This window comes from Panicum hallii, chromosome 9 (assembly GCF_002211085.1).
Source record: "Panicum hallii strain FIL2 chromosome 9, PHallii_v3.1, whole genome shotgun sequence".
NCBI lineage: Eukaryota > Viridiplantae > Streptophyta > Magnoliopsida > Poales > Poaceae > Panicum > Panicum hallii.
Window position 1 is genome coordinate 54,336,377 of NC_038050.1, and position 69,910 is coordinate 54,406,286.

The 69,910-nt window shown below is 46.8% G+C and overlaps 5 protein-coding genes, 1 long non-coding RNA gene and 1 pseudogene across 6 annotated transcripts in view; 4 read left to right on the top strand and 3 right to left on the bottom strand.

Moving 5' to 3' along the window:
- The first annotated feature begins 24,877 nt into the window (after positions 1–24,877).
- On the top strand, positions 24,878–28,855 carry LOC112876273 (probable ADP-ribosylation factor GTPase-activating protein AGD8). Its single transcript, XM_025940347.1, has 7 exons — positions 24,878–25,223; positions 25,385–25,503; positions 26,193–26,622; positions 26,887–27,153; positions 28,056–28,178; positions 28,257–28,358; positions 28,435–28,855. The coding sequence occupies exons 1-7, from the start codon at positions 25,152–25,154 to the stop codon at positions 28,540–28,542; spliced, it is 1,221 nt and encodes a 406-aa protein (XP_025796132.1). The 5' UTR covers positions 24,878–25,151; the 3' UTR covers positions 28,543–28,855.
- A 604-nt stretch (positions 28,856–29,459) lies between these two features.
- LOC112873146 lies at positions 29,460–36,194 on the bottom strand. Its single transcript, XM_025936164.1, has 16 exons — positions 35,889–36,194; positions 35,184–35,237; positions 34,999–35,061; positions 34,214–34,276; positions 34,014–34,097; positions 33,798–33,896; positions 32,599–32,838; positions 32,314–32,388; positions 32,056–32,130; positions 31,863–31,986; positions 31,659–31,769; positions 31,271–31,446; positions 30,863–31,174; positions 30,675–30,794; positions 29,945–30,584; positions 29,460–29,802 (listed from the first exon to the last, which is right to left on the bottom strand). The coding sequence occupies exons 1-16, from the start codon at positions 36,192–36,194 to the stop codon at positions 29,663–29,665; spliced, it is 2,682 nt and encodes an 893-aa protein (XP_025791949.1). The 3' UTR covers positions 29,460–29,662.
- Positions 36,195–45,820: 9,626 nt separating this feature from the next.
- Positions 45,821–47,213, bottom strand: LOC112873147 (protein ALP1-like). The gene is made up of 2 exons (XM_025936165.1): positions 46,966–47,213; positions 45,821–46,883 (listed from the first exon to the last, which is right to left on the bottom strand). The coding sequence occupies exons 1-2, from the start codon at positions 47,211–47,213 to the stop codon at positions 45,821–45,823; spliced, it is 1,311 nt and encodes a 436-aa protein (XP_025791950.1).
- A 2,432-nt stretch (positions 47,214–49,645) lies between these two features.
- Positions 49,646–54,927, top strand: LOC112875869 (annotated as a pseudogene).
- A 2,442-nt stretch (positions 54,928–57,369) lies between these two features.
- Positions 57,370–58,401, bottom strand: LOC112876808. The gene is made up of 2 exons (XR_003225373.1): positions 57,969–58,401; positions 57,370–57,805 (listed from the first exon to the last, which is right to left on the bottom strand). It is a non-coding gene; the product is annotated as an uncharacterized LOC112876808 (long non-coding RNA).
- Positions 58,402–60,009: 1,608 nt separating this feature from the next.
- Positions 60,010–62,341, top strand: LOC112875681. Its single transcript, XM_025939619.1, has 2 exons — positions 60,010–60,446; positions 61,028–62,341. The coding sequence occupies exons 1-2, from the start codon at positions 60,387–60,389 to the stop codon at positions 61,715–61,717; spliced, it is 750 nt and encodes a 249-aa protein (XP_025795404.1). The 5' UTR covers positions 60,010–60,386; the 3' UTR covers positions 61,718–62,341.
- Positions 62,342–67,300: 4,959 nt separating this feature from the next.
- Positions 67,301–69,910, top strand: part of LOC112873148 (replication factor C subunit 5-like) — a 3,676-nt gene continuing 1,066 nt past the window's right edge. Inside the window, exons 1-7 of the mRNA XM_025936167.1 lie at positions 67,301–68,104; positions 68,364–68,474; positions 68,574–68,606; positions 68,795–68,957; positions 69,077–69,255; positions 69,353–69,489; positions 69,891–69,910. The exon at positions 69,891–69,910 is cut by the window's right edge and continues 76 nt beyond it. Of these exons, the coding sequence (XP_025791952.1) occupies positions 67,301–68,104; positions 68,364–68,474; positions 68,574–68,606; positions 68,795–68,957; positions 69,077–69,255; positions 69,353–69,489; positions 69,891–69,910 (1,447 nt within the window). The remainder of the gene's footprint in view (positions 68,105–68,363; positions 68,475–68,573; positions 68,607–68,794; positions 68,958–69,076; positions 69,256–69,352; positions 69,490–69,890) is intronic.

The following is a 69,910-nucleotide window of genomic DNA, read 5'->3' on the forward strand; positions in this document are numbered from 1 at the left end:
AGCGCAGCCACAAGCCCACACCACAGCACACCCGCGCACGCGCACCTACCTCCCTCGCCGTTCGCCTTCGTCAGGCCTCGCACGCGCTGATGCTCTACCAGTGCTAGCAGTCAAGTTTCACTCCGAGCCTGCAGTTAATCGACCAGACTACAGCCTCAACCTCTTTTGCAATCGATCGCTCTCCACAAAAATCCAGCAACCGGTCAACACATCGATTCGATTATTTCGTCTGCCAGTTGCATCCAGCACGTGTTTATTAAGCTCGTACTAGAGCAGACGCATATAGTACCTATTAGCATCCTGATCCTTGGCGCCATTTTTCTGCTCTATTTACTCCCCTGTTGAAATGGAAAGAAAGAGACAGCGACCTTAACGATCGACCGATGCAGCCTAAAATGCATGACCTCTCTTCTCTTCCTAACTACTACCTCCGTCCTAAAATTATTAGTCGTTTTGGTATTTTTGATACATAATCTTTGCTATGCATTTATGATATAGGTTATGTCTAGATGCATAACAAAACGAAGTAAGTGCTCTAATAATTTGAAATGGAGGAAGTATTTGTCAAAGCGCCGGTATACCGTGCTAGCTGTCCTCGTGCTCAAACGAAAGCGATCGACAACCTTTTATACAGATGTCTCGACTCCTTCGTAGAGGTACGTCAGCTAAATTTCAGGAGACTCAACTACCGATTAAATTGATTGATTATGGCAGGTGATGGTTAACCAAGGTGCTAACCTTGGCTGCTGATAGTATATGTATACGGAGACGAGTATTTTAGAAGGAGTACGTGCTGGTTATTTCTACGCGAACTGAAGATCAGGGAAACAATATGGTATTATATATATATATATATACATATTTTATATATACTCCCAAAAACTGGACTTTGAAAAAGCATATGACAAAGTCCAATGGGCTTCTAGAAGAGGCGCTTAGGAAGGGAAATTTCCATGGACTTTGGGCAGTGTGCATTAAAACAAATCCTTGAGGGTGCATGCCGGCCGGAGCGGGGATTATTGATGGACATTAATATATATGGGTACTACTAGCTAGGGGGGCACTTTAGAACATGCAAGGCAAAACTATAAAACCACTACTTGTCACTCTGATTTCAACTTCACTCCCACAGCGAGTTTTGTTGCAAATAAAGGCCCACTCCCTAATCGCGGCCACGATGTAAAACCCACGCCACTGTGCTTGCGCCCAACCGATCTCTCCTGTTTTGATTTCGACAATGCAGAGCCGCTGGTGTAGTCTTAACGATTAGATGATTCTAAATCTTGGCGATTTTTTTGACTCCCACCAAAAGAATCACCGATAAAATTAAAGCTTATGCGAGATCACACCGAGCTCATTATCTACTAATTTTCTTTATGAATAAGCATATACGCTCGATCCACTCAGCTCAGCTTGGCCTCTAGTGTCTCAACATTGGTAAAGATGGGTGAAACTAGCTAGGTGCATGTTTAATTAGCTTAGAAGACTGATTAGAAAGATGCTAGTACCGCATGGCACGCATGTGTTCATGATGAAGAACAAAACTTAGAAATTATTAGAAAAAAATTGCCTCACTAGAGATGGAGGAATGAAAATAATTGAGCGCTAGATATATAATAATAGAAAAAGTTCGATTTACACCCTCGAACTATGTAAAAATTCGATTTTTAACCTTCAGCCACAAAACCGGATAACAGAAGCCATCCAACTGTCGAACCTGAGCAAATTTGGTCCTAGAGCGGTTTTGAAGGTGATTTTATATTTTTTTATTCTAAGAATTAGATCTAAAAATAAAAATTCTAATTAGATCTAAAAAATCAAAACTAATTCATTTTAAATCAAAAAATATTAAATTAGTACCAAATTTTTTCTAAAAATGTAACCTATTGCTCTATTTGAATCTTAATTATTCAAAAATAATAGGCGTAACTATAAGCACCCAAATACTATGAATATGAAAAATTGGATTTGAATAACTGACAAGTATAGTGCTAATAGATAGGTTATATTTGTAGAAAACTTTTGATACCTATTTTGTTTTTATTTAAAATAAATTACTTATAATTTTTTAGTTTAAATTTAAATATTTTAAATTTTCACAAAATGGAAAACCACCTTTGAAACAATTCAAAGGGCCAAATTTGTCTGGTTTCGACTGTTGGATGATCTTTATTGTCCGGTTTTATAGTTGAAGGTTGGAAATAAGATGTTTATGATAGTTCGGGATGTAAATCAAATTTTTCCCTATAAAAATTGCAACACTGGATATGATGTATAAATATCACAAATTCAAAGTTTGTCACTCAACTTTGAATTAGACTAATTTAATCTTTAACTTTTGTTTTTGGATCCCTCATCCTAGCTAGCTGGATGCATCTACATGCCCATACATTATTATTTAGTAGGAGATGTAAAGGAAAGAACAAGCATGCAGAAGGCCGCCAGCAAATTACACGGTAGTAGCCCACGGGGATCGCGCACGTGTATGTCGTTTCTCTTGGGTTCATCGACGAATGACTGCTACGTACGGGGTTCATGCACCTCCTGCACCTGCAGGTTCCAGTTCCATCACATCAGCTCAAGCAGGGGCCGTATCTATCGCATCCAGGCATCTACCTTTCTAAGTGGGTGTGTTCAATTCCATCGCTTTAGCCATATCACATCAAAAATAATCTTATCACTTACATGTATTAAATAAAATCTAATTATAAAATTAGTTGCAGAATTTCTGGACTAATTCGCAAGACGAATCTAATAAGATATATTAATTCATAATTAGCGGATGGTTAATTGTTGCAAATTATAAATTAATTAGATTTATTAAATTCATCTCACGAATTAGCACTTATCCGTGCAAAAAATTTATAAACATATTATATTTTATTTAATATTTCTAAATAATAAATTTTTTTTAATATAACGGAGCTAAAGTTTAGTCTCCGGAACCATACGGATCTAATCTCTGAAACTTAGCTAGCTGCCTTGCTCCATGCGGCGGCATTGCAACTAATCCGCAACGCTATATACTCGGTCGTCGACAGGTAGATCGCAGTTGTTATTTTCATTTCAGGCAGCAATAATCACGTGCTTAATTAATTAAGCCATTCTTTTGATGATCGACCATACATTATTTCGTAGCTTGAGCAAGTCCAATGTATCTGGACCAAGTAGTCCATGCACGCATCTCCGCTTTGCTATGATTTCCCTTTTGTCAAGTTGTAGAAAACAAAGCATCAGCATCCAGGCATTCATCAGTAGCCGCTTTTACGCTTCCAGGTGCCGGCCGGGCTACATCTACGTGCATGCACAAATCAAAAGGCGACCTGGTCAGTACATCTTGGGATCACGAGAGCAACGCGACGAGACACACGCACACACATACACACATACTTAGAATTACAATATAAATATCTAAATGCATAGCAAAAATATAAATTTAGAAAAATAAAATCGACCTACATTTTGTAACCGAGGGAGTAGTACTTTTACACACTTACACCACATCAATGTACTAATCATTTTGCGTATACAGCAATACAATACACACCCTTTTTTTTTTACAGCATCGTCTTCCCCTTTGGAAGCAACTAATTAGGCACCAGCTTTGTCTCTTGTGGGATCTTAATTTCAATCTCTCCCCTCTACTCAAATAACTAGTGGGCCGGCCCAGCTTTTGACTCACAGGTGGTTGCTCATCAGGGCCCAATAATAATCCTTGTAAAGGTTGGGAAACACACACGCGCGCGCGTAAACAGCAGCGGAATTTCACCTGGCGGAGGACATCTGCCAAAGTCGGTGGCAAGGACATCGCGCGAACCACGAGGACGCACGGGCAGAGCTTGGCTGGCTCTCTTGAGTGGGTGCGGTTCTCGGCTCAGCTCACTCCACGCATGCTGATACCAATGGCACGGCCGTAGCCAACAAATGCGCGTGAGAATTCACGTTTCTTTCCGTCTTTATGGGTTGATATACAGGTAAATATGACCACCCCAAATGCTACTTGGCATAAATGGCTAGGAAACACGAGTTTTGATACTCGTCAATACCTACATCTGTCTATTTTGACAATTAGGAAGCATGACATGGTTCCTGAATAACTCTTTCAGGAGAGCTTTAAGGAAGAACAATCTCAAGGCATGGCATGTTTTGGTCACCAAGATAGTATATGCGCAACTTGCACATCAACCCGACATGTCTATATGGTCTATACAAAGAGAAGGACAAATTTAAATTGTCCAATCAATGTATAGAGAATTCTTAGACATAAGGATCCTGCACATAGACAAACCTTTATAAAAATTAAAACTCCCTTTGAAGATTTAAATCTTCTTCCTGTGACCTTTTTCACCGAGGGATTATTCTAATAGAAGATAACTTAGCTAAAATAAATTAGCAAGCAAGTATGAGATATTGTTACTGTGGTAATATTGGAACTATTCAATATCTTTTCTTTGAATGCCACATTGTTACATTGACTTGGAGAACAATTCATACTACCCTTAACCTACATAAACTTAATGCATGGAAACAATTCAATACGTCAAATAGGGGAGTTCTTGCTCTTCCCCCGCGTCACCCTCCCACACAGCTCGCGGGCGACCTCGCCCGCCCGCCAGCACCCCCCGCTCCAGGTCACCTCCTACCACAGCCGCCGCTGCCGGCGGCGGCGGCGGCCCGCGGCTCGGCTAAAGCCGGCCCTGTCCGCCCGTTTCCCTCCCCCCCTCTCCCCCCGCCTCCCTCCTCCCGCCCTCCAAACCTAGGCCTTGCTTGACACCATGCCGCCAGCTGTCGGGGCCAAATCCAGCCTCCTCCTCGCTAGATCCCCCCCTTCCGGATCTGGTCGCCCTCGGTGGGGATCGCCCCCCTCCCCTGGTGGCCTTGCTCCAGGCGGCGTCGGTGGGTCATGCTCGCACGCGTCAGGTGGCTCTGATGACCTAGGTGGGCGTGGCTGCGCCGCCACCCTGGGGCGGGTCGTCGTCTCGCATGCGCCATTGCCCGATGGTGCTCCGTCTTGGCTCCTTTGCCTCGGGTCGTGGGGGGAGGGGGGCTCACGGCTTGGTTGCCGGCCTTCGGTTGCCCCTCTTCTGGTGGCCGCGGCATTTCGGCCCCGTGGGGCGCTCGGTGGTGCCTAACGGTTTCTTCGGCTCTAATGAGGGAACGGGGTGATGGTGAAAACCTATGGTTTGCTTGCGGGCCAATGATGACAACGCTCTCGGGCGCATTCACCTTCTTAAGATGTCATTTTTCCACCTCTTCCCTCCCCTGGTGAGTCTTTCGGGTGAAAACCCTTACCATGTTGGTCTTACGACGGCAGTGCCCATGGCGTCGCGCCCTCCCTGGAGGCGTTGTCTTGGAAGCTCTACTGGTTGTTGTTGCCATTCTTGAGATCGTTGCCGTGCACTGACCCCTTTCACCTGGTCCTGGCGGTGGTCGTCCGCTCTCCTCGGAGAGTTTCCGTCTCTGTGCCTGCCTTCGCTTGTTTCGTCCGCATCGTCAGGGCTGCGTCAGTCCTCGTCTGGCGGATGCTTTGCCGCCCCTCTTTGCTGGCGGATACTTTGTCGCCATTCACTGCTAGCAGATGCTTTGCCGCCGCTCTCTTTGCTGGCGGATGCTTTGCCGCCTTGGTTGTGTTGGTCGGGCGGATGCTTTGCCACCTTTGTCGAGTTGTAAACCCTTGTATCCTTAACGTTGTTGTATCTTTTAGCAGGCTCAGATGTGTGGTCGTGTTTAAGATTGCGGGTTGTGTGAGTCTCCTCCCCTATTGTTCTTGTTGGTATTGGGTCGCCTGCCACTTGCTTGATGGTTGCATCCGCCTTAATAACCTCTGCCTATTAAGCAGGCCTGTCCCTGTGGGTGTGCGGTCGGTGCGGCTGAACAGGGCCCCCAAATTCCAGATCAACAGCCCATTAGGCCTATTAAAATTGGCCCATATTATTTCCTGGTTGCTGGTTGGATTACAAGAGCTTGATTTGTATTTTTTATCCGCGGGCGCAATGCAAAACGTCTCGTCTTCTCGCCTCGCATGATTGCGCGCCTAGGGCTCGGCAGTAGGGCGTTCTAACACTCTGGTCTGACAACTGGTGGCAGGGGCCGACTCCGCGCTGCGCGGCCATCCGCCGTCTGTTGCAGCGCTGCTTCAAGTTCTCGCACGCGGCATGTCTGAGCCGTGTGGTTTGCTGATTAGCGGATCCTTTCAAGAGCCATAAGTGCTACTTACTGCCACAAGCTAGTCAAGGTGTTTCTTTTTATTTTATTGATGAATGATGAATCCAACGATTGATATTTTTATTTTGTATATGCGTGCATCAGTTGATCTAGATGTTTATTATTTCACGATCCAAACCATGTCTTCTAGATGTTTATTATTTCACGATCCAAACCATGTCTTCTGCAAATCGTTCTAGAAAATATGATTTGGGTTCTCAAAAGCGTAAAAGAAGCAAAGAATAGAAGATTTAACTCAATCTCAGAAAGTAACTATGGATAGGTTTATTATAAAAGAATCACAAGTGGTCCCCGAGAATCAAACTATTGATCAAGGTCCTCCCACTGTTAGTACGGTTAATAATAATACTATAGATGGTTATGCAGAGACTGAAAATAATATTGAGGGTCAGGAAGCTCCTACTGATAACACAAACAGGCAAACAAATAATGATAGTGATAATTTGAATACTTCTCCCGTTGTAGCAGATGATGTTTCTTTTCAGCCTGATATATTTGATCCAAGATATTGGGATTCTCTTGATTCTAAACAAGTTGATATTTTGGACAAAAAAGGCCCTAAAAGAGACTTTTTATTTTGGAAAGGTCCTAAGGATAGGTATTCCAGAAGGTTTTCTACACTTTTCTATACTAGAATTCTTTCAAATGGAGAATATTGCGATAGGGATTGACTTGTCTATTCTAAGGAACTCGATAAAGTAATTTGCTTTGGTTGCAAATTATTTACAAAAAGGCATAGTAAAGGCCAGTTGGCAAATGAGGGGTTGAATGATTGGATACATATTGGCAGTAGACTTAAAGAGCACGAAACAAGTGCAGATCATGTTTTGAATATGATCACTTGGTATAAGTTGCATAGTAGATTGCGAAAGAATCAAACTATTGATAAAATTTCTCAGCGGCAACTTGAGAAAGAAAAGAACCATTGGAGAAACGTTTTGTTCAAAATTGTTGGCATTGTAAAATTTCTTGCCAAGCATAATCTAGCATTTCGTGGTAGTAACAACAAACTATATGATGATAGCAATGGGAATTTTTTGGGTTTGCTAGAGATGCTGGCTGAATTTGATCCAGTTATTCAAGGGCATGTTCATCGTATTATAAATGAAGAAACTTAGGTTAATTATCTTGGTCCTAGGATTCAGAATGAGTTGATACACATGCTTGCTGCTACTATTAAGTCTGAAATTATTAAGAAAATAAAGAGTGCAAAGTATTTCTCTATCATACTTGATTGTACCCCTAATGCAAGCTACCAAGAACAGATGTCTGTAATTATAAGATACGTGGATGTATCTTCAAGTCGTGTTTGCATTGAAGAATCTTTTCTAGGATTCTTAGAAGTGAATGATACGACCGGGCAAGGACTTTTTGATGCAATACAGAATGAACTAAAGCAACTTGATCTTGATATAGATAATGTGAGAGGACAAGGCTATACTAATGGATCAAATATGAAAGGATGAAACAAAGGGGTAAAAACAAAACTTTTGGAGGTAAATCCAAGAGCTTTCTATTCTGCTTGTGGTTGTTATAGCCTTAATCTCGCACTTTGTGACATGGCCAAGAATTGTGGTAGAGCTAAAAATTTCTTTAGGATCATTCAGCGCATCTACACAACCTTTGCTAATTCTACTAAGAAACAACAGATTCTAAAAGATAATGTAACAGGATGGACTCTCAAATCAGTATCAGCTACACGTTGGGAGAGTCGTGTTGAAAGTGTTAAAGCTATCAGATTTCAATGTGCAGACATTCGAGAAGCTCTACTTCAAGTATTTGCTATTGATAACGTTGAATTGTTAATGACTTAATTCCTTCAATCATATCTAGTTTGAACACACACATTGTTTCTTTTATTTGCAGGTATCTAATATTGATAATGATGTAAAAAACAAGCAGTGAGGCTAAAGGATTGGCAAATAATGAACTTGGAGAGTATGAATTTATAGTGGCAACGGTCATTTGATATGAAGTATTATATGCTATTAATTTAGTGAGCAAAAGTTTACAAGCAAAGGATATGCTTCTAGATGTTGCTATTGAGAAAGTGCAAGGGCTAATTTCTTTCTTCAAAGGACACAGAGAAATTCTTAGAGGCATTGGAGGTAGCTAAAGGGATTGCACTTGAGATGGATATTGGTACAATCTTTCATAAGAAACGTGAAATTAAAAAAAAAGCAATCTGATGAGAACCTGGATGAGATAAATGCTTCCAATCAATCTGCAGAGGAATCATTCGGAATCAACTATTTTCTATCCATTATTGATCAAGCTATTTCCTCCGTTACAACAGGGCTTGAACAATATCAGGGGTATCCAAAAAAATTTTGGTTTCTTATTTACTTCTACCATATTATAGTCATTGGATAACAATAGTTTGAAATCTTCTTGTGAAAATCTGGAGACTGTCCTTACAAGAGATGGAAAGTCTGATATTGATGCTAAGGAACTGTATGTGGAGTTGAAGTTTCTTCAAAATTTCATTCCTAAAGAAAATATGGGCCTGCTAAAATTTTAAAGTTTTTAAAGCGGCATGATTGCTTTCCCAATGCAACTATCGCTTACAGAGTACTATTGACCATTCCTATGATGGTTGCATCAGCAGAACAAAGCTTTTCTAAATTGAAGCTATTGAAGTCTTACTTGCGTTTTATAATGACACAGGAAAGGCTTAATGATTTGGCCATGTTAGCACTTGAGAGCGATATGTTGCAAAAGATTGATTATGAGTGTATCATTGAAAATTTTATTTTAAGAAACACGAAAAGAATGGTGTTATTCAAATAAAGACTACGCAACCAAGATTAAATAGGTATGATTCTTAATGTTTTCAGTTGCTATTTAATACATTATATTGGTTTCGTTATTTTTATATATTATAGGTAAGTAGAGCCCGCTTTAGACTCTTGTACAGGGCCCCACTTTCTACCGGGATGGTCTTGCTTAGGTCTTGCTATTAATGTTTGTATTGATCGTGTTGCTTTCCTTTTAATAAAATATATGCTTAAGCATGTTTAAAATGAAAAGATGACGCATACGTACAGCTTGATGGGCTGAATAAGCATATGCATGGGAGCATGGGAGCTTGGACGGCGCCGAATTCCCATTCCGTTAGACACTGACTCATGGCTACAGTGCCCATGCAACTTAACCCCCATCACACGAATGTTTGGGCGTGGATCGTCACTTGCGCAAGATGCTAAGCTTGCCATCACGTTATAAATAAAGGTGGCTTCCCGCGTCCGATCCCACTTAATTGCACGTATATATAGTGGCTATACACACGACAACAATTCAACAAATGGAGTCTCAAAAGCAAGCTGCCGACCTTGCTAATCCATCCATCGATCTCCACGATATAATTAATAGGCTAAGAGCTAGCTACTCACCTCTTCTTCTTGGAATCTTGGGTGGCCCTGGAAGCAACCAAACACGCGTTGTCTTGGGCTCAATTTCAATCTCACGGCCTGGCCCGGCCCGCCTGGGTCAGCCATTGATTGAAAGCTAGCCCAGATCAAAATTATTTTGCAGGGGAGCATCAGCCGGCTATTCAGAGCCGCATATGCTAGTGCGAGCGGTGGCATTGCAGAAGGCCCACTCGCTGCTCCAGCCGAGCTCGGCCCCACGCCGCCTTCATTCATCGGCGGCTCCTACAGCTGAATCCGACTTCTCCAACCCGCCGCCACCACCACCAGCTCCCCGCCCGGACTTTGGTCCATCCGACCGACGGCATCCTGAGGATATTTCTTTATTTGTTTTTTAATTTTTTCATAATCCTGATGATATTTCTTTCTTAATAAATAATTCTGATAAATTTAATTATTACTTAGTATATTTCTCCTTTTTAAATACATCATCTTTTTTTGATCCAAATATAAAGCCTGTTTGGATGGATGTTAATTTTTGCCTAACTAAAATCATGGCAAACCAAGATATTGACTTACCAAAATTAGGACATGGCAAAGTGTGCGCAAGAAATTTAGGTATTCATTTGGTTTAGTACTAAAATATGGTAACCAATAGTTTTCTCTCTTGTAAGATTTAAGAAGGTTCTTGTACCTCAACATGATTTTGGTCATAAATATTGAAGTACCAATTTTTAGGCATGAAACAAATCATATCCAAATTTTATTGGCATATCTTAATTTTGGCTAGACAACAATTGGAAGCAAACCAATCATGCTCATAATTAAGCATAGTTTTCTTTTCTCTCATTCTCTTTCTTTTTTCCTTCATTTTCCATTTCCTTTAAGTAATACTATTTTTCCTTTCTCTTTCCTTACTTTGTTTTCTTTCTTAACTAACTTATTTTCCATGTTTGTGTATTTGTTTGTCTATAAAATATTAATTTATTAGCGATATGGACACACCATATAAACTTATTTTTTAATAGACTCGTTTGTTTGCTTTTACAATTATTTCACCTATAAAAGTTATTTATCTGCAATGTCAATATTTTTTATTTGCATGTAAAAGTAATTATTCACGATATGAACAAATTTGTTCTCCATTTAGAATTATTTATTCACCCATCCAAGGATCAACTTAGACTGATTTTTTCGATGTTAAGTTACCTGTATACAATCATCTATTGTATTTGTGATGATCAATTTCTTATGCTTGTCCAATACAAGCGGATGTTTGTAACATTCAATTTTTTGTTCCTAGTGTACTATTTTTTTCACCATGTGTAATATTTTTTGAGAGAATAATTATTTGTTGCTCTTGCTTAAGTATTTTTTCATAGCTATTGTAATTTTACAATTTGATAAAAGTTCTTTTTCTAATTTTTTAAAAAATTGTTGTCGCCATAATTTAGACAGGCCGGAAGTGGGCCGTGGAGCAAGATAGTTTGAAGGATGACTATAATGGGCTTGCGAATCGGACCCTGTGCAGACGTTTTGGGCCCAGGGAGGCCGTGTATCTAGATAGGAACGTATGCTTAAACAGTTTAGATAGAGATAGTTAAGATTTGTGTCGTGTTTGGTTAGGATTGGTTAAGAAAGAAAAGTCTACGGGCTATAAATATGTATCATGGTAAACAATAAAGGAGAATCATTCATCAACAACTCTCAGCGCATCGCCTCCTCTGTTCTAGGGTTTTCATGGGTAAGTGCCGTGCTGCCCCGATCACGCTCTGCGTGATCGGGGCAGCGTCGCCCTTGCTTCTTTTCTTTGGTGTTTCTCGTTCTGAAGCATAGTTGATGGCGGGTAGCACTAGTTATCTCAACGCATATGGAGTAACGATTAATCTTTCTAGGCTTTAATTATGTTTTCGTTCATTATCTATAGGTGTTTAGCTATTATTGTATTCGAATTCGGGTGCAGGGCAGCGTCCTGCTCTGTTTTCATTTAGTAGATCCAATCTATCATGTTTAGTCTTTAATCATTAGAGATTTTAGTTCAATATCTGCGTAATTAGGCCCTACAAACGAGTTGAAAGTTCCGGCAGTATGATTGGCATTTTGCGATAGCTTAGAGAGGGATTGTTCCGGGAATCCGCTTTCGGGTTGATTGTTAGGCCTCTGTTTAGGTTATTGTTTTGTTGCTCTTTTATCTGTTAGGCTCGATTACGTGTAGGATGTTCCGGTTGCGTGGTGAGAGCTTTAATCGTTGTAGATTGGATTAGCTTAATGCTTATAGAGTGAAATTCGTACTGTTATCAGATATATCTGCTTTATTCATAGATCCGATCCGGTATTGAACGCAATCGCCTCTTCACAGCCGATACCGGGAAACATCCGATGAGCCGATTACGGCTCGGACTAACGTTTACATATGTCTGTGCATGTAGGAAACTAATAAATAACACCTTCCTGATCAGGTACAGGGTCAGGTGGCATGCCTAGCGACTCCAAGCCAGGGTGTGTGCTGGATCTCGGGCCGTTGACCGAGGGATCGGGGCCCACCAGCAGTCCCGGAAGCCTCCCGGCTCCTCGTGTTGGCTGTCGCTGCTCGCCGGCGGGTTTCAACCGACAACACATTCTGGCATGCCCGGTGGGACACTCATCACCATCTTCATCATCTTCATCGACTTTGTCATCTTCTTCAACTCCATCAGCTGCTGTTGACGGGATGGCAAGGGATGAACCGATCACTTACGAGGAGCTGTCTCCTGAACATAAGCAGAGATATGATGAGATTAAGGCTCAGTTCGAAGCCGATCTCATCGGCTCTTTCGAAAGGACCTACCACCACGACGTTAGGTGGAAGGGGTTTTCACCCGAAGATGCTTTGGATGGAGTGGATCTGTCCACCTCATCGGAGGATCGTACCAGAGCTCTACGGCAAGAGGTGAACTATGCGGTGGCCCACTCATTGCACCGACATTCTGAGAGCTTGGTTAACACTTTCAAGCGTGTTTCCCTGCGTGTGGTCAAAGAAATTATGAAGCATCAGCACTCTCCAATAGGACCTACCTTGGAGAGTCATAAAGGGGAATTATCGTTTCAAATTAGGCCACCACTGCCTTATGCGCTCGCGGCTGCGGAGTCACATGGTTCTCCGGCTTACGTGGTTCATAAGGTGGGAGGTGATCCCATGGATTACCAGTTCTTCAGTGAGCCACCCAAGGAGATCCTGCATGGCTATATGTGTGCTTATATATCGGATAGCAGTAATCCGGTACATTCAGCACAGAAGGTAACTGGAGGGGTTTCTGGAGTAGATGTAGACAAACAAGCGTGGCTGGCAGCCTATGCCACCGGGCCGAGTCACGATGGTGCGCACTCGGCCCCAGGATCACACACGGTGGAGCAGATCAGTGCCATCCTGAGAGATCAGTTTGGCATCCTACCAAAGAGGAGAGCGATCGGCTATACTAAGCCGTATCCAAGTGATTACGATCTAATTCCTTTGCCGCCTAAGTATCGGCTTCATGAGTTCACCAAGTTCAGTGGAGCGGAAGGCTCTAGCTCCATCGAGCACGTGAGCCGATACTTGGCGCAACTAGGGATGATCTCGGTATCGGATCCTTTGCGAGTAAGATTTTTCTCGCAATCGCTTACAGGGCCAGCCTTTGGGCGGTACACGTCATTAGGCCCTGATTCTATTCGTACTTGGAAGCAGCTGGAGGAGCAGTTCCACATTCAATATCATTCGGAAGCTGCAGAAGCAGGAATTGCCGATTTAGCGCAAGTGCGACAGAATTGTGGGGAGACTGTGGCTGAATTTATCCGACGCTTCAGGGAAGTAAAGAAACGATGCTACTTGACACGGATTTAAGAAAAGGAGGCAGTCAAGTTGGTGTCTTTGGGGTTATTGAAGCCGATCAGAGATCTGGCTTTTCAGTTGAAGTTTACATCTTTGGCACATTTGGTGCACGAGCAGTGCCATCCCGAGCTATATCAATATAAGTTCAAGCGTCAAGTGGCGGTGGTTGATGCAGAGGAAGCTGAAGACTCCGGGGAAGAACAAGAAGTGGCAGTCGCAGAATGGACTAGGGGGGCAAACCCCGTGTCCTGCAAATGGGTGAAGCAAACAGGGTCTGCGAAAGGATTTGACTTCGACGTGGGCAAAGTTGAACAGATCTTTGATCTGTTGTTAAAAGAGAAACAGTTGAAGTTTTCGGAAGGATATAAACCTCCTACGGCGCAGGAGCTGAAGGGAAGATCGTATTGCAAGTGGCACGAGTCTTTCACCCACAGCACAAACGACTGCAAGGAGCTCCGTCGGCAAATTCAATCAGCTATCGAGCAAGGCCGATTGATCTTGGGCCAAACCGCTATGAACGTCGATACCCAGCCCTTCCCTAGTGTAAACATGGTGGAAGGTTATGACCGGTCCGCAAGACGGCAGCTGGATTTTGCGCTCGGCATCAACATGGCGGGATTAGTGTCGCGCCACCGGGCCAAGAAGAAAGAGGCTGATCCTAGCGATCGGCCCCAAAAAGAAGAAAAGGGACATGTCATAGAAGAACAAGTGAGACACGTCAGGAATCAGCGGCCAACCTCTTCTGATCTTCTCAGAAAGTACGAGTACCAGTACCAGCAGTGTCTCCAGCGAGAGTAAGAGGAAGAAGAGTATGAGTGTCGTACTAGGAACGTTTGAAGAAGCATGAAGATGCACGCGATCACTGGCATTGCCCGTTTTTCAGGTATTGTTGGGATTCTGGTATGACTCGACTACCTACTATTAGAGACTGCCCAGAATGTGGATCCAGGAAACCAGATGTAGAGGGGATTTCAGTTTTCCAGCGTTTGGGATGAGTTCCAACTCAGCAAGAGCGAGTTTGGTCGCCACAAAGAAAGATGGACTTTGATGAAGAAGGAGACAAGTATCATCGACCGCGACGGTGCCCTGATGGACTCAATCATTCTCAGAAGCGCAGAGTTCAGCGGTTGCGTAGCCTGAAAGAAGCCGAAGCTAGATATCTTGAGTCATTAAGGAAAGTGCGCCCGGATTTAGCAGAACAAGTTCGTCATGTGCAGAAAAAGAAATCGCGTCCTCCCAGAAAGGAATGGCGGCCGAAGTCGACAAAAGCCGATGTGAAGATATCGGCTGATACGCACATGGTATTTGTGCTCCCTACATAATTCCATGCTCAAATCCATGAAGAAACATCAGTTGCCCAGCTTGATCTGGGACCCCGGCCAGTGATATTTGAGAAGCTGCAAGCTAAGTGTTACAGGCATTTGAAGGTCTTGTATCTTAAGGGGTACATAAACGGGCAACCCGTTAATAAGATGCTGGTGGATACAGGGGCAGCAGTTAATATCATGCCGTACTCAGTCCTGCGCCGCTTGGGGTGGTCCACCGGAGATTTGATCAAGACTAATGTCATGCTAAGTGACTTTAATGGGCAGACTTTAGAAGCTCAAGGCGTCCTCAGTGTGGATCTAACCATCGGAAATAAGACCGTCCCGACCTCTTTCTTCATCGTTAATAGCAAGAGCACATATAATGTCCTACTTGGCAGGGATTGGATTCATACCAACTGTTGCATTCCCTCCACAATGCATCAGTGTCTGATCCAGTGGAATGGAGATGAGGTAGAAATGGTCCATGCAGATGATTCGATTGAAATTTCATATGCTGCTATGAGTATCTGGGATACGAAAGACCAGAAGCCGATCTCAGGGATGAGTCTGGAAGGCCGTGATCGCATCGAAGCTACAAAAAATGGGGTGAGGCTAGTCTTATCCACTAGCCTTACAGAATAGAGGAGCTGCAAGGACCAAGCTGCTCTAGCGCATTGGTGGAGGCCGATTCCCGTGATCGGCCCCAAAAAATAAAGTGTAAACTTTCGATGTCAAGTACTTTACATAATGGTAGTTATTGTGGAAAGGCCCGCTTTGATAGCCGGCCTTACTCTTTTTGCAAGGACTTGAAAGATAATAAAAGTCATGGAGCGGCTGATCTCGATGATCGGCCAAAATTCTTTTTATTGTCTTCTTTTTCCATCTACATCATCGACTTGACAGATGATGGGAAATTAGGATATGGGTTCACATCGACTGACGAGTTTGAAGAAATAGATATTGGTCCTGGGGATAAGCCACGACCAACATTTGTTAGCAGGAAATTGCGCCCATGTTTGCGAGAGCCGATGATTGTTTTGTCAAAAGAATATGCCGATTGTTTCGCCTGGGATTACACAGAGATGCCTGGGTTGGACAGATGCATAGTTGAACATTGGCTCCCTCTTAAAAGTGGATTTCGACCGTTCCAGCAGCGTGTACGACAGATGAAGGCTGAGGTCCTGGCCGAAGTGAAAAAGGAGGTGGAGAAAATACTAGAAGCAGGATTCATCAGGCCTTGCAGGTATGCTGAATGGATTTTAATTGTTGTACCTGTACAGAAGAAGGATGGCCGATGGCGTGTCTGCGTGGACTTCAGAGACCTCAACAGAGCTACTTCGAAGGATGAATATCCAATGCCTGTTGTAGAGACGTTGATTAATGCGGCTGCTGGTCACAAAACCTTGAGTTTCATAGATGGCAATGCTGGTTATAACCAGATTTTCATGGCCCCTAAGGATATACACAAAACTGCATTCAAAGTGCCTGGATCGGTGGGTCTGTTTGAATATGTGGTTATGACCTTTGGTTTGAAGAATGCTGATGCTACATATTAGCGTGCCATGAATTATATTTTTCATGACTTGATCGGAAAGTTGGTGGAAATCTACATTGATGATGTCGTGGTGAAGTCTGCGACGGTTGAAGGACACCTGGAGGACTTACGACAGGTTCTGGAACGAACTAGAAGGTTCGGGCTTAGGTTGAACCCGAAGAAGTGTGCTTTTGGTGTGCCGGCTGGACAATTTTTAGGTTTTCTGGTTCATGAAAGAGGGATCGAGATTGGCCTAAAAAGTCAGGAAGCCGTACGCACCATGGTGCCACCTACTACAAAGAAGGAGCTCCAGCAGCTCATTTGCAAGATCAATTTTGTTAGGAGGTTTATTTCTAATCTTTCTGGGCGAATTGAGCCTTTTATGAAGTTGGTGAAAATCAAAGCCAATGAAGAATTTTGCTGGGGAGCACTGCAGCAACAGGCGTTTGAGGAAATTAAGGAGTATTTATCAAAACCACCTGTGCTGGTTCTGCCCCAACAAGATAAGCCATTTTATGTGTAGCTATCAGTTGGTGACACCTCTATCGTGTCACTAATAATACAAGTGCATGATAATAAAGAGAGGGTTGTATTCTACCTCAGCAGAAAAATGCTGGACGCGGAGACAAGGTATCCCGATATCGAAAAGCTATGCCTTTGTTTATTCTTTACATGAACCAAGCTTCATCATATCCTACTATCGGCTGAGGTAATTATTATCTGCAAATCAGATGTTATAAAACACATGCTATCGGCTCCTGTGTTGAAAGGCCGATTGGGAAAATGGATGTTTGCATTGTCAGAGTTTGATATCCGATATCAACACGCGAAGGCAGTCAAAGGGCAAGCGTTAGCGGATCTTATTGTTGAGAGGGTCAATACCAACATAGCAGCGCTTTCTGTATGAGTTTGGGCTATGTACTTCGATGGATCAATTTGCGGAGATGGATGTGGCATAGGTATCCTGCTGGTATCGCCTCGGGGGGCAACGTATTATTTCTCAATTAGATTGCCTACTACCTGCACCAATAATCTTACAGAGTATGAGGCGGTGCATAAAGGTATGAAGTTACTTCTTGAGGCCGGAGCTGAAGCGGTAGAAGTCTTCGAGGATTCGAAATTGGTGATGTCTTAACTCACAGAGGAATACAGGTGTGAAAGTGAACTACTCTTTCCGGTGTGGGTGCAATGTCAAGAACTGATAGCCCAATTCAGGTCCATAAATTTCTGTTGGATACCTAGGGCTCGGAATTCAGAGGCCAATGATTTGGCACAACTGGCTTCAGGGTACAAAGTCGACGGGTCTAATCACCAGGTGCACCTATTGGACCAGGGGGATTGGAGAGCCGATATCTTCAATTACTTGAAGGATTCAGCTCGGGGGGCACCCGGGAGGATACGTTACAAAGCCATGAGATATGTCCTGATAGGGGACGATATGTTCTACAGGACGTTGGAAGGGCTGTTGCTTAAGTGCCTAGGGCCGGTTGAGTCCAATCGGCTCTTACATGAAGTCCATGAAGGAACCTGTGGGACTCATCAATCGGCTCAGAAAATGAAGTGGCTGATTAGGCGGTCAGGGTACAATTGATCCCACCATGCTTGAGGATTGTTTTAAATATTATAAAGGATGCCAAGCATGTCAGAGGTTCGGAAAGATTCAGATGGTACCAGCGTCAGTGATGAACCCCATTATTAAACCATGACCGTTCAGAGGCTGGGGCATGGACATGATCGGCAAAATTAATCCTCCATCCAGTAAAGGCCACCAGTTCATTTTGGCCATCACGGATTACTTCACCAAGTGGGTAGAAGCAATTCCTATGAAATCGGTGGCATCCAGGGACGTTATTCAGTTTGTCAAGGAATATGTCATTCATAGATTCGGGACCCTCAGACCATTACAACAAATGGAGGCTCAGTCTTTATTTCAGAGGAATTCAAAAAGTTTGCCGCCGACATGGGCATCAAGTTGATCAGGTCCTCTCCATATTATGCCCAGGCAAATGGACAAGCTGAAGCGTCCAATCAGAGCCTCATCAAGTTAATTAAGAGGAAGATTGATGAGGACCCTAGACGTTGGCACGAGGTCTTATCAGAGGCATTGTGGGCATACCGTATATCTTGTCATGGGGCGACAAAAACTTCCCCTTATCACTTAGTCTATGGGCAGGAGGCTGTGTTACCGTGGGAAATTACGGCCGGATCGAGGCGCGTAGAGTTCCAGAATGATTTAACCGCTGAAGAATATGCTACTCTGATGAGTGACAATGTTGAGGACCTCACAGAGCTCAGGCTTTGGTCACTTGAAAAGATTAAGGAAAATAAGGCCAAAGTAGCCCGCGCGTATAATAAGAAGGTCAAGTCGAAGGAATTCCAAGTAGGAGATTTGGTTTGGGAAGCGGTACTACCATTAGGAACTAAGGACGCAGCGTACGGCAAGTGGTCCCCAAACTGGCATGGGCCGTATAGAGTTGACCAAGTCCTATCTGGGAATGCATATATGCTTGAAGAATTGGATGGTGTCAAATTCCCGGTGGCGGTCAACGGTCAACATCTCAAGAGATACTTCCTAAGCATGTGGACCGACGAGCAGTAAAGCTGATGTCATGCATCAGGCTATAAGCCGATGTGACCAATGGGCCTGAGTAAGGTAGCGCCGGAGATATGCGGAAAGGTGCAAACCAACAGAGCTCGATGGCCCGGGCCTATGAAACTAATGATGTGTGGCAAAATAAGAATGAAGAAAGAAGGCCGATGCATACGATCGGCTCACACATTAAAGAAAACCACTTCGTAAGATTGTCAAAATAGCCGATGTAAGACCATCGACTCTAGAGTTTTTGAAGTAGTCAACATAATGGGATCACCAAACAGCCGATGTCTGATCATCGACTTTAGAGCTAGAACAACGCGCACAAAGTTTTATCTGTTAAAGAAACAGGTTTTCTGAAGGAACTCATCAATGGCAGCAATGGCGTCGAGACGGACACGATCAACTTCAGCGATCACCGCTTCATCCTCCCCCGGCGTCAGAGCACTCAGCTCGGCCAGATCCACCTTCAGTTCAGTAGTCAGGGTTTCTGCCTCCCGTTTAGAGCTTGAAATAAGATTTTTTTCCTCTTGGATGCGCTGCTTGGTGGCCCGTACTTTGGCCTCGAGATCCTCTAGGTCCTTCTCCAGAAGAAGGAGCCGTTGGGTGGAAACAGATGTGTCAGCCTTGGCGTCTAGAGCAGCTTTTTTCTTGTTGACCGACTGACACCGCTCGGCAATATTGGTTCTCAAGGGGGATTGAGAGCGATGGATCTCAATCCTATGGCGAGCCTCTGCTACTTTTACCCGAAAGGAAGGGAGTTGCCCGACCGGCAACAGCTTGACTTGGAGACCCACGGGAAGCCGGGAGTTGACCTCATCGAGGATCTGCTGTACCGCGCTGGAATCCTGGACTAGGGCGTCAGTCGAGCCTGACAGAAGATCCTTCATGCGGAGAAGCTGACGGGCGATGCTAGTTGAGTCAGGTTGAGGATCATCGGCTTCTAGTGTGGCCGACCCAATAGATGCAGGATCAAACGCGAGCAATTCTGAGAGGTTCAGGCTCTGAAAGGAGGCATGTGAGTAGAGCAGTACAGAAAGGAACGAAAACAACCTGAGAAATAAAACGTACCTATCCTAGGAAGGAAGTAGCGACAGCCGATGAAGAAGTAATCGGCTCCTGAGGGCGCGTCCTTTCTAGAGGAGGAGCATTGACAGCAGGAGGAGCGAAGATCGGCTCTTGAGGGTTCACCCTGTCGGAAGGAGGAGAAGCAGCCGGCGAAGCGGCAGTCGGCTCTGGTAGGCGCGTATCTTTCGAAGGAGGATTAGTAGTTGCCGAGGCAACAGTTGGCCTCTCTAGAGAGGAACCAATGATTGATGCGGCCACAACCGGTTCTTGCAGATCTTGTGGGGTAACCGGAGCATCAATCAGCGTTGAGGGGCCTTCCAGAGTTGTTGGGTCAGAATCACGGAGGGTAATCAGAGCTCTAATAGGCACTTCCACATCCTCTAGAACCTCTGAAGCTGAGTTGTTCTGGCATGGGGGTTCTTCCCCACTGGAGACGTCCACGACGACGGGCTGCAAGAAAAGAAAGTGTAGTTAAGAAGAATGAACAGGAACACAAGGTCGATTATGAAAGAAGGGGATCCAAACCTGGCTAGCAACTGGAGCTTCTTGGCTGGAGGAAGACGGCACAACTTCTTTTCAGATCTTCCTGACAAGTATCTTTCTCGTCTTAGCACGAGCCCGGGGGCAACAACCTCAGAAGATCGTCTCTGCTTGGGGATCAGCTTTGCGGTGCTGGGCTGGATCTGCATGATACCTTTCGAAGGAGGAGGCGCGTTTTTGCCAAAGAGAACCACAGGGGCAATTGGCAAGAACCGAAAGGCAGATCCATCATCATTTTTGGGCTCTGGGCCATCCTCCTGCTGCAGAAAGAGAAAATGGAATCTGAAAGATTCAGTAAGGTCAAAAGGGGAAAGCAATGGGCAAACAGTAACACCTCTCCTTCAGGGATTTCATACTCAGTGTGAATTTGTTGCAGCATTGGCCCCAAAGCTCTCCGGAAAACATGAGTCTTCCACATCAACCACCAGCCTTCGAAGTCAACGGCCGAAGAAGTAAAGGCAAGGTCGACAGGAATCGGGATGGAAAGGTCTGAAAACAGACTATAGCATCTTTGGGTGGTGACGGCATCAGGAAGGTCCACTCTACTTGATGTTAGATGATGAAGGAGGAAATGTGGAGGCACCTGCCCAAGACCAAACTGCCGGGCTGTTACGACCGGTTGGTAAAATTCATATCCCGGTTTGATGATCCGGTTGGAAGTGCTTATGCCGACTGGGAGGAGGCAAGGATGAATTATGATAGAGTACAGAAGCCTGGTGTCGATATCATGGGTGAAGTCAGCTAATCGGAACGAGGCTGGGTTCTCAAAGATTTTAGAATCAGCATACGGGAGGAAGATTGGATTGTCCAGGCCTCCGTAAAAGATCCTGAACCATCGAGAGGCGTCTGAAGGATTCAACTTCCCACCAGGAAGACTATATAAGGCTTGTCCGAAGCTAGTGCATCGGATTTGTCTCCCGCTCTGGTCTGGAAAAGAGTTGTTGGCTAGAGAGGGGAAATTTGGGATGAAATCTTGGAAATAAAGGTGAGCCTATAGCTGGATGAACTATCAGGGACCACCAATCCTAAGTTTTTTCTGAGAAAGAAGACTCAAGGACACCAGATGAAGGTATCTGTAGATTTCTCCAAGGAACAATTTGCCAAGGCCAATAGCATGACCTTTGGCCAGTTCATACGCCAGAGGAAGATAGTTCTTGGTTGGAGCAAGTGAAGGGCCACAGAAGAGAAAGTGCTCTAGCCATAAATTCAGGAAGGCCGTGTGTTCTTTCTCTGTCACAGGACCTTTTATTTTCAGATGTTGGTTCAGATATGTGCTCCAGTTTGTGCACTCTGTTTTGGAAGATAGTTTGAAGGGGACTACAAGAAGCCTATAAGTAGAGGGACAGGATGATGAGATGTCTAAGCCGGTAATCAGCATAACATCTAGAGAGTTGGAGTCATTGGACCATGTCCAAAAAGGAAACAATTCAGGGCATCGGACCAGAAATAGCCGATGGTCTTCAGAAGGTTCTCATCCTATTCAAGAGGGGAAAGAGATAGAGACAGAGCATCGGCTATCCCTATGGATTCCCATAAAGGTTGGTAGGTGTTCGCCACTCTGTTATACCAAGCTACCCAGCCCTCTGGAGGATTTGGTCAAGCGCGAAGGCTATCGGACCAAGAGTCTAGATCTATGTCTTGAATCACAAAGGGAATTCGATTAGCCTCACAAGAAATTAGATCTGTGGGCTTCTCGCAAGAACAAGGCCCAAGGCAGAAAGAATTGGGGGAAGAAGGATGCGGTAAGAGGATATCGGAAGCCTGAAAAGACCCACGAAAGACAGAGTAGTCGAAGAAAGGGGTCATTTAACAGCGCAATGAATCTTGTGATTACTACATTAAATTGACAGGGGTCAGAGTTTTACCTTTCGACCAAAGAGATTCGCGCCAGTATTCGAAGATTCCGCCATCGGGAGTCTTGATGAAGTCGAGGATTCGGGAAATAGATCTAGGGTTGGCGGCACAGGAGTGAGCGCGTATTCTGAGGCTTAGAGGAGGATTCCGCGGCTAGGGTTTATGAGCAAAGGGGATTTTTGGAAGTTAACCCAGATTTTGGGAATCTTCAAAGATCTATCTTGGAGAAGGATTTGAGTTCAGGTGGAGAATGAAATTAATTGAAAAACCAGTTCGAATCCGGATCAGCATATTCTAAGGCCGATGCGTTGCCATCGGCTCTTAAGCAGATCGTTGTGTCCAAGGAACTCACGGAAGCAAAAGAGGATTTTATTCACAACGAGGAAGTAAGTACAAAAGGGGACCCGATTGCTCCTAGAGCCGATCTATCGGCTTAGTGCTACAGCCTACCACCGGTATACGCCGGAGGTCTTGCGGCGCTTGGTCGGTGGGGCCATGCTGACATCACTGTTGCCACCGCTGCTATCGCTGCTGTCATCGCTCCCGCTGCTGTTGCTGGTGAAGCCGTCACCATCCTCGGTTTCTTCGTTGTCCTCGGTAGCTTCGTTTGACGACCCGTCAAAGAGGAAGTTACCTGTTATTGAGTCTTCTTCAGTTGAAGAGGAATCGGCTTTTTCTTCCAAGGAGGAGAGCTCTTCTTCCCAGGATGCATCGTCTTCGTCGTCATCCTCCAGCTCGGCTCCAAGAAGAAGTGTGAGATCTTCGTCATCGGTTAGGGATTCATCATCCTCTGACTGGGATTGGAAGTCTCACTCCTCTGCATTCCAATGCAGGGGGGCAAGGATCTCGTAGGCAGCTATCGGATCATATTCCGGAGTGGGCTCTCGGGAGGATTTAGATTCAAAGGAAATAGCAGAAGAGGCAGAAGAAGAGGAAGAAGCCATTGCAAGAAGAGGAGAAAATGGTTAGGTGTGGTTGCCAGTGGATGAAGAGAGAAGACGATTGGGGAAGTTGCCGGTGGTAAGTTTATAAAGGCAGAAGCGGGAGGTGAAGTGAATCGGCACCATAACGGTTCCCAAGGAGTCTGATTCAGAGCGGTCACGTCCCCTGAAAGTTGAAGAGGCGCGTCTGTACGGAATTCAGAAGTCAAAGAGTCGAGGCGATTGAAAAAAAGGAGATGGTTTCAGAATTATCATTGCCGAAACTAGGGGGCATGTGTTGTCGCCATAATTTAGACAGGCCGGAAGTGGGCCGTGGAGCAAGATAGATTTGAAGGATAACTATAATGGGCTTGCGAATCGGACCCTGTGCAGATGTTTTGGGCCCAGGGAGGCTATGTATCTAGATAGGAATGTATACTTAAACAGTTTAGATAGAGATAGTTAAGATTCGTGTCACGTTTGGTTAGGATTGGTTAAGAAAGAAAAGTCTACGGGTTATAAATATGTATTATGGGTAAACAATAAAGGAGAATCATTTATCAACAACTCTCGGCGCATCGTCTCCCCTGTTCTAGGGTTTTCACGAGTAAGTGTCGGCCATCAACTATGCTTCAGAACGAGAAACACCAAAGAAAACAAGCAAGGGCGACGTTGCCCCGATCACGCAGATTAATCTTTCTAGGCTTTAATTATGTTTTCGTTCGTTATCTATAGACGTTTAGCTGTTATTGTATCTGAATTCGGGTGCAGGGTAGCGTCCTGCTCTGTTTTCATTTAGTAGATCCAATCTATCATGTTTAGTCTTTGATCATTAGAGATTTAGTTCAATATCTACGTGATTAGGCCCTACAAACGAGTTGAAAGTTCTGGCAGTATGATTAGCATTTTGCGATAGCTTAAAGAGAGATTGTTCTGGGAATCGGCTTTCGGGTTGATTGTTAGGCCTCTGTTTAGGTTATTATTTTGTTGCTCTTTTATCTGTTAGGCTCGATTACGTGTAGGATGTTCCGGTTGCGAGGTGAGAGCTTTAATCGTTGTAGATTGGATTAGTTTAATGCTTATAGAGTGAAATTCGTACTGTTATCAGATATATCTGCTTTATTTATAGATCCGATCCGGTATTGAACCCAATCGGCTCTTCACAGCCGATACCGGAAAACATCCGATGAGCCGATTACGGCTCGGACTAATATTTACATGTATCTGTGCATGCAGAAAACTAATAAATAACACCTTCCTGGTCAGGTACGGGGTCAGGTAGCACGCCTAGCGACTCTAAGCCAGGGTGTGTGCCGGATCTCGGGCCGTTGACCGAGGGACCGGGGCCCACCAGCAGTCCCGGAAGCCTCTCGGCTCCTCGTGTTGACTGTCGCTGCTCGCCGGCGGATTTCAACCGACAACAAAAATATGATCAAATGTGGTCTTATTTCGAAGATCCTCTCGCAAAAAACACAACAAGTGCAATTGGAAATTAATTTAGACGTACCGTTTAAGATCTATAGTTTTTTAAAATTTTGAAACATCTAGTATGCAGGTGGTGTCGTCAATTTTATCGTCATGTCCATGCATGCATATCTTTCTCAGCTTGCTTTCCATCGAGAAGAGAAGACGCAACGGACGCACGCAAAGGCGGAGGCGGAGAGGGCAGGGGCAGCACCGTCCACCCCCACCATTTCTTCCTCTTCCTCCTCGCCTCCACCCCTTCCCTTCTTCCATCCCCTCCCCACCGGGCCACCTCTCGCCCTCTCTCCCGCGCCGATCGATCGGCCCATCCATCGATCGAGCACGGGGCGCAGCTTCCAATCCGGAGCGGTTCCTCCCGTTCGATACTTCGATTCGATCGGGCTGGTTGATTGCTGCTCTGGGTGGGCGCCATGGCGGCGACGGAGCCCTTCGCAGATAAGAACGCCGTGTTCCGCAAGCTCCGCGCCAAATCGGACAACAAGGTAGGGTATTTTTCGGGGGGTGGTTGATTCGATTGGGGACTCGAGATTGATCGCGCGCTATCTCGCTCTGTGTGAGTGCCGTCCGTGTCTGCGCGCGCGCATGTGTGATTTTTGTTTTCCTCTGTGCAATTTCCGGTCCTGACGGTTGTGCGCGCATGCAGATGTGCTTCGATTGCAACGCCAAGAACCCGACCTGGGCGTCCGTCACCTACGGCGTCTTCCTCTGCATCGACTGCTCGGCGGTGCACCGCAGCCTCGGCGTCCACGTATCCTTCGTCAGGTCACCTAACCTCCTTCTCTTCTCTTCTCTTCTCTTCTCTTCTCACACCTGTCAACGTACGTTGGCGCGTGGCCATGCCCCAATGCATAATAGCAATACTAATCTGCTGTAGTGGGCCACTGATCATCACGTGTGCGTATGTACAACTACATATTTTTTTATATAACAGATAAGATTAAATTAATGAAAAAATCCGAACTTGATTCTGCCTGATGTAACTTTTTTTAAAACAAAATGACTGTTTGAATTTCTGGTGTTCTGGTTTGCCTGCCTAGCATGTTCAGATTTCATTTTGACTTAAAGGTCCAGATTTTGTGTTAGTTGTCTATTTGGTAATAATTTTTGCACTGTAACTAGAACTTTTTTTATGCAAGATACATTTGTGAAGTTCATGTATCATGATTCCGAGTAGCGTAACTATCACGGACTTACATTATTGGCATCTGACTTTGAGTAGATACAATTAATATGAGCTCTAGTCCATGTTGACTTAAGTTTCTCTGAATGCAATTCTTTGTCATATGGAGTAGGTCTTACATCTTAGCATGTGACTTGCTTTTTTTCCTTCTGGTGCTGATCACCAAACATCATATCCTTTTGGAAGTCTGCATTATTTCTGTAACATTGCTACTTTATCCAATTGCACATCAACGACTGAATCAATACTGAAAAGACTTCTGTAGTTGCAGATCAACAAATTTGGATTCGTGGACTCCAGAACAGTTAAAAATGATGTTTTATGGAGGAAATAACCGTGCACAATCTTTCTTTAAGCAGCATGGTTGGACAGATGGTGGAAAAATTGAAGCAAAATATACATCAAGAGCTGCTGATTTGTATCGGCAGTTGCTTGCTAAAGAGGTTGCTAAAAGCTCCACAGAAGATGGCAACAGTAGTTGGCCATCTTCCCCAGTTTCAGCTTCCCAGGCCCCAAATCAAACTGCTGCATTTTCCGATCTCAAGCTGACAGAGGCATCAAAAGAAAATGCAAGTGAAAAGACTGAGCCTGAGATTGTCCGTTCACCTAGAGCTCCAACTCATTCTTTCAAAAAGCCAATTGGTGCGAAGAAACCTGGAAATAAGACTGGTGGACTTGGGGCGCGGAAGCTTACATCAAAGGTATGCTTTATGCAGTGTACATGGTGTGTGAGCATCATTATCTTGAGAGCTCATTGCGCCATTTTGGTCCTGATTCTCCATATGACATCAAGTAATAATATCTGTTTTCCTATGTTGTGCCAAAGGAGTGAGAAAAAGGAAGAGTAGCTATATAACTTTCTCATTTCATTGTTTCCACTAAATTTCAAAGACTAACTTCTCTTTCTTCTTGTCTGTTTAAGTAAAGTGGGGTTTCCTTTCCAACAATTTCTGTTTTTGCTGTAGCCAAATGAAAGCCTCTATGAACAGAAGCCCGAGGAACCAGCTCCTGTCCTGCCATCGGTTACTGAGAGTACTATAACTAGGAACAAATCCTATACTTCACGATTTGAATATGTAGAAAATGCACCTGCTGCTAGAACTGGGAGAAGTTCAGATGATAACCAGATGAGTGGACATGTTGCACCCCCAAAGTCTTCGAACTTCTTTGCTGAATTTGGGATGGACAGTGGATATCACAAAAAATCCACATCTAATTCATCCAAAGTGCAGGTAACCATGGTTTATTGATACAAACATGATGAATCATGAATTTGTGAATTCCATTATGTTTTGGTGGTCCCTAGTTGTCGTAGTTTTGAGTAAGTGTATCTGTACTGTCAGAACTGCAAAGAACATTTAATTCCACTATTCCACTTAATTTGAGATCCTTGGGGAAGTATGTGGAGATTGGTAAACACAACTACTTCTAATTCTTTTAGGAGTGTTCATTCCCACTGTTAAGATATCAATCTCTGCGAGGTGCTATGGAATAGTTAGTTTGTTACTAAGAACACTGACATGCCCACATTGAATTCTTATCTGTGAGTAACATGACAGTATGAAAGGTTTAATTCATGTAAGGGTGATAAAATGGTTGTGCATATAGATTGGGTATACACACATTTGTAGCTTAATTCTCTCTGATTGGAATACTAGTTCTCCATGTTGTCTATAAAACTTTTACCTTCCTGCTTAGTTATCTGTCAGCAAGAGGATCGATGACCATATCTCATTGATGCTTGTATAGCTCAAGAGTCTCCAAATTGTTTTTTTAATGAAGAGAATCTCCATGTTGTAGGTTATTTTATGTTAGTTCGGGCATGGTTACTCTTACTCTGCACAAAACTTTTGATGTCAATTTGTTACCAATGTATTTAAACAGGTAGCTAAGCCTTTTAGCTCGTTCTAGTCATGGCTTTAAAAAATTCAAATCACGTTCTTACTGATATAATTATGATTTTCGCAGTTCATATATGCATAACAAATCATGTGTCAACATTCTTGAAATGAGGAACCTCAACATACGTTATGCCCTGTTTAGATTTTCTTTTGTTTCCAAATTAAAAGTAGTCTTTACCCCCTTTGAGATGATTTCCAAGTAGTCTGAAATAATTGGTTCCAATGTTGTCCAGGTTGAGGAAAGTAGTGAAGCTAGAAAGAAATTCTCAAATGCAAAATCAATTTCGTCCTCTCAGTTTTTCGGTGACCAGAGCAGTTTTGAAAAGGAGGCTCAAGTTTCTCTTCAGAAGTTTTCTGTAAGTACTGTTGCATCGCTATTTTGAAATTGGTACTGCGTTGAATCTTACACTGCCCCAACTTTACCCCTTTTGCAGCGTTCCTCTTCCATATCAAGTGCTGATCTATTTGGCCGTCCGGCGAACAATTCCAGCGTTGATCTTAATGCTTCAGATCTGATCAACAGAATCTCATTCCAGGTAAAACCACTCTGGTTGCATATGATCTGTCATCTTCTGCAGACCTGTGTTAACACCTTTTGTGTTGTCTTGGCAGGCCACACAGGACCTGTCATCTCTGAAGAACATGGCGGGGGAGACGGGGAAGAAGTTGACATCTATGGCGTCCAACATCATCACTGATCTTCAGGATCGGATCCTCTGAGCTTGACTTATAGTGGAGTCTCCTTTACGTTGCTTCAGTGGCCGGCTTTACTCGTCAACTGGGTGGCAAAATGCCCGGCCCGGCAGATCTGTATAGGAGTTAGGCGTCTGAAAACCAAGTGGAACTTAGAGAAACAGGAAGGAAAGGAACCTTATGCGAATGCTCTACTGGCTGAAGTCATGTATGCATCTGGAGCTGTAACAGAAACGTTTTTTTGCCGTTGGTTTTGTCTCTGTTTCAGAAGGAACTCAACGGAACCTAAACATATGTATTATACTTTGCTTTGTAATGACCCCTGCATGAGCAGTTCCCAGGTGGTGCGGATGGGGCTCTCGTCCTGAACATGGGGAAAGGAAATTCATGATCCTGCGCATAGTGTACGCATGGGTCCCCGGTAAAAAGCGATTATATTATGCGTCCTAAAGGAAAGCCGTGACGCTAAATTAGTACTTCGGTGCATAGCAAAATGACTAAATTACATCTCCGGTAGTAGTCACAATGCGCGACACTGTCCTCCGCTGGTGTGTAAGCAAGTGCCCAAAACACAATCCTGGTTTCGTATGTAAAAAGTCTTGAGTACTACGTATCTGCTCGGCCGTTAGCTGCCGTCATCACTCCTGCAGCCGCCCTCGATGCCTTGGATTCCCGGCCACCACCACCAACTGTAACCGCGGATGAGGGCCTCTTCCTCTTCTCACTCACACACCCCCCTCTGCCTTCTTCCCAGCAGCCTGCAAACCACAGAAGGACAATGTTTATCAAAAAAAATAAGGTCATTGCAAATTGACCATAAAGCTCAGACGTGCTTCTGGGAAAAAGAAAACTCTTCCGAACTGTGTAAAAACAAAAAAGGTCGTTAACCATATAAACTCAGAGGAGCGCAAGAACAGAATACACAGATGCGGGGCGAGCATATGCAAGTTCTTTATAGTAGCAAATTCTGTTTCACAAATGGTGCTTTCTATTTTGTGCCCTTGAGAATATCCACGGCCCGATGTTTTAAGAAGGAAACAAAAATAACCAGGGCGACATGTAGCGGTGAGGTGAGTGCCTGGATTACAAAAAAAACACTGGGATGTTTCGATGCCCCTACTCCATGTGAATGGACTCAGCTAACTCACTAGGGCTGGATGCACTTGCCCTTATCAGCGCCGACCTTGCTGTCCCCAAATTCATGGTTGGACTTGGACTTTACTGTTTCATTCTCTGAGGTGCACATCCCCATAGATGGTGCTCCAGAACAACCCCCGGTTTCATCTTCTATAAAAACAAAAAAAGATAAGACCAGTAAGTCTACCATAACAAAACTTTTTTTTCTGTAAAGTAACAGTCAGCCTTAGTATTGTGGACTATTGTAAGTATCAAACCATTTCTGTTGACAGAGGAATGTGATCATACTTACCCTGCGAGGAGAAATTCATGCAATGGCAGTTGTCGTCACATTTATGTGACAGTTGGAGTAAGCTGCAGATGTTCTCACGCTTTGGTGATGAACCTCCCTGTGTGACTGCAGGATCAACTTCTGAAGATCCATGTGTGCTTGGGTTCATTTCATTCGTGTCCAGTGATCCAATTGGGCTGACATCTTCCTTCTCCCATGGCTCCACAAACCCGCCAGCATGGCCATTCTTATCGCCTGACCCAGTAAGGCAGCTCAGTTCTTGTGTTCCTCCTGACATTCCACCCAAGCAGCAACCTTCTGCCACCTTATCTGATGCATCTGACAAGGTATCGCCATTTCCATTCCATTGCATGTCCTGGGAGAAGTCCGGCAAACCAGGCCCGTTTCCATTCTCCTCTGCTGGTCCAACCAAGCAGTAACCTGAATTATCTTGCCCACGAGAACACGTCGACTCCTCATCTTCGTTGTTGACGGGAGCAATTTCACTGGTACCTTGTTCTGCCAAGCTTACTGAACCATCCTGTGGAAACTTGTCTTCTTTCTCAAGCAAGGTGGAGAACCAAGGGGATGAACCCTGCTTCACATAGAAAAGAAGATATGCTGCACTGTCCAAAACGCTAGCCTCAGAATATCTGCATATCTGCACCAGCTGAAAGGTCAGAACCATGCAACTAAACAACAGTCCAGAGAAGTAAACAATCTGTTACTAGCAGAAGATAGATTCTCTTGCCTTATCATCATTGAATTCGTACCAATCATCTACAGATGACCGGATATAACAAACATAGTGACCCCTGCCATATATACCATGGTGTACTACAACTCCATATAGATCATACTTTTGTGGTATCTGCAACACAGCAACACATGAGCCAAATGGTTGGGACTAAAATCAAAGCACAAGAAACTGGAACTCACATCATCCGAGGAGCTCATGAAGGAGTTTATATCCAGCTCTAACGGGTACTTGACCTTGTCCAAAATCTTACCACCGGAATTAGTGAACCTCTTTAGATGGATTACAAGAACTTCAGGCGCCTGCTCTACCTTTAAGTGTTTTTCCATGTTCACACGAGACTTGCATCCATCACACATGAAGTCTTCAATCAACTCAACTTTTGTAAAAGATTGCAATGCATCCATCAGACTCTCTACCATAGTAACTTCCAAGCTAAGATCAAGAAAAGGCTCGGATTTATCTGAGCAACGGTTGCACACTGGGCAATGCAGCTGAGTAAAAAAGAAAAGGGGGAATTAAGTAATAGTAAGGCATCAGATATCATTGTGATAGGTAACAGTGGCAAAGATAAGTTTACAAGTCTTTACCTGGCTTTTTAGGCGGCCTCCAAATATTTCTTTTGCAATGCCCCCTTCTTCAGTCGAAGAGGGTCCCTCTAACAAGGACCTGGGAGCGACGGAGGCCTTATCCAATTTTTCAAGCAAGTCGCAGAAGAACTCCTGCGCATCTTGCTGTACTCCACTCTCAAAATCTGACGAAATTGCTACAGATAACATGTGAAGAAATATATTCAGTTCAAACTATCATGAATTTGAAACAGTTACAAATGTCTCGAGCTTCTAATAACAAGAGAACCAGTTCTGCTGTTTAACACCACAACTACTTACATACTTCAGGCAAATCAACTAGCAATGCAAGGTAAAAGCAGGGAAATATATGCGAAGCAATATTTAAAGTTTGGTAGAATAAACATACATTTCAAGTGATTTACAAAACTCTCAGGGTAGAATGCACTTCCAGAAAGCCTGATAGATTCATCAACATGCAGTTTTAGGGAGCAGAAACAGCAGAATCCGACAGAAGCACCTATGGAATCCCAATTGAAATAAAAAACAGGTAAGAAAGGAGAGAAGATGATGCAGAACAATGTCATACTGATTGAAGTAGTAGATTCCTTACGAGGACATGGATCTGGGTGATCAGCTTTCCGGAGCTTCAATACAAGGGGAACGGTATGAACCATACATTGGAGGATGCAATTAAGAAAACATGTCCACCAATGAGGGTTGGATAGCCCAGCACCCTGTGCGAGCAACACAAATCAGTACAGAAACTTACTTGAACTTAAAACAGCAGCACAAGTCTAGCTTACCACACTGTATCTTTTCTTCCCACAATATGGTTCTGGAGAGGACCAACGACTCACAAGTCCAGTATGAGCAGAAGCCTATGACGAAAACAAAAGTGGTAGATGTCAGCATCTGATATTCAAGAGGGAAAGAAACAACTAGGATAATAAAGGATGACAAATATAAACAATGAAATTTGCAATGCCTATCAAACTGAGTCAATCATGACTTAAAGAGCACAAAAAAGAATCAAGCATGGAAATGCAACAAGTCCAGGTTACCACATTGTATCTTTTCTTTCCATGGTCTGGTTCAGGAGGGGGCCAACGACTCCAAGGCTCAGTATCACGAGAAGCCTATGGCAAACGGAAGTGAAAATATGAAAATCAAACAAAGTATCACAAATATAAATAATGGAATTTTTTCTATCTAATCTTGAAGTTGGGAGGCCGCAAATAGACATGAACAAGGTTTAAAACACAAATTGAAAATACATTGTAGTCTGAGATGCTAAAACAATACTTATACAGAATAGTTATATATACAAAAGAAACATAGAGGATTACCATGGGATTGCATGGATTTATCAAATCAGGGATATATGGATAATCACCAAGCCAACGGTTTCTTCTAGCATTACACATACACGAATATCCAAAGTTTCTTCTCTGTCTTCTATGCATGAGTCGACAATAGGGGTCATGGTAACAGTAATGACATATTGCATGATGGTAAAAACCATCACTTTGATCACTATCATCATTAGAGTTCCTTGTAGGGAAATCATCAGAAAGATCATCAATGTCCTGTAGAACAAATGGAAAATAATACAACACTTTATATTGGCTTGTGAATGCATTCCTGCAGATGCAGGTGTGTGTAGCCTTGCCCTAGAAAGTGAAAAACAAGTATGCACTGTGGAGCTCGATCTGATCATTGCAAGAAAGAGATCCATACTTCAATGGATGCCTCTTCCTTATATAACCAGGGATGACAATGCTGAGACAAATCCCTCTTCATACAGTAACCATGGTAATCTTTAGTGAAATATAACCAGGGATGACAATGCTGAGACAAATCCCTCTTCATACAGTAACCATGGTAATCTTTAGTAAAATATAACCAGGGATGACAATGCTGAGACAAATGCCTCTTCATACAGTAACCATGGTAATCTTAAGTGAAATAATTTATAAGTGCAAGCAGCAAAGCACACTGATGCTTAATAAAAGTAATCATGCAGCTTATTTCAAACGGAAATATGATTATACGAGAGAAAATGACAGGGATGACAATGACAAAAGTCCGTTGGCAAAGAAAATTGGGAAAATGATGAAATTCTGAGCAAAGAATTAAAATAGCATCGGTAAGACAAAGGAGGAGTTTAAAAAAACAAAGACCATAAAGATTCCAAGAGTAATGCACCAAGTATGATAATCAAAGCATCGAATATAAATAGCAGCAGAGACAAGTGCAGGGCTGTGGGCCAAAGTATTGCTATCATGGAAGACTTTAGGCAGCACAAGTACACCACTATACTGAAAGTTATCAATGCGCGGGTGTTTGGCTAATGCACAGTTATGATGGGAACCTATGAAAGATTCTGAGGATTGTCGTTGCTAGCTCCTAATGAAATTCAGAATCTGATAGAGTTATAAACTATAAACCAGAATAATTCCAAACAACATGAAAAACATTATAAACTATAAACCAGAATAATTCCAAACAACATGAAAAACATTGTGGCATTTTCCTACTTACGCACCGAAAAGTCAGTATATGACGTTGGGCGGTTGTCTATTAAAACCATACTGGAACTCATAGGAGAAACATCTTGATTTTCTTCATTTCCAGCACAGCCCAACTGAGGACCAAAATAAAGGGGTTAAAGAATACAACATGCTTGAGAAGGTAAAAGCAGTTCATTACAAGGAACTAGTGTTATATTTTGAGAAACAAGCTACACAGAAATGACTATCACCATAGGTATTTGCTGTTGGCTTGAAGGGCATGGTTGTGTTGGTACTTGTTTCTCACTTTCCTTGCTATTGTTGTCAGAAACAACCTAGGTAATGAAGCAAGGAGAAGAGAGAAATGAAGGTATAAGTTCACAGATGAGTCAGAAGTAGATGGCTGCAGTTGTGATATTTAGAAGGGATGACATATGATAATCAGCAGTACCATGGCTTGCTGCTCGTCCACCAGTAAATACCCCAAAGGCTGAACTGTCTCCTCTAGCTGCTTCTGAATGGTATAAATGATAAATGAAAGTGTTGAGAAAATTAGAGGAACCAAAACTTGTATATACCACAGAAATAACCTTCATAACTTCGCGGGGGGGGGGGGGGGGGGTGCATTACTGTAGGATAGGATTCACTATCAATTGAAGGTAACACCAACGAACAATTGTTAGTTTCATTTACATTCACATCAGTGACCTAAGCATGAGGAACCAAATAATCAGGCAAATATGGCGTGTATGTTACTAGATATAATCCTAAATACTACAGAAATAGGCATGATATTCACAATTCCAAATTTGATGACATACTGAAATGGAACATTTGCTCTTATAAATGCTTCATAAACCATATCACAAACAATTTTACAGATGAATCAGAAACTTTGGTAGTAAATAAAATCATTTTCTGTTCAAAAAATGCAATCATCATAGACACTAGTAAATAAAATCATTTTCTGTTAAAAATGCAATTATTATTAAGCTAAGGTTCTTCACCACAGGAGACTGTTCTGTCACAAACAAGCATAGCAAGAGAACTTTAATAAAGTTTTGCAACAACTCGCTGAACCTCTAGATCCTAAAAAAACTAGAGTGTTACTGCAAGCAACATACAACTTGATATGGCCAATCTACACGACAAAATGGAAAATGTGAGAAATTCATTCACAAGCTGACCATTAGTCACCCATATGCATAGAGTTAGAATCCATATAGTACAGTTTACCATGTCACAGGGGTTCTGGTCACCAGCAAGAGAAGGGAGCTGAACCTCAACACTTTCAATAACCTGCGAGGAGTTTCATAACAGTGAATCAGTCAAATTTAGCAATGATCCAACAGAATTAGCAACATGACGAGGGTTTAATTTGTCAATCACATCCAACACTGTGGGTAATAGAGTTATTATACCTTCAGGATTTCAGTTGGCAAAGCATCTTCTACACCACCCGTCACATATTGAATCTAGAAAGAACACAACCTCGGGAAGGTGAGATCAACGAGCTGTACTGCAAGATATGGTGACGCAACAAGAAAGCAAGCTGCATTGCCGTGCATATGTAAAGGCAGTACAATGGAGCGCAAAGTTGGTGGCTCTATCAAGTTTGGATGCTAGGGTCAAAACAAACCACCAAAATCAAGAGTTTGAACCAACTATAACACGGACCCTTTTAGACTTAGAACTTAGAAGAGCTGAACAGAATCGAACACTTGTGTAAATGAGAGGGTTATAGCTCGGTTGTGGCACCTGATGCGCTACGAAATCCAGGGGGAGTTTGTAGTATAAACAGTATAACCAATCTAAAGTAAACGTTTGACGCATTGCTATGAAGAGCCGCAGCAAAACAACAGGAACATCTAGACGATTCCAAAAAACAACCAGGGCTCATCTCCTAGCAACAGCACGACACATCATCGATTCACCACTAGTGATATAAAGTGTCCCTAGAGGAAGGACACCGGCCCGATACGAAGCAACGGTGAACTAGCAAGGCGCGCACTGAACACACCACAAAATAGCCCGAAACCCCAGCGATCGCACAGAAAATCAACATATGCACACACGATCGAGGACTAGAGTCAAGGGGTAGAGGGAGCAAAGCGCGGGGTCACTACCTTTTGCTCCGCCGGCGGCGGCGGAGGAGGGACGACCGGCATCGGCGCGGCGGCCTCCGCGTCGTCCACGGCCGCGGGTGGCGGCGTGCCGACAGTCTCCAAGGCATCCGCCGCAATCGGCGCCGGCGCGACGACGGCGTCCGCGGCAACCGCCGGCGGCGCGACGACGGCTTCCGCGACAATCGCCGGCGGCTCGTCGACGCCCGCGAGAACCGGCTGCGGCTCGTCGACCGCGTCCGCGACAACCGGCGGCGGCTCGACCGGCATTTGCGCGTTGACGTCCCCGGCGGCGTCCGTGGCGGCCATCGGTGGGGTTTTGGGCTTGCGAGCGCGAGGGTTTAGACGATGGGGAGTAAGGGATTGGGACGGTGGCGAATCATGTGCCCAACTCCGACCCGCGTCGCGTCGGGGGATTCGGGACGCTCGGGAGGGGTGGTGGTGGGAAGGGAGGCGAGGCGGCGGGGCGTGCTGGCTTATATACGCTGAAGGCGGTGGGGTACGAGACGCGCCGCCCGGCGCGGCACCCGGCGGGCGGGTGGGTGGCTCGGGTCTCCTTCCTTTCAACACCTCGGTCCCGGCTGGGTTGGCTTGCTTGGGGATTTTCCTTTTCCGTTGAGCTGGGTTGGGCTGTGCGTTGCATGAAAACGCTTCAATACCCCGGATCATCTCGGGAGCGTTTATGCGCGACAGGTGCGCGGACTTTTCTAAAATCTCCTCCTTAAACTACCGCTCCCGGGTCAAGTTTGTCCGTGTACTCATGCTTGCGTACACCAATTTAGTCCTTTGAACTTTTATTTTCCAGTTTAATTTCATCCTCATTTGAAGTGGATGTCAATGTAGACGACCATAGTGGCATATAATTTCTGACCACCATGCCTTCTCTATGTTCGTCAAGCAATTATTCCAGCCGTGAAAAATAAATGAATTTGAAGTAAAACCACTAGAGTAATTACAGATTCCAACCGATTAAAACATCAATCTCGCAAAATTCCAATTCAATTCTAGGGGAAAGTGCTACCTTACCTACATATATGCTTGCTTGCGCTCTGATTCGTCATCCATATTTGCTCTTCTTCCTCTCCCAGTCGTTGATCTATTTCTGTGCCTACCACCATGTGTCATCTGTGCTGTCGATTTGAGGAATGAACTACAGTGGAGAGGGAAAGGAGAGGGGAGAAACAGCTTGTAGCGTCCTGTTTTCACGTCAAGATAAAACATCGATCAGTACCATAAATAATTTAATTAGTAAATTAACTAGCAGAATTAACTAAAAGAGAATAGAAATGAAAAATAGTAAAACAACCAGCAGCCTTGGGTTGTGACTCTCTTATGCAGCAGGCCCGCTCTTTCTCTCTTGCTCTTGCACGTGGCCCAACCCAAAGCCCAGCTGCTAACTTCTTCTTCTACCTCTGGTTAAACAGCACGCCTGTATGCATCGGCACCATGTCGCTTCACCTGCCCTGCTACAGCGCCGAGCATCATGCCGCGCCTCGCCAATCCCGCCCTCAGTCAAGCACCTCGAAGGCCACACCCTGCCCCGTCATACAGCCATCAAGCACAAGTCGACGCTCCATTACAAGTGAGAAGACCATTCGCGCAGTGTTGCATGCGCCTTGTACACGGACCCAGCACCACGACCCCGTTCCTGACCCAAGCATCGCGTCGAGCTCCACAGCAACCCAAGTCAGACCATGCTGGCCGCTACGCATTGCAACTGCTCACCGACCGCAATAAACCACAAACCGACCTCCCAGTCTCATCGACCGCGCCCTCGTGGTCAAGCCTCGCAGCTGAACCGCTGCACACCGCGCTCACTCCGCTGAAGCAAGCTTGAACGCTCTGGTCACTTAGACGGCACGACGACCCCCACGTTCCAATATGGCGGCAACGGATAAACCGAGCCGAACGGCTTGCCCTTCAATAAACACTACCATGCATGCTGCGTTGATTGCCACTGCCACCCGCGTGGACGGCTCGACAAATTAAATGTTGCTGAACCTCACTGCCACCTGACTCGATGCCACTCGTATACAGCACACCCATAGCTTGAACATCTAAGTGGCTCTACACGCAACAGGCTGCAATCAGCTGGTCACCCTGGCCATAGCACACCTGCTGCCACCAGCCAACGCCTTCATCGCTGAACCGAGCACGTGTGTGAGCTGACCAAAGACCGGTGTCGTGACGCGTTTGAACGCGCGCACGCACAGCAACCTGCATGCCCTCTATTTAAACAGCCACCCATTCCTTGTGCTCTTCGGCCTCCCAGCTCAGTCTTGCCCAGCTAGCTCAAAGGTGAGCTCCACAACTCTCCCTTCTTCCTGCGCCTCTCTTTGTCCCTTCACCACGAGAGCACCAGCTAGGAGCCACATGTACACACACGCACACACTTGCACTGCACATATGCGAACTCCGGCTTTTGGCCATGCGCCCTCATAATCACACGAGTGAGGTGGCGCCTCGCCCCGTCGGACCGCGTGAGACCCAGCTTTAGCCAGGCACGCGTGCGCGCGCTCCGCCGCGCACCACGCCGTGTCGCACACCACGCTGTCGGCCCCGCGGCGCACCACCCCCACACCTTTATATCTACACGCCGCCACCCCTATCCCTCCCATCTCCCAGCCGCGCCGCACCGCTCGACGGTGAGCTTCCTCCCTCTCCTCTTCTTTCAGCTCGTCGCACCGTTTGACGGTGTGGCAAGCACCACACATAGCACACGCTCGCCGGCTCTGGCCGCGCTCCCTCTCTTCTAACTCATTCACATCTAAATAATACTTGTGTGATGTATTGATGTATGTTGCCTTGCTTGTTTGGCTGTGCGCGTATCAACGTTGGAGCAGACCACGTGCCGGAGGAGCCACTCGAGAAGCCGGTGAACCAGGAGGCCGATGCTGTCGACGACGCGTACGTGAGTGAGGGTAAGTTCCATCGGACCCGGTTTGATCATGTTGCGCCTATGTGAGGTTAAAGTAGAGCCGTAGATTGCATGAGATGATGATGTCAATAGATGGGTGAATGAGAGCTACCGGTGGTTAATCCTTGTTGTCATATTGATGTATGCTTAGTTGGAGGTATGATGAGGATGCCTTGTTTTTGATATGGTTGGGAGGTTGAGGCCAGTGGCAGCATGTGAGGATGGATGGGTGTGCGCTACCATGGTGGTAGACATGCGAGGGTTGGTACTGGTTGTGGCTGCCTTGGTGAGCCCTAGGAACCAATCCGAGTTATGACATCTCACCTAGCTTATATCCAGTACAACCATACTTCCTGGGATGGGACGGGCTTTGTATAATCCCACTGGCTAACCCGCTAGTCGTTCCGAGGTGGTTGGATAACGATGGGTGGAGGCCGAGGGTGGTCAAGACCCGGGGGTTGTGGTCGACTAGTTGAGGTGACGCGATGGCTGGGTGTCGGCTATAACGACACTGTCATCGGACAGTATCGTGGGTATGGGTGTAGTGTACAAACTCTGCAGAGTAATTAATCCATTCGAATGGCCGTGTCCTCGGCATAGGACAGGTTACGGTGCGGTCATAGCTCGTAGTGAGCCACCCAGATGGAGATGTCATGGGTGGGATATTAGATGGTACATGGGTATTTGTCACCTTTCTGTTGCATTTGTTGTGCACCGTTATAGCTTGTTAATCATTGCATTTGCTTATCTATTGCATATCCCCCTCCCTCCGGGCAAGGTGGAACTTACTGAGCACGTTTGTGCTCACCCGTTGTTGATTATCTACAGAGGATCCAGACTTCATCCCAGAGGATTGCGAGTAGTCCGAACGCGTCCGCACCCAAATGGCTTAGTGGAACCTTGTGTAGTTTCATGTTAACCGATTGTCAGTTTCTTGCAGCCGCACCATTTATCATCTTGTGTTTCTAGTTTCAGTTATTGTTGTATCGCATCGTACTTGGACTTAAAGCTGTGTATGACTGTGGTTTCACTTGATTAATGTAATTGTGTTGTGCCGACGACCTGTGTTGGTGCAGAATTACATTGTTAGTGTCGATTCTCGGATCGAAACTCTTCACAGCTGTGCAGTGAGCTAAATGAAATGAGCTATCTGGAGAGCCGGCTGTACATATACAATGAAAAAGGCAATATGAACTTTTAACATGCGTAGCAAAATTCTAAGATATGAATGGGTGAGTTGGCACATCTACGTGGATGTCCACTTCATGATAAAGAGGTTACATAGGTTTTTCTCACGCACACACTTCAAGCTTAGATTGAAATACTTAAATACTTTTGATGGAATTAAATAATAGTAGGATTTTTTTTACATTAGTCAATCATTGTGATAGCCTCAAGCGGTTAATCTTCATGGCCTCAAGCGGACTACCGGAGGATGTCTCCACTATCACGAGAAGGTGCCAAAGCCTTCCCCTCCGATTGGGGATTGACATGAACCCATGGCGATGGCATTAGATAATAATCAGGAGTTTTACATTAACCGATCGTTGTGCGGCAGCGCCAGAGCAAGGACGGGCAGCGGAGGAAGGGGAACTCTCCAGCGAGGATCTGTAAAACGTGCGGTACCCTTAATATGGAGTTTACTGTTGCGCCTTTACCGCTCCAGCGGCAGCCTCTATTGCGCCCGGTAAAATGGGGGATCTCCATCGCGTCCCGCACACAGACGGCCGCGAGCGCCGTCCTCCATCCCGGGCGCCCTCCAGCGGATCTCCAGCTGCCTCTTCCGCGCGGGCGCGGGAGGAAACAGCCGGGGAGGGGGAAGCCACGGCCGCCGTCGGGTCGGCGGTGGGGGAGGGCCTGCCGGGTGCGGCGGGTCGGCGCGGGCGAGTAGATCTGGAAGAGGGGCGGCGGGGCCAGATCGGCAGGAGGCGCAGGAGCGGCGGACGCGTCTCGGTCCGCCGCGGCGTTGCGCTGGAGGGCCTCCGCGCGGCGGCTGGGGCGTGCGCACGGGGAGAAGGGAGTCCCGGCCGGCGTCATCCATCCCGGTCGCCCACGGCCGCATCTTCACCAGGTGATTCCGCGTGGCCGGAGGCGGAAGCAGCCGAGCAGGGTCCCCGGCACGCGGCGGATCTGGAGGACTGCGACAGTTCCTCCTTCGGGCCCGGCCGAGGGGAAGGCGAGAGTGACTCCCGGCCGTCATCTGCAAAGGGAGGGGGCAGCGGCGAAGGGAGACGAAAGAGGCGGCGGTCGGCACGCCCTCGACGGCGGTTCATCTCCAGATCCGCGGATATCCCGTCTTCCTCGAAGCGGCGCCGGAGGGGAAGGTATACCTCTCGTACTTGGATGAAGTGCTCCGGATTTTGTATTAATGATTTGATTTTCTTAAGTTATTAGAAGTTTGACTTCATGCATTCAATAAGATTGTACTTGTGTTTGTTAAATTTGATGGCAAAAGGATTGTTTTCTGATTGCCGGGGTTGAGCAGTCGGTTCATGTTTATACTTTTCTTGCTGTGTACCTGATGAGATTTTCCCCTAAAGGTCAAGTTGTGTTTATAGAGGGATTTCCTTGTCAAAATATATTGATCAAACACTACTTTCTTCCTCCGGAGAATATGTGAACTTATAATTAGTCTTGGACTATGTTATCACGGCTCACATTACCAGCAAAGGGGCCTATACCTCCTAAAAATAAAAGGACTACGAATCGTTCAACTTTACATGGGGAACTTAGATTTACTAGGTATGGTCAGTTCATCTTAAAGCTGGACCATTTCATCTAGCATGTTAGATAACAGTTGTCATTATCTCAGTTGAAGGACTTGAAGCCAACATGCTCCTCTTGTAATAGGCCAGTATGTTTTAGTAATTGAAATTGTTGCAAATATAGGAAGCAGAAAAATTACCATATTCTGCAATGCAGGACACATATGACAAGTACAATCCCACATTTCCACTAACATGAGTACCTAACAGGACATGACTTTTGTAAGAGTTGATTGTATGGTTCCATCTAGAATTCAGAATTTCCTCTTATGACACTAGGCTGGCTCTGGTCTATGTGGCTTTAAGTTTAGATCATCTTTGTGATCATATATCTGAAGCTATGCTGCACAAAGTGAATGCTGGTGTGGGGCACATTTGATTTTAACCTTGCATGCAACATGTAGCTCATAACTTCTGCTTAGTTAATATAACAGTTATTTTTGCTGCAACCTTCCACCTAAATATTTCAGTGGACCTAGTCTTTTATATTCTGGAAAAACAAAAATATGTTGTCATGCAAATGAAGTATATTATGATTGAAACTGCAATAACTCTGTACAAGATAAGGAGCAATGCTACAACTGCAATCCTTGAGATGCAACATTTGTGATATGTCAAACCTGGAACTACAATTGCATAGCATACCATGATTCTCATACACTACACTATTGACAGTTACAAAGCATAAAAGCAAAAATGCCATATCCAGGATGTAACTGATATGCATCAATATCCTGATACAAACTAACAAATCCATCCCAGTGAGCACTTAATCTGGATTTGCCACAACAATCCTGTGCCCATAGATGTTTTAATCATTTACTAATAAATATGTTTCATAGCAAGAAAACCTCAAGCATAAGTGTTTATCAGCGCCGTATTAATGAATCATTCAAAGTAACTTTGACAAAGTGACAGGTATGTAAATCAAAATGAAGTCACTTCAGGTTCTAAAACTTCCTTTACTAATGAGCAATGATTCTGACTAAGCATGCTCATCAAGCATATACAGCCGGCGCAAGAGTAACAGCTTTACATCAACACATAGATTGAGCGAAAGAGCTATCATTATTATTTTGCCATATATATCTCTTTTGTAGTGTAAGTCTGACAACTTTTTGTGGTTTTTGATTTGTAGGGTCATGGACCGCGTGACCAATTACGCCATGCAAGGATGCAGCAGCAATGACGAGAGAGAGGAGGTTGAAGCTGCTGCCAATGCTGCCTCTCGGCAGCATTGGATGGGATCCTTCCATCCATATGGAATGCCGCCACCAGTACCTCCTTATTTTTACCATCCTCCACCAACCGTGCCGCCTCCAGTAGGACCCCCAATGCAGCATGTCAGTGAAGCTCCGAGGGTCCGAGTGGGCGAGCCCGATGCTGGGAAAAGTGGTGCTAAGGTCAAGCTTCCCAATTTCAATCCCGAAGAGGACGTCAACCTGACAAAGTGGTGGCTAAACATAAGTACTAACCCGGTTGTCAATACCGGGCAGCGGAAAGAAGGGTTTTGGTTACGGATCATGAAAGGCTACAACTCATCTCGAGGGCTTTACCCGGAGAGGTCTCAGAAGTCGCTCACGACTCGTTGGGACTGCATCAAAGAGTGCTGCACCAAGTTTTCGGAGTTCTACAGTGCCGTTCTGCGTTTGAATCCCAGCGGCATGTCGGACGCGGACAAGGTACTTGACATGCTTCTCAAGTTCTGTACGGTTGCATTCATGGACAACATGGACCTGCATTTCACTTATATACAGATAACCAATTTATACAATTGATACCCCTTCATTTTTCTGTATTCTGAGCATCTGCAGACGACGGAGGCAATGGCTCGGTATGCTGCGGCATTGCAGAAGCCTTTCACCCAGATGCACTCCTGGAAGTTATTGAAGGATGAGCCAAAGTGGGAGGCGTGCATTGGGGCTCACTCCAAGGTACATGTGCTTGACGACGACTCCTCCGATGCAGCAGCTGGCGGTACCAACGGAGTGGGCGGTCCAGCCGAGTCCGATGCCCCGGCCTCCAGCGGGAGCAAGAGGCCGCTTGGGAGGGATTCCAGTAAATCAGCGAGCAAAAAGGCCGCCACGTCGTCGTCCTCGTCGGAATACATTTCACAAATGAATGATATGTGGGGCAACAAGCTGTCATTAATAAAGGAGAGTCATGCTGAGATTGCCACCCACCACGCCGCGATGGCTGTGCTGCAGGAGAGGAAGATCAGTACGGACAGGGAGCTGCAGGAGATGAAGATGGCTACGGAAAGGGAGCTGGAGGAACGTCGTCTGACGCTTGAGGCGAGTCGGCTGGAGATGGAGAAGAGTCGGCTGGAGATGGAGAAGAGTGACAGGGAGAGTCGGATGGAGATGAAGCGGTCTCGGGCCGCCAAGGAAGAACGCGCGGAAGAGGAACGTATTCTTAGTATAGATCTCGACAGGTGCTCGCCAGCGCTACGACTGTTCTACAAGCGACAGCAGGAGCAGATCCTTGCAAAGTACTCGTTGCCTCCTCCGTGACTGCTATCGGACTTCCGAACTCTGTGTTGTCTGTATTATTTGAGAGCTTTGTGTACGATTCCGGAACTTTGCGTGCATTGTTGTTCTTAGAACTATTGTTACCTGTTTGAGAACTTTAAGTGTTGAGTGTTGTATGAAGTGCGAGAACTATTGTTTAAATGAACTGTGTGCTGGAAATTTGTGATGCCGCTTGTGTGCCCAAACTGTGTGTACAACTATTCTGCTTGTTACATAGATATGTGTGGTTCGAAATCTTTTGTGATTGCAGCTTGTACGAGCATGCAGCTCATGTCACCCTTATCAATCTGGAAAACACGGTTATTTCCAAAAGTCTTTGTATGCGTGCGCACAAGGAATCAAGTGCAGAGATTTAGGTTTCCTTCAATTAATCAGCAGGGAATCGGTGCACATTGTGGAGGGCCTAATGGTCGTTATACTTTTGTCCTGGGCTTGGTAATTTAGGCATACGACTTTGTCATAGATTGTCCTATTGAACTGGCCTCGAACCTGGGACGGTGGTGGTCCTTGGTTCGACAGTAAAGTAGAACAAACTCGGTAACCTGGAGCAGTAGTTACTAGTTTCCATTATATTTGTTGCGTTCATCTCGCGTATATCAGGGTCTTGCTACCCGTAAGGGCGAAATGGAATTCTGATCTGCGCTGAGGCCTGTGATTCCTTTTCTTCTTGCGCCATTTCAAGTGCACTATCTTCAGCTGCTCATTTTATCAGCCTTGCTCAGTTCTTAGGAAAAGTAATGCACAACAAAGTCCAAATCGGTATCTCACATCCATTTTTCCAAATACGTGGATAGCCAGATTTCATTACCAGAAACGAAATCACAGTACAGTACAGCGGACTGAACCGACCATTTAGCAGCCAGGCCAAGCACATAGGGGCGCAGCTGAAACGTACAACCCACTGGTAAAGTTCCAGAGTTCCTCTCAGCATCACAAGAATTATTACAAAACGACACAAGAGCAGCAAGGTCTCAAAATCGCAAGAGGTTAAGCGAGATTTTAGTCTCTCAGGTGTACTTCTGCCAACCACTGCTTATGTCCCTGGTACAACAAAATTCAGAGAAACTGCAAACTATTAGAAAAAACAAGGATGCGCAAATAGGTAGTATAACCATATAAACATCCAACGAAGAAGTAAGGAAGCAGCAGTGTACAAATATTTTCTAATAGCCTAAGAACATTAGGTAGACACTAGGGCACTAAACACTCAAAATAGTGCTTGAAACAGTCTTGTATTCTATGGGCAATCCTTTGATCGATTCCCATTGACAGCAGGTTCATTTGCAACTACCCAGGAGGAAGCAGCTTCCTTTCTGAAAAGTATATCTTTAACACCTAAATGGCTGTATTACTTAATTTGCAGGAATAAGAAATTGCATTTCACCACTTTGTGTTGATGAAAAACATCCAAACATGCAGACTAAGGACGGAACAAAACAGATACATTAATTTTACCAAATCAATAGCTTATACTCCCCAGCAATGATATATTTTATTATTGATCAGTCAACATTCACAAAATCAGGTGCTCATCATTTGCAACGGCTTCTAAGAAACAAAAATAAGATGGATGCTTATTTAGTTTAATGAAAATCTGCCCTCCCCCCCCCTCCCGGGTGATCGTGTACAACTGGAATACTATGACAAAATCAGTGCATAGCATGTATGATAATTTCACATTTGGAACAAAGTAGTACCTATCGGGATTTGGCGTGCATGGGGTCACACATGTGGCACATCCGTCGCACTGGTAAGCCTCGACCCATGTAGGTTCCAATTATGCACAATTAGGTCCGACTGCAGGCGAAAATGGACATCACGATCTCGTAGCCGGTGATGTGCTTGAACAAAAGCATGTCGGTCCCCCAAGTTCCCCGTTGATAGGTCGACATGCTGCCCGGGATTTTCAAAGCTGGTGTTCGTTGCGCTGTCACCCTCGTCCTCGATGATCATGTTATGCATAATTATGCATGCGGTCATCATATCCCGCACGTCGTCCCTGTCCCATGGATAGGCCGGCCCACGAATCACTGCCCACCGGGCCTGAAGCACACCAAATGCTCTCTCAACATCCTTGCGAGCACCCTCCTGTTTTGCGGCAAAGAGGCGAGTCTTCATCTCCATCGGATGACGGACGGTCTTCACAAATGCGGGCCAGTCTGGGTAGATTCCATCTGCCAGGTAATATCCCATATTGTATGAATGCCCATTGACTGTGAAGTTCACCGGCGTCGAGGTCCCCTGCATGAAGCGGTCAAAGAGACTCGATCTGTGAAGAACGTTGATGTCGTTGCAGCTACCTGGCATTCCAAAGTAAGCGTGCCAAATCCATAGGTTTCTGGACACCACAGCCTCTAGAATCATAGAAGGTGATTTCCCACGGCCGGTGAACATGCCCTTCCACGATGATGGGCAATTACGCCACGTCCAATGCATGCAGTCTATGCTGCCAAGCATTCCCGGGAATCCCCGTTGTTCACCTTCCTCGACGAGGCGGTGGACATCCTCTTCAGTTGGCGCTCGCAGATAGTATCCACCAAATGCATCGATGACTGCTCGACAGAAATGCTTCAAGGCCTCTTGAGCTGTCGAGGGACCGATACGGACATACTCGTCGACCGCATTGGCTGGTAATCCGTAAGCCAGGATGCGAATGGGGGCGATGCACTTCTGCAAGGCAGATATTCCCATAAGGCCTGTGCAGTCCGGACGCTGGATGAAATAAGGATCCACCCTCTGCACCGCGTCGACAATCCGAAGGAACACATGCCGTCGCATACGGAAGCTGCGGAGTCAAAGACAACAAGTATTAGTCCACTCGCCATGAAAACGCAGACAACATTATGTAACACATGCATGCGACGGACCGTTCTCGAAACAGCCGGTCCCCATACACCGGCTGGGGAGCGAAGTAGTCTGCCCATATCCGACGGAAACCATCATGGTGATCACGAGGTACGATTTGGCGAGGCACCCTTTCGCGAGGCAAATGGGGACCCGACATGCACATCGTCATGAGGGTGAAGTCCTCCAGATCGTCTAGCTCCATCTCCATTTCTCGCTGATGTGCTTCTCGCTCCATCTCCGTGTGCTGTAACCACTCGTCGAAGTCCATAGTGCGGGAGGGGCGGCAGAGCTGACTTGAAAATAATGCAATGCTGCAATATTTAAGTAATAAGAACTGATCTATTTGTGTTTAGCTGTCCAAAAACAGAATTCACATCAAGAAAACGCTGTCTAAGAACTTTTGTAACTTTAGGATGTATGTATCCACCAGTTGGATATAGATGCCGGTTTATAACCTTAATTAAAAAAGAAAACGATGTCTGAACTATCGCAGTTGATCAGGGAATACATTAACTTATTAAGTCTGTGATTAATAGTAACAACGCACAGCTTGGGTTCTATCGCAAACAAAGGTAATAGTACATCTTAGAACCTACCTACTACTTTCGTATCTCCCAAGCAGCTAGCCGTACGCTTAGAGCATCTTCAAGAATACCTAAACAATATAAATATAGTCCTAAAAGATAGTTTTGGGATCTTGCCAAAAATTATTCAGAGAAAAAATGCTTCCCACCCAACAGTTCCCAGAAATTGTTCTAAAAACATTTAATAGTTGCCACAACATATATGAAAGTGTCTAGAAACAACACACAGAGAATCTAAGGTGAGATATACCCAAACTATTAAGCAAAGAAGAATCATGCTAATCCATTTCAAAATTTACAAGATCGCATCCAGTACCACCAATCTTGGTTTTTAATTTTACATCTCTGTGCAAATTTCTGGTAAAACCAACTAGAGCACCGGCCAAAATTGTAACTTTGGACACTCCAATTTCAATAACAATAGGGCGGAAGAAAATACCTCGTGATGGAACGGAGAAAGTATCAGTTTGCAACTGCCACGGCTACCAACAAACAAACCCAAAATTGTGAATTATGCCCTAAAATGAGTAAGTTTAGCTTGAAACACAATTATAAACAGAAGGGTTGAACTGTTCAAATGCAATATGATTCCATAAGAATGGTATGCTGTACTAACCCGGAATCATTGATTCCATAAGCCACACAATAGTGTTCCTGAGAGAAGAAATTGCAAGTTAGAGCACAGATCATCATCTTTGATTACTTATGGTATTCCTTAACCACCAAACACGCATTCAGAAATAATTCTCACCTGCATCATATGCCACTCTTCAAACTCATCAAACAATTCTAATCGTTCAATCCTGCATCCAGAGCAGGCAGTCTTGTGAGTTGTGACATCAATGAAAGGTGAAACGTAACACAAGCTGGAAACTGCTTCTCATCCATCAAGTTGCTCAATGGAGGTGAAAATTCCATTAAATAGGTCGCTAGCTTTTCAGTTCACATAATCATACCAATTGGCGAGGCGGCGGCGGCGAGACGGCGGCGAGGCGCGGGAGGGGCGGCGGGGCGCGGGACGGTCGGCGGGGCGCGGTAGGGCCGGCGGGCGGAGGGGCGCCGGGGGAGGGGCGGCGGGCGGGACGGGCGGCGTCGCGCGGGACGGCGGCGGGGCGCGGGAAAGGCGGCCGCGCGCGGGACGGGCGGCGGGGCGCGGGAGGGCCGGCGGGCGGAGGGGCGCCGGGGGAGGGGCGGCGGGCGGGACGGGCGGCGCCGCGCGGGAGGGGCGGCGGCGCGCGGGAGGAGGCGCGGCGGGCGGAGGGGCGCGGGAGGAGGGGCCGCGGGCGGAGGGGCGTGGGCGGAGGGGCGCCGGGCGGAGGGGCCGCGGCCGGAGGGGCGCAGGGCGCACGCGGCAGAGGGCGGAGGGGCTCGGGCGGAGGGGCGCAGGGCGCAGGCGGCAGAGGGCGGAGGGGCGCGGGCTGCAGCGGCAGAGGGGCGCGGGAGGCGGGAGGCGGCGACGGCGCTGGCGGTTGCGGTTGGGGAGAGGTTAGTTGGCAAAAAATATAAAAAAATTAAGATTGTGGGGTATAGAGGATGGAAATAGAGGATGTTGTTGGAGATAAATTTGGTATAGAGAATGAAGTTGAAATGGAGGATGGATATAGAGGATGAGATTTAGGGGATCTCGCTGGAGACAGCCTGAGTGGGAGCACCGCGGCGCAGCAGCTTTTTGCAGGCTTGGTCGTCGTCCTTGACCACCACGTGTCGCCCGCCCACCGGCGGCCGGGCGCTCGGCTTGGCCTTCCGCACCGCGCAAGCAACCTCTGCCTGCGCTCCTCCGACGCACCACTACCCGCCCCTCTCGCTGCCGGTGGCTCCCACCTGCCCGCGGGCCAACGTGTCATGGAGCACGACCACACGGCGGCGAGGGAGGCCTGCTGCTGGCAGGAGGAGAAGGCCCGGGCCCTCGTCCTGACGTCGTCCTCCTCCACCCGGCGCAGAGTATAGACGTGCACCTGGCGTTGGTACGCCAAGGAGCAGCGGCGCGCCTGACACAGCGGCTGGCTCACCAACACCCAGCCCACGCCGGCACCACCGCACCACCAAAAGCGAAGCGAGGCTGCGAGGCAACTGGCCGGGCCAGGATACAGAATACAAGAGGAGCGCAAAACCCCACTCCCCCACGGCGCGGCGCTGGGGTTTTCTCCGTTTCCTTCCTGCTGCTCCTCCTCACCGGACTAGCGCGAGGGAGAGAGGGGCAAGGCGAGATCGCCCAGGCGAGGTAAGCCATGGAGGCGCAGGCGCCCTTCGTCTACCGCAGCTTCTCCAGCGATGGCACTAGTAAGCCCGTGCTGATACCTTCCCTAGTTCCCTTCCATCCCTCCCGACACAAATCTCTCCCCGTGAGTGGGAGAGAGAGACTGCGATCTGCAGTGTTAACGGCGATCCCTCTCGCTCTGTGTCTTTGTGTGCGCAGGTGAGGCCGCTCTCCTCAAGGCCGCCCTCAACGGCAACCTTGACCGTATCAAAGGTACAGCCAACCACCTTCTCTTCGCAGCATTCATCCATCCCGTATAAAGTTCGCCCCTTTATGATCCTGCGCTTAATTCACCTAATCGGTGCCTATGGTGATGGCTCATGCCTAGAAAAACCAAAGCGAGTAACAATTAGAGCTCTCTCTTCTTTTTTCTTTTATGGTGGGAGTTGCGCCTACTTCATCATGGCGATTGTGTGAATCTAGACGTTGTCACCTAGGGGAAAATTTGATAGAAGTACCGTAGGTAGCATCCCAACCTACCCATATGCTTAATTTTCTTTCTTTCTTCTTTTTTTGAGACTAGCCAGCATGATTTGTTGCAATTTTCGTTTATGGCACCATTTGTAATGGAAATTTGATGGGGATAGCCCCTTGCCACTTTCTAAAAAATTTACTTCGTAGTGCCTATGGAAATTAATCTTTCTTTTTGTCGGCACTGTAAAAGGCTGCCCTGATTTGATCATGCGTTGAGGTCTGCCTTGTCAAGGGGTTTCAATTAGCTGTGTATGTCCAAGTTATCCTTTTACCTAGTGCTGATTGCATGATTGCTCGCTTAGCTCCTTCATCTTAATCATGAGAGCATTGTTATATCTTTTGTTTACATTGATACTCTAGTCATATTGTGGTCAAACCTTTACGGTATATTTTGTGCAAATTGAGTGTTTGTTGCACCTGACTCCTGTTGCCCACTTTGTAGTAGTGACTGAGGCTGTTATTTTGTGATTGTGCATTGCATATGTTGACTATCCTCTTCCTCTCCCTCAATCTGATCTGTTTTCGTGTCTGTGTTGGGCCAAAGGTATTATGAAAAGTCTTGGCATACCAAACAGTGAACGAGCAGCAGTATTTTCTTTTACCATGGGCGGCTTTGGGGTGCTGCACTGTGCGGCATGCCAGGGCCATTTGGAGGTCTGCAAAGTACCTGGTAGAAGAACTAGGGGGTGATCCGAACATGACTGGAGGTGAAGGTCAAGGTCCAGTTGAAGGTCTCCACCAAAACAACCAATCCCCCTCCCCCAACAGTAGTTGTCATGTAAGGTACCTTTGGCACCTCGCAATACGAGAGATCTGAATTGTTGTGCTTCTACCCTTCACATTGCAGGTGTGACACCGTTTATGGCCTCTGCTCAATCTGGCGATATTTCCACTGTGAAGTATTTACTTGATCATGGTGGTGATATAATGAAGCCAGACGCAAAAGGACGTACAGTTCTACACCATGCCGTATGCTCAGGTTTCTCTCGGTTTCCTCCCACCACAGAAGCACACTACTTATGTTTATGCATACTAATGGTATCACGAATGTACTTTCAGCTAGAAATCTGCTGTTGCCATTTTTAATTATTTGTTCTTTTCGTGTGGCTAGTTTTCTTACCTGTTGTTTTTTATAGATGTATTACTCTCCAAACTTAGATAACCTGCTCTTTTATACCGTGCTTACTTGTAATGCAGCAATTTGGTAATTACTGGTTGTTTATTAATATGTACTCTGTTCATTCTACTGGTCATGACTTATGGACTTATCTCTTTCACCGCATGAAGCTCTAGAGTAACAGAGTTCCTGCTTTCAAAAGGAATACCTGTTGACATAGACTATGGCCATGGGACACCACTTTATCATGCTTGTATCAATGAGCAGGATAAGACCGTGAAGATTTTGTTGAACCATCATGCAAATGTAAGCAGCCTCACCCTTTCTTATTTTGTTTTGATTTATTTTCAAGGTTCTTATGGATAGAAATAAATTTTCTTTGCTTGAACAACTACTTAGATAACATGGACAAATATGTGTTTTAACCAGGCTGTTTGGTTGCCTGATCGTCCTGTCCTTTATACGGTAGTTTTTTTGTTTATAACCTTTGATAAGTGCATATATATTATATTATTATGTGATGTCATCTGAGAGAATCAGAAAGAATATTTATCATTTTACTCAACCGTGCTGCTTAGACGATGCTATTCCAGATCATACATTGCAGGGTAGCCTCTGCTTTTACACCGTGTTTCCATGACTGTAAATTTGAATCCTCTTGTTCATCAAGTTATGGAGGGGAAATACTTATATTTTGCTTTCAGCCCAACACCATTTTCTGTGGCATTGGAACTCCACTGAATGGTGCTCTTATTTACCGCTCATTGAAGTGCATGAAGCTACTCATTAAGGCCAGTATTTCTCTTGACTCTTTCTGTCTACTACCACTATGCTAGCTGTTATTTTTCTTACTGAAACCATCTGTGCCATTTTTTTCCCATTTTCTAAATTCTTACAATCCTTTTGACAGGCTGGTGCTGATGTTAACGGCAAAGGTTCTGTTGCGTCTCCTCTAGTGTTTGCTACAGGGCATGGAGGATATACCAACTTCATTCGCTTACTGTTGAAGGCTGGAGCTGACCCTAATATTCCAGATGATGTATGTTTTCTATATCTTTTCTAGGTGTTCTCCTGGGTATTATATCCATTCCAGTCTGCTTTATTTAAGGTTCCTATGATACCAAGTATTTTTTTCAACTTCCCTGACACGTCAGAGAGCTGTTTTAGCAGTGTGTTGGATTGCTTTGACAAGACACTGATTAAGTGCTTGTACCTCGTTGATAATTTCAACGCAGTAACTATTTGCTCCCTCCTTTTGTAGCTGGGTAAGTTGCCAATAGAGCTTGCTGCGGCACGTGATTGCAGAGAAGAAGTTGAAATGCTGTTTCCCTTGACCTCACCAATTCCAAATGTCAGAAACTGGAGTATTGATGGAATAATCTCTCATGCAAAATTGGAAAATGCAAAGCCAATGGTATGTTATTTGTAGCTGGAATGCTTTTGTCATACAAAATATTGCTTGAATGCTGTAGATAGGCTGCTCTTCAGTAATACTCCTTTGGAGTAGTGAGACCCTTTTTTTTATCCCTCAATTTGGAGACTTATTTTTGAACCTTCAATTTTGCACTACCCTTTGGATCTCCTATTGCTCAAGTGTGGTACTATACCTTCTAAGACCTTGCTCTTCAGCGCACCCCCCCCCCCCCCAAAAAAAATAAATTGAAGTATGTCACTAATCACTATATTGCACGTTCTGCCAATATGTCACTTTAGTTTGGAATGCATGCTGAAAAGCCATCTGCAATACCAAATTTTGATCATCCCTTCCTAGCATCATATATTTGATTTCTATGGATGATAAATATCAGGGGCTCTGAGCTGTTTTGAGGCTTTGACTCACAAGATGTCAGCATGCACACTTCTATTGCTGCAAAAGCATGTGGAAGATATATCCAACTTAGCTATCAATCTATTAATGATGCATGTTTCTTTTTTTCCTTTCTCGTGGAAGTCATGCTGAACAAATGTTTTGTTCAAGAATTCAAACATTTTATCTAGGTTGCATTTAACTTTTTTATTTAATTGTTTAGAACAAAGAACATGTCAAAAAAAGAAAAGTTATGCTCAAGTCACAAGCAGATAAGGCATTCAGGCGGAAGGAGTATGCCATGGCATCAAAGTTTTATACTGAGGTAAGTTTTTGAACCGCACCAACAATACCATAGAAGCTAGTCTATTCTGTTTACAAGGGTACCAGTTAAAAAACGTTGTTGGATCTCGAAAAGCATTGGAGATAACATTATCTTGGTCAACAACTTGTTTTCTCTGATTTCCATCAATTAAACAATAGACTGTGTTCCGGTAACTAAGAGTGAAGATCATGCTGGAGTTTGATCTGTTTTGAAATTGTTATGTGTTTTGATGCAGTTATGAGTAGATCTGGTAATGGATTAGCTAAAATCAGTACCATCTCACAGCCCATTTAGATTGTAGGGGGCAATTAACCAGAAGTAGCACATTTCTAACTAAAATGCTCTAAAAGACGCACATTTAACCAGAAGTAGCACGGATGCAATTTCTACATGAAGTCTGTTTAGATTGTAGGGGGTAATTGGGAGTATAATGGACGCATCATGAAGTCCATTTAAATGCAGGGGCAATTAGGAGTGTCATCTCTCCCTCCCCCTCTCGCTCTCTCCCCTAGTGGAAATGTTATTGTATAACCTATCATCCTTGACAATAGGTGATAGGTTATGCTGGACCAGACACTACCCTATATTCCAACAGGAGCCTCTGCAAACTGAAATGGGTGATGGCGAAGGCGCCCTGTCTGATGCATACCAGTGCAGGATGATGCGACCTGACTGGGCAAAGGCTTGTTATCGTCAGGCTACAGCTCATATGCTACTCAAGGTGGGATACACTTAAGAGTTTATCAATCTGTTCATTTACTTAACATCTAGCTGAGGTCTGATTGTCTTAACTATCCGCCTGGATATGTATAGGAGTACGAGCAAGCATATGGCGTGTTCCTGGATGCGCAAAAATTGGATCCTGGAAATGAGGAGATTGAGAGAGAGCTAAGGTAACATGCTGCATTTTGCCCTTTTGTTTCTCTTTTGAGTATGTGTTCCCCCAAAGCGGCAGTATATTGGTAATGTACTCTTGTCATGATAATCATTAGGACTCTCGAATGACTGGGAACACGACTTCACACAATCGAACAATAATTTTCTTCTAAGTATTTCTGCATGCCATTTTAGGATGACTGACTTGTTCCATTAAGGAAGTTGAGTAGTTGATATTCTTTTCATTCATTTGGAGTTTTTGCAGTAAGGCAATGGAATTGATGAAGACACCCCCTGATGAAGATGAAGAATGAAAGCATGGCCGTCTGAAATGAGTAGCGACCAGCTGGATAGCAAGCCTAGTTGATTAGGGATGTTGTTTTTTGGTTCGAAAAATACAAAGTAGCATTTTGTCATGAGAGTTCTTTTTCTTTTTTTCTTTTTGCTCGGAGCTTGACCAGTTAGCATGGAAGTCTGGCAAGTTGAAGCGCGCGTTTCTTTCTTAAGCTAATTTATGACCGGACAAAACATGCGCTCGCTAAGACATGAAAGTTTCTGTGAACTTGTGGCCAAGTCATTGGAAATTCCTGTGAGCTTACAAATGTTGCCAAAGGGTGTTTGGTCTAAAATTGACTGTTGAGAAACCAGCATTCTCTCGAATCTGACTTGAGTAGCAGCAAGCTGGGCCACTAGATGAGTATGTTTAGTTGATTAGGGAACAAAGAAATATTGTTTCCTGTTTAGAAAGTAGCATTCTGTCAGTACTCAGGTCAGGTTTCCGATGAACAGTAAGAAGGCGCCTTTATTTTTTATTTTATGTTTTGCTAGCAGCAAGTCAAGTGATAGTGGAGGTGTGGAAGGTTGAAGCGGCGTTTCTTTCTTGATGTTGGAAGAGTCTGTGACAGGAAATTCCTGTGAACCTGCAGTTGCTGCCAAAGAGTACTTGGTGTGAAATTGCCTCGCCGGTGCACCGTGCTTGGCTGTCAGTTGCTGTTTCCTCTTTAGGTCTCAGTCAGGTTCTTCACCTGCGCTCATTGGTGCCATCAGAAGTAGTACTAGGGCATCTGTTGTTCTTGCTGCTATCGCTGGCTGAGCTGCACACACTAGTAACTAGTCGCTTGGCCTTGGCCATTTTTGACACAGAGTCACCTCTCGCGACCGCTGCAAAATGCAGTGGCGGTGATGAAACAAGGCGGACGAACCAAAAGCCCAGATGGCAAGTCCTACGCAATCGCAACGGCAGGCCCAGCACAGTTGTGTGCCCATAAAAAGCAGCGACAGGAAATTCCTCTCCATTTCCATCTTAGCTTTTGGCTTGAGCCCCAGGCAGGCATTGTCCCGATTCCAATTCTTCTCCTCCAGCGAATCGATTTCTCTGGTAGGCGACGACATTCCTCTTCCTAACTACTATACAAGTAGCCCCCTACCATCATCATCGCAACAAAAGAAAACCCAGCTGCCCATTGGCCAGCCATAGATGCTTAGCACTAATAATATCTCCCTCTGTCTTCAGGTCATCGATCACGGGTCGAGAGAATTGATTAAGCACGCGTCCATACTCCAGGGCCGCGTCAGCGTCAGCGACGGCGGACAGCCCAACCGACGGCCAGGAATGATTCCCTCCTTTTCTCTGCTCGTGTAGATGCCGCCCGTTTCTTCTTATCCTCACCTCACCTAGCTACTGACACAGAGATCCATGATAAAATCAGCTCACGATAGGATGGTGGTTAGCAGAAGTGTTCGGCTGCGAGAGGCAATTTGTTGTGCGTGGAAGTCAGGATCCGCAAAGTCAAAAGCATGGGGGAAAGGGCCCTGAATCCTGAGCCATTTTCAATATTCCCCAGACCATACGGCAAGGCAGGCAGCTGCTGCTCAGTGTCACATCCAGTTTCTGAATGTGAGCAACCAGGCCTGAGGCCAGTGTGTGTGTGTGTGTGTGTGATGTCATTGTACTGCAAGTGTTTTGCTTAGTAGAGCTGCTAACCAACTGGATTAGCGGCTAAACAAGTCAGTTTAGCCGCCGATTGGTGGTTGCAGGCTGCATCCATCCATCGATCTTGGCGAAGCCACGGCTTTGTTTTGTCGCTCGAATGGAATATAGATGCTCCTGCCGCTGGCAGTTAGCCGTTGTTTTCTTGGCCGTAATGCGGCCTCGTCCTTTCACTGTTACGATGGCATGCTGGATTGCTCTTTCAAAGTGTCAGCAGGACGAGTACTGTGAATTTGAAAAGTTCATGTGACCAGGGCTGGAATGTAGACATCGTTTCCTTGTGCCCTCAGCATCAGGAAGGAATTTACTGGCTACTGCTTCTTGATCCAAAGAAAAGCAGTGCTTCCTGGTCGATGAACGCGCCCAATCACAACTTGGCAATGACTTGAAGATTCTGAACTTCCCATCCAACTTCTACTAGCCAACACCCACAGAGAGAGAGAGAAAGAGACGGCAACAGGGTCGGGGGCTCGGGGCTGTCCCTTTCCTGTGTTGATATTTCCATTCATTGCAGGATACATACTAGTTTTCTTTTTCTAGCCTGTTGCTTTCAGAGATTCCAACAGCTCCAAGGTTTATAAAAAATGTCGTCACATTTCCAAAAACAAAAAAGAAACGATGAGACTTTTCTTAGAAAGTAGCACTCAACTTAATGATGATCCCATTGTGTCCCTTTGTGGCTTGTGGGGAACGGTGAGACAAATTTCCTTCCAAGTTACATAGACTGTCTTCAGATGAATGAAACCAGCTGACGTGTGAAAAGTATTCCATCGCCCCCGTTGGACTTGGACCCGGCAGTTGTTGGACAAGGAAATGAACCGACCACAACTTATTCAGTCAATCCTGCCCACATTTCATATGCAAGTCTGAAAACTTGCTCACCTCTCAGTTCAAGTTTCACCTTCACATTTCACAAGTCAGCTGGACTTGTGTGTTCCCTTCCTTCACAGATTCATGCGTTCTAGCCTTCCTGACATCGCTAAAACTGCCTGTCTGAATGTGTGGCTACCTGCACACAACCTTTAAATTCAGAGTTTTTGGTTCTGCAGATTAGAATTACATCAGAACTGATACGATACAGTTTCAGGGAAGCAAGCGGTCTGAATCATGCTTGCCTGGTCCACAGTCCACCCAACACACAATTCCAGGCATCATTTTCTCGTGCCGGTTCCCGTCCACGCTCGGCAAACACATCTCCGGGAGCAAGTTGCCGATGATGGCAGCGACGTGCCTTGGAACCGTCAAGAAGTGGCCGGCGCTTTCTTCCTCCCCCTCCCCTGCTCCGGCCGTAAAAAGGCTCGATCCGGACTTGTCGATGCACGCTACGCATATCTCCAATTCCATCAGGTCGTTTTCACTTTCAGGCCGTGTTCATCCATCGGTGGCATACACGCTGCACTATCCGGTCGACAAGAAAATCTTCAGACTTTCTGCACACACCAGATCGTGAACGCAGGGTCCTTTCCCTTGTGGTGAAAGTGAAACCAGGAGATCGAGCGTGTTCAAAGTTCAAGCCACTGTGCAAGTGGCAGCACGATTTTGCATGACTGGACTGAACTATCAGGAGACAGGGGTGCAGAAGAGTACACTGACCTGCTGAGACGGAGCAGGCGATTCCTTTCCAAGGGAGGACAAGATGGCCTGCAAATGAGGCTATTAGAAGAGTACTAATGACACATTAATAAGATTTTTTTTGAAAGCAAGCATGCATTCATTGCTCTGGCTGCACTGCACTGAACTGCACTGCACATTTTTGGAGCTGCAGGTAGCATGGAGAACATGTGCTGGGCCCTGCATTCCTGGGGGCAGTGCTCCCTCCTCCTCCTCCTCCTCCTCCTCCTCCTCCTCATGCCTGCCTGCCCTACTTCAATTAGCACACAGTACTGCTAGTACTAATCTAGCAGATATATTCAAGTCATGGGATTAGTTAACTGGGGGCTCCACCTGCTTGCTCAACAATAAATAACAAGCAGGCAGAAGAATCAGAAGGCATGTGAAGAAAGAAGGGCATCTGAAAGCAGGGCCGCAGACGGTAGGGCGATGAGGAATCTGACGGCCCCTCCCTCTCTGTCTATATATACTCGGCCTCGGATATGGTGGAACTGGAAAGCGCCTTTGGGAGGAATGGGGGAGACAGAATCTTTTTCAAAATTCAAACTTTGTTCGTGCTCTGCCTGCCTGCCCTCACCGCGTTGCTTGGTCCTCTCTCTGGTTTTCTTCCCATCATCATCATCTTTGGTCCATGGGAAGCCTGGAAAGGAAAAACGAAACACAATCTTTTCCTTTGTTTCTTTTTGAGCTGGGGACAGGTGTGATGAGGAGAATCTGTAACAAAAAAAGATAATAATTGGCAGAGATTAGAGAGAAAGTGAAGTTCAGGGGGCAAAGCTGTATTGCCAGTGGTTGCATTATCAGCAGACTAGCAGGATCATTTTTTTAAAAAAAATTGTTTTGAAGAAAGTTGTAGCTAGCAGCATTATTGGAGGAGGCAGGAAAGGAACCGAGGAAAAACAATGAGGTATATAAAGGGGCCAAACAATGCGGGTGGCCAAACAAAACCGATACGAATGATGGTGCAGGTGCGCAACCGAACCATTTCTATATTTGGCGGCAGCGGCAGCGGCAGCAGCAGCAGCAACAGCAAACAAAGACGCGGCCGGGCGTAGGACGGGACAGTTGGATTGGGCGGGAGGCCGGGCACTAATCACAAGTCCAGCGATTCGAGGCATCAGGATTAGTAATCTACCACTCCTAATAAACAACAGTTGTATCCTCCTAATCGGCCCAGGGAGGCACCATGATTGGTTGGTTGCTTATGTTAATCGAAGAAAACAATTCAGAGCTCGCACGCACCAGTCTAGCTACGTGCACACGAGAAACAACCGCTAGAAGCAAGCACACATGGAGATTGGTCCAAGTCGAAGAGCTGCTGCCGCTCGCCTGCTCCCCGCCGAACCATACCACTGCTGCTGCTGGCGTGAAGCTGCTACTCTGCTCTAAACATCTGATGGAATGGAGCATGGATACATCACCCATGTCCTCTGCTCCAAGCTCCAACCCTGCCGACCAACTTGAGCGCCAAGGAAGCCTCGTCCAAACCGGGACGGAACACGTGCCGGCCGCCGAGGTCAAGTCGTCTCCCTTTCTGCCCTTGCCCGGTCGGCAGCTGGGAGCAGAGCCGCAGGCACGGAAAGCAACACGGCAGCCGAGGGTTTCCTCTCCACTCCACGCGCCGTGGGCACTGGGACTGACAGGACTGACGGGTGGACTGGTGGTGGTGGTCGCGGCCGTGTGCACCGCGCCGGGTGCGCCATGCGCTTTCCTGCTCCTCCTTGTTAATGGCGAGACCTGAACAGATTAGTGTTGGCCGAGTATTTAATCCGTCCAAGGGAGAAGATATCTGAACTAAACTGATGCCCGACTGGCCGGCTGCGGCGATTTCGAATTCGAAACGGATGGGTACTATTATTTGACAGAGCTTCGGGATTATTTTATTTTGTGGCAGAATATAAACAGGAGGATTGGGTGGAGGTGGGCCCGGCGGGCGACGGGACCCGGGTGCGGTGCGGCTGACCTAGGTGACCTGGGAAGGGAGGGGATAAGAACGGCGACCCCTCCGTGTTCCGGCCGCAGCCGCCCTCGCCGTCACCGCGGGGTGTCCGTCCTCGAACACCTTGCTCTCGGCGGTAACAGACGGCGCGACCCGTTGCGATTCCCCCCCCTCTCTCGCGCAAGCCGAGTCCACGCGTGCATATAACCCCCGTCCCCAGCCCGTTCCCCCTTTGCTTGCTCCGCCCTGCCCGCATTTCCTTCCCTCCCGTCGCCTCGCCGCCTCCGCACGCGCACCGCAACGCGACGCAGCGGAAACCGCCGCTACCTCCGCCCGCCCACCCTGCTCGCCCGCCTTCTTCTTCTTCTTCTTCTTCTTCTTCTTCTTCTTCTTCTTCCTCTGCGTGCGAGAGGAAGGAAGGGTCTTCTGGGAGGCTGCGAGGGGTCTCAAGCAAGGAGGAGATGGCGATCGACCACGAGTCCCCGTTCAAGGAGCTCCGCCTCAAGAACCGCAGGATCATGGTGAGTTGTCCGTTCCGCCTTCTCTGGCCCCGAGCGCCTTGCCATTCTTGAGTTTGATTACTAATATGCTTGCGATTCATCGTCTTCTTTCCTCGTCTCGTCTGTTCGCGCCTGCAGGGGACGTCTCCCTGTCAAAACAGGGAGGGCGGTTTCTTGATTATTAGTGTTCTTTCTGTTACTGTTGGATGGGAAGGGTCCGGGGTAGGGGATGAATGCTGCCTCTGGGCAATGGCGATGCGAAAGATTGAAACTGTCTTGGCCATCTCGCCCCCTTTTTCTTGGTTTTTTGGCTTTGGGTTCTCCGCATTGGTTCTCTGATACGTAGCTGCGTTTCATTCTGATCGTATTGCAATCACATCCGTTCCGTGCCCCAAGCAACTGAATTTCTTGGCGATGGTTCCAAGGAGAGAATTTTCCCTGCAGACTAATCCGATTTGTCTCTCAATCCTTCAAGTTTTCTTCACAAACAACCAAATTGGAGTCGTACAATTCAAATGCTTCGCCATTGAGCAAAGTGGTTGTCCTGGCTATGCTATAGTCAACTGACCACCAATCCGCCCCTTCTGTGTTTGCCCGTGCAGGGAGGCGGCGGCCCCGAGCCGGAGGAGGAGGCCGCCTCGGCGGCGTACCGGGACCAGTGGCCGCGCTGGCTGCAGCCGCTGCTCTCCGCGCGTTTCTTCGCGCATTGCCAGACGCACAGCGACTCGCACCGCAGCGGCGAGTGCAACATGTTCTGCCTCGACTGCTCCGCCGCCGCGGGCACGGGCGCGCTCTGCTCCCTCTGCCTCGCGCACGCCCACCGCGACCACCACACCATCCAGATCCGCCGCTCCTCCTACCACGACGTCATCCGGGTCTCCGACATCCAGCGCTTCATGGACATCGCCGGCGTGCAGACCTACGTCATCAACAGCGCCCGCGTCGTCTTCCTCAACGAGCGGCCCCAGCAGCAGAAGCCCGGGTGCGGCGGCAAGGCCGCCTCCGCCTCCGCCAACCTCTGCGAGGTCTGCGCCCGCAGCCTCCTCGACAACTTCCGCTTCTGCTCCCTCGGGTGCAAGGTCATCGGCTGCTCCCCCGACGCCGCGAAGGCCAGGAACTGGCTCCTCCGGGCCGCCGCCGCCGCCTCCGATGGCAGCGCCTCCTCCTCCGCCCTGCGGAATGCCGACAGGAAGCAGAGCTTCACGCCTCCCACGCCGCCGAGCATGCCAGCGAAGCGGCGCAAGGGCATCCCGCACCGCGCGCCGTTCGGCAGCCTCATCGTCGAGTACTAGCCCTCGGCGCCGGCGGCTGCATTGGCATTACACGCGCGCGGTAAAGTAAAAGTACTCCTCAGCCAACGGAATCGCACAGTGAGTCACTGAATCCGTGCATGAATCAGAGTCCGCCATTACGGCAATGGGATGGCCACCACTTCGGTGGCCGCCTTCCTTTGCCATGGCACTTTGGGGTTGGTGGTGCTTCTCGAGGTGGATGCCATTTGCTCGCTGGCTTTGCTTTCCACAAAGGGAGAGGGAAAGGAAGGTGGAGAAGAAGAAAGGTGGGGTGCTTGCTGCTAGACCAACTGCTGCTGCTGCAACAATGTCGATCAAAAACTAGCTTTTTCATTAAGAGTTAATTACTGTTGTTAGGACAGAAGATATATATTTCTGATAGAAATATATGTACATGTTTTAGTCCTGCTCTGTTTCATACCGCCATAGTGGAGCAGTATAGCTAGCTTCGTGATGCTCTTACCTTACTAGATTAGATGTCTGAAGATGAGGGGGATAATCAGTCAGTGCTAATAAGCAGTGCAGGTGGCCCTGCTCCCTTGCATTCTCTGTGAGTTTTCGTGATGATCTGTGGTGCTTGATTGGTGTCAGACACAGCTCCTTATATAAGTAGCGCTTTCTTCATATGTAAGCATGCGTTGCCTAGATGAGGATGAGAACGAGCAAGTTGCTATGCGTGTCCACGGATAATGCGGCTCTGTTGTTCTTCGGTTCTTGATCAGCAGAAGGTTCTCTGCATTTGCAACGTCAGGTCAGGCCAGGAACTAGCATAGCATTGCTGCCGCTTGACGATGGCACCATCAGGAAGCAAGGAAATGGCGTCACGTTACTGCCCAACAAGGTTTGCGTTGATAGAAAGCCACTAGGTCAGGCCATGTATGATTGAGCACCCGGATTATTATCTATACAAATTAGCGTCGCGTTGTTAAAACAAAGTCCTTGGTGACATGATGCTGAAACAAAGTCCTTGGGGCACGACCAGTTCGCGGCCTAACCTACTAGTATTATTGTAAAGGGGAGGGAAGGAAACGGACGGCTTTATGGTTAACGCCATGAAAACGACCTGGAACAGAAGCATCGAATGCAGAGGAGAGGAGAGGAGGGCAGCAGCAGCAGCATCAGCTTTGGGAGGAGCGGCAGCAGCAGCTGAAACATATGCTGCCGCTCGCGCACATTCTTCCTAGCTTCCACGCAACTTTGCGAGGCGAATCAGCATTGGGCGGGGCTGTCCTTTCCTCGAGGGGATGCCACAGTGGTGGTGACATGAAAAGTGGGGGAGTAAAGTGGGGGTGTGACATTTCCCAAAAGGACAGGGGCAGAAATGGAAGGGGGTTTTCCTCTTCTTTTTTTTTTGGTGTGCGTGTAGAATTCAGAGTGGTGGGCGGCGATGTCGACATGGATGGATGTGGACGGGAATTCTTGGTGGTTTGGCTGCAGGAGCTGCCCAAGATGCCATGGTATCTTTAGCTAGCTCTATTGGAGTGGATGTGTCTTCCTCCTCTTGGGCAGTGCTGCCAGGAGTACCATCTCCATTTGGTGGTGGCATCTTTCCTCACAAGGAGACGTTGGGCAATCTTGATCTGTGCATTCCTCCTCTGTTGCTTTGCTCGGCCTCGTGATGGATCGTATATAGGTGCTGCAAAATTGCTGTAGTCAATGCATGGACATCCAGTATGTGGTGTCAGTTTTGGGGATGGTTTTATTTATGATTCCTGGCGACTAAACCATGATGATGTTTAGCCGCGAAGTTTATCTTGCACAAAAACAAAACAAAACTGTGTAAACTGCATCTCAATGCATCAATTGCACATTATGTTATTTTTGGCGAGCTAGAGTCACTGACTCACTGTACTAGTCTTGTGATCAAAGAGCATTTGAGGAATCGCAAGTTGGTGCTCGCACGGAACTAGAGTAATCTTTTTTTTTTTTGGCTGCGGATCAAAGTGCACGTAGCAGCGGCCAGCAGCCAGCAGCCAGCAGCGCAGAAGGGTACCCTTTCCCCGTGTGCAATCCGCGGCGGCCTTTCCCCACGGGGCCCCAGCAACCCCCCCGTCCGCCGCTGGTCAATGCGCGGGTCATTCCGCGTGGCCCACACGTGTGTGCTGGGGGCATCGACGTGTCGCCCGCCCGTTGGTCCCGGCCGGGTGCCGGGATGCGCGGCTCGCGTGGGCCCGCCTCCGTGCAAAGATCTCATCATCGCAGCCGCCGCCGCCGCCTTTCCTTGACCCACCACCACCCGCCGTCCCGTCCCGTCCCGCGCCACCCTTTCCTCGTGCGGGAGTGAGGGACGGGAGCCGGCCCTCCCGCTTGCCGTCCGATCACGCCGCGACGGCGGGGATGCCGCCCCCGGTCGGCGTAGCCCCCACGCGCGGGCCGTGACGTCACGCGGTGCGTGGGGGTGATGCGCTCCGGGGGCCTGGGCAGCGGATGCATGGAGCAGGGTGAGGAGAGAGCGCCTCGAGACCATGCGGGATGCGGCGACTGACTCGGTACACCCGACGACCCTAGCGATCGGTTGCGATGATAGCTAGCTCTCCTTGGAGTGCGAGCTGGTAGCTGCTCCATGCATCCGTCCAAGTCAGTCCGTCAAAGGCCAGGGAGTCGAATTTTCCTCAGGAAACAAAACAATGGTCATGGAGTGGGAGACATGGTTGGACCGGGCGGCTTGGACTTGGGCAGCGGCACGAAGCTGGGCCGTCCGTGGGGGTGCTCTGCTGTTAAGAGAGAGAAAAGGCTCCTGGCTGGAGTACTGGAGCGGAGTGGACAGACACAGGAGGAGGGAGGACAAGGGAGTGGACTGTGACCGTGACCGAGAACGACTACGACCACGACTTGTTCAGCGCGAGCCTAGCTATATGGCCGACCGGCCCAGGCCCAGGCCCAAGTCGTCGCCCTCCCAGTGCTCCATGGCCGACTGACTGCTACTACTTGCTCCATTGCTCCTCGGGGAGCAGCAAGGCGTGAGACGCCTGCCGGCCGCCCAGCGACCGACCCAGCCCCTCGGCTCGTCGGTCTCCCTTCGGGCCTGACCTTGACTTGACCCCAGCTCTTCGGTACGGCCGGTTGCGCGCCTAGCGATACCGTGACCCCGCTCCTCCTCCTCCTCCTCCCTCGATCGATCCCTTCCTACCGACTCACGGCGGTGGAAGGCCGGCGTTTTTACTGATCCGAGTTTCGTTCCCCTGCTGCATTACAAATCCTTCCAATCCAACGTTGGGCCTGCTGGCCTAGCGACCGTGCTTCGTGCACCAGGCCGGACTCGGAGCCCAGAGCCCCACCGCCGCACAGGCCCGTCCCCGGGCACGTGCAAACGGTGCAACCGCACGGGCCCCCCACATAGAAGGGCCCCACAATTTAATCTCTACTCATTCTAGTTCGTAGTTAGCTAATTGGCTTCAAAATGGTTGACATTTTAGTAATACGACCCGGATCAGATTTGTCGATTAGTCAATCATTTTTTTGATACATCATGTTGCTACATAATACATTATAGCTTATGTATTACTATTATTCCACATTACTAGGTCTTATTTTAGAATTTGAAACAGGGCCCCGGACTTCATCGGGACGGCCCTGCCACCGCACCTTCGCCACCGTCCTTCTCATGTTGGAAGTTACTCGCGTTCTCGCCTCGCCGGCGGCTTCGGCTCTGCTGCCAACAGGACGCGCTCGTGCAATGAAGTTATGAAGCGCTTGCTCATTCAGGCACTGCCGACATCGGAGCAGGTCAGGACGACAGAACACTACTAGTCAGTAACGTATCCGTCTTGCCGTCCAGTGGTCAGAAAGAGGAAACCTCGGTACTGATGTGAACTGAACAATCAGCTTTGGTTCAATTTACTTGCATCAGCTGCAAGAATTTTGCTGTCTTGGTGGCTGGTGAACGAGTAATCTCCAGCAGTTGGCATCTTTCCTTTCTCCTCTTGCTGCAAAGTCACGGTGAATGTGTGATACACTGATAGCTGCAAGAAATTTCCTGAAAACAGCAGCCATAGAAGATATCTTACTATTACTAATTGGAGGTTTATTCTGGAGCATTCACATTAATCATCTCGACTCATGAGACGTGATAGAAAAAAAAGATAAATCCTAGAAATTCTCCAAAAATTCATATTCATAGTGCTGTTAAAGTACTTTTAAGGCTGTTCCGTACGTTTCTGAATGAGTGGTACGAAACGTTTGTAACTCTTCGCTTAGTTTGCTTTCACTTCAAAAATGTGGAGTGATGTCGCTGTGCTTATATGCATGCATCAGGTTTGTTCGCCATATGTTTCATCCCGTTTGTCATCGTTCTGCATGGTTGGGAAAGAATTCCTGGTTTAAGCACTGAAAATGTGAAGCAAACCCACACTGTCTTCTTCGATCTCTAATCTTAATCAAGTCATCGTATTCCAATGGCAACATCGTTAACCAACAAACCAGTTTGTAGAGTACAGTGATCTGCACTTGATGCATAGCAAACTGCAAACAAATGACTGTTTAAGCAGGCAAGACTCTTACCTCCTCAGGCTGTTCTACTTGCTCCACTGAACTTCATGCTGTCACTTGCCAAATGAGCAGAGATCTTACAGGAAATAGAAAGGATTTGATTGTTACCTTTGTACACCAGGCTAAACTTATGCCAAGAAAATTTTGACGGACAACCTGACACCCTGCGGCAATAGCCTGCATCGAGCAAGCAGAAAACCACAATCATCCTGGATCCAGCTGCACGCATGCACTCCTGATTCTTCGGACAAAAAGGAAGGCAGAAACCACTCGGGCAGCTCATGGTGCTGATAGGCACCGTACCTCCAGCCGGTAAACATTCTCCACTAATCTTGCAGCCTTCCTTTGTGGGGGTTGGATTGGAACAACCTCTCCCACGTTTCACGCCGCCATTGGCGTAGTATAGGCGGGAAGACCCAGATGGCTAGATACTTCTGCTTCAAAAAAAAAGATGTCTGACCACCTGAAGGAATTGCCGCATATTCTGCTGTTTATGCGGCATCACCTGATTCCATTAAACTTGATTACCTTGATATAATAAATTGGAGACGTCGACATCTTCCGAACCTTGACATGGAGGCTACAGCATGGAGCTAGGAGTCAAGTTCCGAGCGGAGCCATACGTCACCGTGACGTTTGTCGCTGACACGTGGTCGCTCCCGGCATGTTCAGCGACGCGACGCAGACTGGTTGGTCGAAACTCGAAAGGCGCCGTCAGCTTCATATTTGAATTTGCAACGGCACAGAGAGGCGAGGCTCACCTCGAAACCTGGCGTCGCCGTCTGGAGGCCGGCCGGCCGTGGGTGCCGAGAGGAGGAAGAACAATTCGGGAATGATTCCGGCAGGAGCCGGCGCGGACGCTCGCTCGCGCATCCTAACTGGCTCCAGTCCCCGTCGTCCCTGCCACCCCCCAGCGGAGCACATCGCCCGGTCGCGGCTGCTCGCGTTGGTCGCCCCGTCACCGCCCTCGCCTTTGTCGCCGCGCATTGGGATCGTAAGTCACCTCCAAATTCGCGCCGCGCCGCGCCACGCAGATGCCACACCACACCCCGCCGCGTCCACCACCTCCGGCTCCGGACTCCGCGATCACTCGCCATGGCGACGATCAACACACCCTCGCCTTCGCCCGCGCCGTCGCCGGGCGCAACGCTCTCCGCCGTGATCGCCGAGGACCGACGGCGGGAGGCCCGCCGCCGCCCGGGGGGGCTCGGGCAGGGCGGCCTCCTGCCGCTCCTCGTCCCGGCGTGCGGGCGCCCGGCCGGGCAGGCCGGCGGAAGGACGCCGCAGTCGCAGCTCATGCTCCGCCTCCACCGCTGGGGCGCCTCGTTCCTGCCCAAGGGCGGCGCCGTCTCGCGCAAGCTCGAGGCCGCGCGCCGCGCGCCGAGCCCGCCGCCACGGCCTAGGCCGTCGCCGATCGCAACGACCCAGGTGGTGCCGCCGCCGCGCCACGAGAACGAGGAGCCCGCCGGGAACGCGAGTGTCCCCGAGAGGAGGCCTTTGAGGGAGAGAGAGGAGCCCGCCGCGAACGCGAGTGTCCCCGAGAGGAGGCCTTTGAGGGAGAGAGAGGAGCCCGCGGTCCGCGCGCCGGGGGCGGGATCGGAGGCCATTGCCGGAGCGGACACGTCCGCCGGCGGCGAGAGCGCCGGGAGCAGCGAGCGCGCCACGCCGATCACTCCCGTCAAAAGAGAAGGCACCTGGCTCAAGGTTTCGCCCAACACCGCAGTGAGATCCCTGTCACTGCAGACGGACACCAGCTACGAGTCCCCTCAGTCCCTATCCGAATCTCCCGCGTTGGCGGTGGAGACCGCGGACAAGTTCGTGTGGGCGGACAAGTACCGGCCCAGTGTCCTCAACGACTTCATCTGCAACAAAGCCGTCGCCGCCGAGCTCTACCAGCTGGTGATCACACAGCCCATTGCAAACGTTCTTTCTCGTAACATTCTGGATACGGAGTCAAGCAAGCAAAGATCACCTTTTTTTCAACCTTAGCAGCCTTGCAATTTACAGTTTCGTCTTAGAGCAAGTTTTAGGATCGGTGGCAATGAAGGGGTGAAGGGGCCTCTCGATTAGCATTTGGAGTCAATTGTTGCACTCATGATGGAGTCAAGTTCAGGTTCCCACATGACTACTGACTCTTCTACTCATTTTTTGCATGCAGGCTGTTGCACACCAGTGCAAACATTTCATATTTGAAGGGCCGCCGTCAGTTGGCAAGAGAAGCATGGTGCTGGCACTTATAAGGGATGGTTTTGGTCCTCATGATCTCAAGGTCACTATTACACTAGTAATATGAGTTACTAGTCCTCATTCTAAAAAGCTACTGCCATCTCACACATTGTTACCTTTTGTTCATCCTGCCATCTCACAGATAAAGGAACAGATAAAGAGATTTGAGTTGAAGGTACTATGCAAGAACACGTTTTTCCATTTATTAATTTCCTTGTGGCTCGCAGAATTCTTCACCAAAGTGACTAAGTTCCCTTGTTCTTGTTAAAACGACAAAGCTGTTTCAATGTTGAGAAATCATAGAATGCAATCTATTCTAGAATCATGTTTCCTAATGATCTATTGACCGATTCGATACTGTAGGGAGAAATTAGAAAGCACATCGATGTCAGAGTGAATATTTCAGGACATCATGTGGAGGTAAACTTGGCCGATTTACATGGGTATGAGAAGTATGTCATAACTACTTTGTTGGATGAATCCATGCCATCACCAAACTCGGTCTGTGACCATATTAACTGCAGAGGTAACTTGCAATCCTTTATTAATAGAAGTTGGAATTTCAAACAGCTGCGTGTTCAGCATTGATCTGGCAGCATTTTTACATGTTGTTCTCAAGCATCGGCGTGGTTTACATATGTGCAGTGGTTGTTATTCATGACGCTGATAAGCTCTCGTCCGATCTTCAGCATTATATCGGTTGGTTCTTGGGGAGGTATGCAGGGTGCAACAAGATCATTTTCTGCTGCTCTGATGCTTCTAACCTTGAAGCTGTCAGACATCTCTGCAAGGTCGTGACTCTTCAGCCACCTTCATTTGACGAGGTACGTTGCTACACAACTTGTCGGTCATTGTTATGTGTATGGTGTTTTTCTTGACTTGCTGCGCCGGACAGCCTGCTGAAAGATGATTTGCTCTTAGATAATAAAGGTTCTAGAGTACATTGCAACGCAAGAGAGCATTGATTTGCCTCGTGATCTTGCTAGGAGAATAACAGTCAGCGCAAGTAATAATCTCCGACAGGCAATACGCTCTTTTGAAGCTACTTCCAAGGCAAAGTAAGCAACTTGACATCTTTTCTGTTCCATTTTACACAAACGAATATAAAATTTCACGGTCTTTTTTAGATGTAGTATAATTTACAGACTTCTACGCCAACTAGGATGCACATAGCAATTAAACTCCCAACATCTAAATATGTCTCCTGATGTCAATATGTGAATAAAAAACGAATGCACACTAGTTACAATGTAATTTAACTCTCCGTTGTTTCTTAAAATTGCTAGTGATATGACATTATCTTGAATGGAAGTTACTAATCTTTCATCTATCAAGATGTATGTATACTTTTCCCTCCTTGAGATGGCTCCTTTGTGAAACTGTTTGTTTCATATTGCTGAAATGAAGAGGCTATTGTTGGAACTTCTACATATATCAATAACTTCGGTTACAAATGCAGCTACCCATTTGTAGACGACC

Excerpts from the sequence above, each read along its gene's own strand:
- LOC112876273 (XM_025940347.1), top strand. The coding sequence starts at position 25,152 with ATGGCGGCGACGGAGCCCTTCGCAGATAAGAACGCCGTGTTCCGCAAG. Across the intron at positions 27,154-28,055 it reads CTAATTCATCCAAAGTGCAG|GTTGAGGAAAGTAGTGAAGC; the intron begins GTAACCATGGTT and ends AATGTTGTCCAG. Across the intron at positions 28,179-28,256 it reads TTTCTCTTCAGAAGTTTTCT|CGTTCCTCTTCCATATCAAG; the intron begins GTAAGTACTGTT and ends CCCCTTTTGCAG.
- LOC112873146 (XM_025936164.1), bottom strand. The coding sequence starts at position 36,194 with ATGGCCGCCACGGACGCCGCCGGGGACGTCAACGCGCAAATGCCGGTC. Across the intron at positions 34,277-34,998 it reads ACCAGAACCCCTGTGACATG|AAGCAGCTAGAGGAGACAGT; the intron begins GTAAACTGTACT and ends TATACCATTCAG. Across the intron at positions 33,897-34,013 it reads GCCAACAGCAAATACCTATG|TTGGGCTGTGCTGGAAATGA; the intron begins GTGATAGTCATT and ends TTTGGTCCTCAG.
- LOC112873147 (XM_025936165.1), bottom strand. The coding sequence starts at position 47,213 with ATGGACTTCGACGAGTGGTTACAGCACACGGAGATGGAGCGAGAAGCA. Across the intron at positions 46,884-46,965 it reads GACCGGCTGTTTCGAGAACG|CTTCCGTATGCGACGGCATG; the intron begins GTCCGTCGCATG and ends TTGACTCCGCAG.
- LOC112875681 (XM_025939619.1), top strand. The coding sequence starts at position 60,387 with ATGGCGATCGACCACGAGTCCCCGTTCAAGGAGCTCCGCCTCAAGAAC. Across the intron at positions 60,447-61,027 it reads TCAAGAACCGCAGGATCATG|GGAGGCGGCGGCCCCGAGCC; the intron begins GTGAGTTGTCCG and ends TTGCCCGTGCAG.